At 39.3% G+C, this 72,089-nt stretch overlaps 1 protein-coding gene, 1 non-coding gene and 1 pseudogene across 4 annotated transcripts; 2 read left to right on the top strand and 1 right to left on the bottom strand.

Annotated features, from left to right (window-relative positions):
• Window positions 1–11,103: 11,103 nt before the first annotated feature.
• On the top strand, window positions 11,104–11,200 carry LOC138807710 (U6 spliceosomal RNA; annotated as a pseudogene).
• A 32,965-nt stretch (window positions 11,201–44,165) lies between these two features.
• LOC138807703 (tubulin beta-2 chain-like) lies at window positions 44,166–49,591 on the top strand. Of its 3 annotated transcripts, none has more exons than XM_069993485.1 (4): window positions 44,166–44,222; window positions 45,073–45,181; window positions 47,792–47,902; window positions 48,531–49,591. In XM_069993485.1, the coding sequence occupies exons 1-4, from the start codon at window positions 44,166–44,168 to the stop codon at window positions 49,589–49,591; spliced, it is 1,338 nt and encodes a 445-aa protein (XP_069849586.1). The 3 variants fall into 3 exon arrangements, with proteins under 3 accessions (XP_069849586.1, XP_069849585.1, XP_069849587.1); XM_069993484.1 differs by having other exon boundaries at window positions 45,073–45,185; window positions 47,766–47,902; XM_069993486.1 differs by lacking the exon at window positions 45,073–45,181 and having other exon boundaries at window positions 44,166–44,199.
• A 20,211-nt stretch (window positions 49,592–69,802) lies between these two features.
• Window positions 69,803–69,907, bottom strand: LOC138807706 (small nucleolar RNA U13). Its single transcript, XR_011366241.1, has one exon. It is a non-coding gene; the product is annotated as a small nucleolar RNA U13 (small nucleolar RNA).
• Between the last annotated feature and the right edge of the window lie 2,182 nt (window positions 69,908–72,089).

Genomic DNA, 72,089 nt, shown 5'->3' with positions numbered 1-72,089 from the left:
TCTGAGAGTCCTGGGTGTCAGGCATGATGGATAAAACATCTACAAATTTAGATGCCATGTGGTAGGATGTAATCAATGTAATAAATGGAATGGGTGTCATCACAGTAAAATCAACAGCAAATAAATGAATAAAACAAAAGTACAAGGAATAACCACACTAAACATGAATGGACTGAACATCCATAGGTAAGTACAGATATCTTTGGGGTGTGCATGGGCTTCACAGCTGAGGTCTGGGGGCCTGGAAGAGTGAGACGCTTGAAGGGGACTCAGCACTGTTAAATTACAAGAATGAGGGATCTGTGTACCCTGGAGCTGTGTACTCCCTTGGGCCTGGTTGGTGGCAGTGGGAGCTTGAAGCACCTTGGAGTACAGACTACAGGGGGTTGCCTCCCAGAGGGACAGAGAGCATGGCCAACACTTAGTAAGGATATGACTCCTGCTAGTATGGAGCACAAAAGCATAGGTCAGACTCTGGGTCTTCTCATGAAGAACTCTAATGGGGGAGGCCAGCCCTACTTTAACTCTTGAGCTGGGATCTTCAGATCTTAGCCTCCTGAGTAACTAGGATTATAGGCATGAGCTTCTGGCTGAGACTCTGGTTCTTTTAGGTATATTAAAGTTTGACCTCAAGGCCTTAGGCTTGCTGATCAGGTCTTCTACCATGCTAGCCAAGCTTTTCTGTCTTGGGCATTTCTGAGATGGAGACTTAATATATGCTCAGGCTGGGCTGTATCATGGTCCTCCTATCTGTGACAGGCATGAGTCACCAGGCCCGGTCCTCTGTAGTTGGGATGGTAGACATGTAGTGCCACACTCAGTCATTGGTTTATATGGATTGTCCCAAACTCAGTCCACGGTAGCTGATTCTTGATAAGAGGTGAAGCTCTGGGTTGGGCCTCAACCACTGGACTTCAATCTCCTCATGGGACACTAGTTAGTAAACAAGAGATTAATACAGAGGGATCTCTGGAACAGGGTCAACCATAAAAGGAGGGGCCGTCATATACGTTTCTTGGTAATTCTGTGAGCATATGACAGGAAGATACCGGGAAAGATCTCAGATGGTGTGTGTTATTAAAGTTGCGACATGTATGGGAGTATGAATCAAAACATGGCCCTCTTTCTTTATTACCCTATCCTCATGAGGAAGAGGATCCTTCAATTTGTTCAGTTTTGAAGCTGGGGAAACTGAGGCACAGAGAAGCCTGGTGACCTAATAATTACTCCCAGCTGATAGGAAGCTCAGCCTGACTTCTCTGCCATACTCCCTCAGACAATGAGTGCTATTCAGTCCACTTTTTGTGATGGGAAGTCCACTTTTTTTCAGTCATGGGGCTTGAACTCTGGGCCTGCGACAGCTCCCCGAGCTGCTTAGCTCAAAGCTAGCACTCTACCATTTGAGTCACAGTGCCACTTCCAGTTTTCTGGTGATTCTTTGGAGATAAGAGTCTCACAGGTGTTCCTGCCCAGGCTGGCTATAAACCACGATCCTCATATCTCAGCCTCCATTTTACTTAGGATTATAGACCTGAGTCACTGGCACCTGGCTTAAGTGTAATTCTGAATTTCTTTCTTTCTCGCTATCTCTCTCAGGAACTGATTGAATGGGTTCTAGAGGAGGTGGCCCAGCATCCCCATGTGGTTGTAACCAAGGTGGCCCTCTCATTCTGGAGGTGGGCTGTTGGTCAGCTGTCTCGCTCAGTCTGTTGTACCAGCTCCATGAAGTAAGTCCCTCTCTGCCCTAGCTAGACCATGACAGTTATTCATTGTCCATCTCGCCTTACTAAACTCAGTACTGTGTTCAATGCCCTTTTCTAGCAAAAATTTCTTGCTAAAAATATGATACATAGTTATGGAATGAAAATGTAATGCCATCTTAAGAAATTCATTTAGGGTTCTTGGAATGTGGCTTCATTGTATGGTAGTTGCCTAGCATTCATGAAACCCTGAGTTTAATTCCTCAGTACCACATAAACTGAAAAAGAAAGACTGGTAGTGGTCCTGTGTCTCAAGTAGTAGAGGGTTAGCCTTTAGAAAAAAAAAAAAAAAAACAGAGTTCCAAAGCCCTGAGTTTCAGCCCCAGGATTGCCAAAACAACAACAGCAACACAAATGAATATTTAGTTAGTAAATGCAAAATAAAGAACCCATACTTGGAATATAATTGCTCCTTCCATACTGATACCTGACATTAGTCGCTAATTCATGTTCTTTACCTATGTTAGGATACTGTGTTGAAAAAAAAAAAGTTTTGTTCATTAGGTCATGGCAATTAATGCCAGGAATGTGCTTAGATGTCAGTTGTAGGTTAATTCTGGAAATTCAAAGATTCCAGGCTTTTGAGTGGGTTCATTACTAATTACAATGAGAAGGGTAGTCTAAGTGAGATTTGGAAAACTTTTTTGCCAGTCATGGCACCATAAAGGCAGAGGCTAATTAATAGTTGTGACAGAAGAGAAGGAATAACTCCAGATGGAAGGAATAAATGATAGTAACTATGGTATAACAGAAACCGTTCTAGGGAACCATTTTTAGCTATTGAAGAGCTAGTTATCAACTAGGCTTATTCCTCATTGCCTGTAGCATTCTAAATCTCTTAGGCAAATTCTTAATCTTTGTGTAATAAATGTATCTCCTTCTATACTGTTCTTTCATACCTGATCGCCTTTGCTTTCTAAAAACCTCAGTCTTTCTACATTTCTCTATGAACATTTCCTGATACTAAATACACCTACAAAGATGAAAGAGGATGCTAAGGTAAGGTTCCCATAGCACCTGAGTCGTTAATGTAACAAAATGGAAAAGGAGGACATATTTATTGCTACGTCAATTATTCTGAAAAGCTGCAATGTCACATCATTTGATTCAAATTTCCATTCTTTGTCTACAGAGTGACATTAACTGCACATAAATGCAAATATGAGCTTGGTGCTGGTGGCTCCTGCCTGTAATCCTAGCTACTCAGGAGGTTGAGATCAGAGGATTGTGGTTCAAATCCAGTCTGGTCAGGAAAGTCCATGAAACACTTATCTTCAATTAACCACCAGAAACCCGGAAGTGGTGCTGTAGCTAAAGTGGTAGAACCCTCAAGTTGAGCTGAAGAGCTGAGCCACAGTGCCCAGGATCTGTGTTCATTCCCCACAACCAACAAAAAGTGCAAATATGGCTTTAAGTTTCCCCCAAAGGAATGATGAAGTCAATAGTAATCTTTCCAAATGATTCAGTGCACCTACTCTTGCTGACTTATTTAAGTTATGGCTAATTCGCTGAACATATTCGCTGCAAAAAATTTCAAATATTAATTAGCTTTATAATGAACTTCATCTAATATTTCTTGGTTCAAAAGTGAAGTCCATACAGTTGATATCATTTAGCTTTCTTACTGTCTTAGTTCAAAGCCAACCCAGTCAGGAGAGTCTTTCAAACTCTAATCTGTAATTAAACACCAAAAAAGCCAGAAGTGGAGTTTTGACTCAAGCAATAGAGTACTAGCTTTGGAGGCAGGTGGGAAAGAAAGATAACTGTTCAGGCACAGGGTCCAACCTCTGAGTTCCAACCCCAGAACCAGCACAAAATAAACAAACAAGCAAAGAAAACAAACCCTGGGTATTTCTTTGGGACTTTCCTTAAAGGAGTAGTGATCTGAGAAGAGGCTGTTTTTGCTGACCATACTCAACTGTATCCTGCTTTTTTGGAATCCTTATTGCTATGGAAAACTCAGGACCAAACTAAAGGAATTGATAACTGACTCCTGCAACAAGAGAATCATCTCAGGGGTGAAACATCCATCCATAAGACACTTTAAAACCTCCATATCTTTGTTTCTTTGCAGTAGAATACTTTTAAAACAAATTTATTTCCTTTTGTTCTATGCTGGCCTTCAAATGCCATATTGTTTTCTTTTGTAATACTCTCAACCAGAAGTTTACAGACAAGTTTTATATGAGTAAAGAATACACTCAGAAAAGTCAGGGACAGAGTTTCCTTCAAGCCTTGGATTCTTTTCTTGTACAGTAAAAAGGAAAGCAAAAGTTAACCTGAACTTTTTCATTCCTATGTTCAATTCCTCTCCTGGGATCAGTTTCCACATCCAGTAACAGTTACTTCCACTTACTTCCAGTAACAATCTATGGTGCTGCTCCAGATAAAATGAATGTTTTCTGGCTTCATTGAAATAGCACAAGGACACCATTGGACATGAGGTAACACGTGTTTCAGAGACAACTTAGTGAGGTGTAATGAAATTTAAATTGCTTATAAATATATTATCCGTAAGTACAGTTTGTTCAAACTTCTTAAGACATCAAAATTTGTGAATTTACCTTTAATTATCAAACTAATTCTCTGAAAAAGATAATTTGGGTCAAAATATATAGAGAGAAAATGCCCTCTACAATGAAAGAAGGTGTTGGGTTTACACATTTCTGTTTGTAACACTTTCCACAATGTCTTTGCACGTGAAGCACTGAAACACAGAAAAAAAATCTGATTGGATATTTCAAACCAATGATTTCATATTTTTAAGTGGCTGACAATAAATAATATCCTTACTATCAAGAGATGGTGAAGACTTCTCTAATTACATATGCCAAAAAGTTTTGGGTTCAGAAAAGAATTGAGCAAATGGAAAAGGTAAGAAAACAGTGTTCTTAGAAGTCCTAGTTAAGAGAATTGTCTTCAGTAGTGAAGGAAGGCCAAAACATTTTCATATAATTGTGTTAATAATTTTAGCACCTACAGTGATTTTACAGAGCCTATTTGGCTCACTACAATACAGAACAGCTTGAATGAAGACATGAAAATAAATTCAACATCCAAATGAGGCAACTTAAAGAGTTTTAAAAGAGAAATCATGAAGATGTAGCAGTGGTAGAGACCGTATAGTCCTTCAGCTTCACTAGACTTGAAGCCAAGAAGCTGTGATTAATTGGAAATCAGTCAAGAGCTAAGAGGCGGATATAGAAGTAGGACATAGAAGCATTGTCATTTTGCAACAAACACTGTCGTCCAAGGTATGGGTGATTTAACTCTATTCTCCTCCATACATCTTGGTGAACAAATGCTAGACCAAGAGAAAAAAAAATCTATGGAAATAACTTTGCATAGAATAACTTCACTGTTCCTGAGAATGTATCTAAGGAAAGTCTTAAGAGAAAAGATAAAAGTGCAGTATTTTCGGTTTCCTCTAAGCATCATTTTAGCCAAATGTATCTTTGAGGTTAGAATTGATTGAAACCAAAAATTATGGAGTACATATTTTTGTGGGCACTTTAGACACAATAAGTCTTTCAAGGTAAAAGAAAAAGAAAAATTATAGCCAAATATTTGTGACCACAGTTTCTTGGAATATTTTCTGGAGACAAAGTTTTACATTAGATTTCTCTTCATTAACATAGATGTTGTTTCATGGAAACCAAATTCAAGACCGAAGTTTAATGGACAGGCTTGGCCAATTAAACAGCATGAAAGAAGAAAACTGCAAATAATATTTATGTATTTATTTTTCTTTTTTTATTGTGAAAATACTGTACAGAGGGCTTACAATTACATGGGCAAGATAATGAGTAGGTTTTTTCATCTAGCATTGTACCCTCCTCACTTGTTTCCCCTTCCCATCTCTTCCCATTCTACCCTGCCCCCCACCCAGTCCTCCTACCCCGCACCCCCCATCTCGCACTAAAGTTGTGAAGTACGTATTCAACATAAGGACTTATACATCTCATTGTTGCAATGGGTCCACAGGTATCCCTATTTAAACAATTTGTTTTTTCCCTTCCCCTCCACAAATTATACCGATATCAAATACAGTGAAAGCAGAGGTTATACCGTGGGGGAGGGACAAACAAAGCAACCAAGAAATAATCTTATAAATGTGTTATAAACAATTGCATGAAAGGAAACAAAAAACATTTGAATACATATCTTAGGGATCATTTCCATAACAACTACTTATCTGATTTTTTTTCAGCTTGACTCAGACATATACTTGTTATTGCAAATAACCGAAACCATGGGACCTATGTTTCTTTGGGCCTGGCTTACTTCACTTAGTATAATTTTTCCCAAGTCTTTCCATTTCCTAAAAAATATGGCAATGTCATTCTTTCTGATGGAGACATAGAATTCCATTGTGTATATATACCACATTTTATTGATCCATTGCTCTACTAAGGGGCATGTGGGTTGATTCCATATCTTAGCTATAGTTAATAAAGCTGTAATAAACATAGTCGTGCTGGTAGCTGTAGTGTGGTCTTGTTTGTGAACATTTGGGTAAAGGCCTGGAAGTGGAATTGCTGGGTAATAGGGGAGCTCTATGTACAGTCTTTAGAGGAACCTCCATACTACTTTCCAAAGTGGTTGAACAAGTTCACACTCCCAACAACAATGCAGGAAAGTTCCCTTCTGTCCACATCCCCTCCAGCATCTGTTGTTATTAGAGTTCTTGATTTTTGCCATTCTAACTGGGGTGAGGTGGTATCTCAATGTTGTTTTGATTTACATTTCTTTTATGGCTAGGGAATTTTAGCATTTCTTCATGTGTCTATTGGCCATCCTTCTTTCCTCTTCAGAGAAGTTTCTCTTTAAGTTTTTAGCCCACTTATTTATTGGGCATTTGTTTCTTTGAGGATTTGTTGTTGGGGGATTTATTTGTTTTTTTGAATTCCAGGTATATTTTAGATATGAGACCCTTTTCCGTTGTATGGGCTAGTGAAAATCTTCTCCCAATCTGTTGGCTTTCTCTTGATCTTTCTAGATATGTCTTTTGCCATGCAGAAAACTGGAATTTCATGCAATCCCATGTGTCCAACCTTTCTTTGATTTGTTGTGTTTCTGGGTCTCGATTAAGAAAATTTGGGCCTGTGCCAAGGAGTTCTAAGGTTTCTCCTATTCCATCCTGTAATGTTTTCAGTGTCTGATTTGACTCCGAGGTCTTTGATCCATTTGGAGTTGATTCTGGTGCAGGGTGATATATAAAGATCTAGCTTTAGTTTTCTACAAGTAGTTAAACAATTTTGCCAGCACCATTTACTGAAGAGCCTGTCTTTCTTCTATTCTATTTTTTTTTAGCTCCCTTATCGAAGATTAGATGGCTATAGGTCTGTAGGTTCATTTCTGGGTTTTCAATTCCATTCCATTGGTCCTGAGGACTGTTCTTGTGCCAGTACCAAGCTGTTTTTATTACTATGGCTTTATAGGAGAGTTCGAAATTTGGCATTAATATTCATCCAGCAGTGTTCTTTCTGTTGAGTATCATTTTTGCTATTCGGGGTCTTTTATTGTTCCATATGAATTTTTGGATTGACACTTCGATTTCCTTGAAAATAATGGCAAATAATATTTAATGAATTACTTTGACCAATTATTTTGCCAGAAGAAACAAGGAAAAATATAATTCAAAATCAATTGACTTAAAAGTATGAAGAAAGGGTAGTGAAGAGAGATTAGAGAAAAGATAGAGGATTGTTTTCTCTCCAGTGGAGTATTGGGTTCTTGTTCTTGTTTCTTCCATTCTATCTTCACAAGCTTTCAAATATGTATCAGGACTGGATTATCCAGTTCAGACAGAGAACTCCTAGAAGAAAAATACTATTTGCAGCAGATATAGGTCATTCATAACCTTAGACAATCTATTTAAATCTGTTAAAAATTCTCCCCTATCCCAAACTTCCCTCTTTGAATAGCTTTGTTTGGTTTTCCCAAGACTGCCCTTCATTAACTGCCTAAAATTTTGAGAGGTCATATTCATACTCCCTAGAGACTGCTGTTTGGTTGTGATTTTTGTTTGTTTTTGTTTTTTGTTGTTTTTTTAACTGAATTTGAAAAGGTTGTGCAAGTATGTTACAATTAAACATGTCCATCTAATTGTCCTATACTCCTAGATCAGAGTCACTCCTTCCATCATTCTCAAGCAACCCTTTCTCCAAGATTTAGTTTCAATTTACCACTTCCTTTATCACGTGTGTACATTGAGTATTCTAGCTGTACTTGCCCCTTGTTCATTTTTAATTATTTCTATGCCTTTACTATAATTCCTCTCTGATTTCAAATTCCGGATAGTCATTCTGTTAAACTATCTGTTAATACTTTGAAAGGTTTATATACATTCCATGGAGTTTCAATCCTGCATATGCTTGAACTGATGTCAGCTTATATTTCCATAATTCATTCATCTGCAGTAACAATTTGCAAGACTGGACACATGAAGCACCTAAACATGATTTTATTTCATCCATTTGGGAGAGTAATCTTTAGTCAAAAAGAACGTTAAAAATGGCTTAGAATGTATTCCTAACTACCAATTTTTAAAAATGGCTTTGCACAATGGTGTGATTGTTTTATTTTACATGGGATAATATTTTATACTACCTATAAGTTTTCAAAAAAGAAGAAAACTAAAATTTATTCTTATAGAGGAATATGATTGAAATAGAAGACAGATTTTATTTTTGGCATATCTCTGATGAGTACCCATATTCAAGACATAAAGTCATATTTCTTACTATGTTAGAGAGTTAGGGTAAGCATAAAATAACATTTCTTAATATTTTAGACAGATAGGGAAAACATAAAATAACATATGATAAGGCAACTATTTGTGACTTTTTAAAATGTACCTTATTAAATGATGAAATTTACTTTATTAGCTAAAGTTTGGGTTGGAAATTTGGGAGGCTGATCTATTTAATGCATTTCTGGAAGGCCCCTACTGAACAACACAAGTTGTGTGTGGTTCTATTTTTACACTTTAATGAATGGTTGAACGAGTTTGGCATTAGTGCTGGGTAAATAATTCAACTCTATTGTAACTTGTGCCCTACACTTGAAAAACTTGTAATGTCACTAAGTATCAACTACTTGTCAAATGTTATTTTGGCTAATGTGATTTTAAAAAGTTTATTTGAAAAGGAATACACTTTCATGAGATTAAATGTAGATTAGCATTGGTTTGAGAGTGACATTTTCATTCAGCAGAACCATGTTGTACTGAAGGCCCAGTGTTTTGAAGCACTAAGGATTTCTCAATGTTTTTCTGAATTACATTTGACCTCTAAGCCAAGTTTTCCGGGCCTTGGTAGACCAATTATGGATCTATCCTTTCAGGAACTATTTTTTGGCCCACTTATACTGGACTAAAATCTTTCATTAATCATAGGGGAGGGGAATAAAAAATAATTTTATGGCACTTTGTGAACTTGTTCACTCATATGGGCTGTTCATCTGTAAGATGAATGTTTGAATTATAGTACTTTCTCTCACATTTTGTGAGCTCATCCTTCATTTTAAGTTGCTTTCCATTTCGTAATTACTTACTGCTAATTCTTGCATCTCAAGGAATTGGGGCCCTGAAATATAAGAAATGAGAAATTGAGATGGTTCTTCAATTACTTTGTGTTGGCATGTTGCATGGTCCTTGGTGAGAAGTCTTGCCCCTGTTATGTGATGATAGAGGTAACTGGGAACTGGGATCCTGTGACACATGGGACCTGCAGAAGAATAATATTTTTAGACATCTTTTCAGCAAATTTGGGCATAATCAGTTGGAATGCTTCAGAAATATAGAGAAAAACAGTTTGGGACCAGTTAGTTAAAACAATAAACAGAGCATCAGAGTAAAATACCTTATAGATTAGACGAAAACAACATTTTTTGCCATGTGAATTCAGAAGACCAAGAACAGTTACAATGTATCACAAGTTTATACCAAAGACATTGCATTGATACTTTTTATATTCTAATATATATTTTAAACCTAATTACGTATATTCAAATTCTATTTACTGAATAAATAAATATCAATTTATTTGTCAAATTACCATTTAATTTTAGTAAGTTTCACTGTGTGAAATACAAAATCAGCACATATAAATATAAAATATATAACTATATATAATATAATAAAAAGTCACATGTTTTGCATTGTTCAGTTGTGGTTACTGCATCAAAGGAAACTCTGTTTTAAAGTATTATTCAATTATCTCTACATAAGTGTTTGATAGAGTTAGACCTAAAGCTTTACCATTTGTAGATTTACAGCCTGGAGGCAAGAGGAAACACTGTGATTAAAACATTACCAATTTAAGGCCTAATAATGAGGAGAAACATATGGACTTCTCCTGCGACTATGAGAATAATTAGTGATAGAAAGGGAGTAGTGTAAGTTCCTGCCTGGTTGGATGGTAGACGGGCCAGGACATTAAGTTATCATGCATATCAACAATTTTTTCACCTTCTTGGCTTTAGGTACTTTTGAAATGGTAGGTATAATAACCAATTGTATTTTGATAAAATACCTTCTAGTCTGAACAGTTCTATCTGAACTGTTCATCTCTCTACGATCCCTTAAAACTATGATTAGTTTTGGGGCTGGGAAGGTGGCTCAGTGGTAGAACGCTTGCCTTGCACGCCTGAGGCCCTGGGTTCTATTCCTCAGCACCACATAAGCAAAAAGAAAAAAGCCGGAAGTGGCACTGGGGCTCAAGTGGTAGAGCGCTAGCCTTGAGCTGAAGAGCTGAGGGACAGCGCCCAGGCCCAGAGTTCAGGCCCCACGACTGGACCCAAAAAAAAAAAAACCAAAACAAAACAAAACAAAAAAAACTATGATTAGTTTTGTTCATCTACAACAATCTATGCTGTCAGACTAACATAGTCTGGTTAGTCTGTTCCTACATGGAAGAAGGGTCAAGGTTAGGTAGTCATTTGTGCCAGTTAGACCTCATTTGTGATAATGTCAGCTGCAGAAGTTTAGAAGTAGCTCTTAAGCAAGGCTTACTTTGAATCCATTAGCACCACAAACCTAATTCAGTTGGATAAATAAGTACTTGAAAAAGCCAGCACTTTTGGATGTAGCTATAAATAATTGAAAGTACTATCAAAATCCAAGTGAAAAATATTTAAAATAGTCATCAACAAAAAAATTTTCAAATGTGATTAATCGACTGAACAATATAATTTTTTCCCACTATTCACAGAATTTTAGGGAAATAAGATCAATAGCATTGTTAGGAACAATAAGGTTTCCTTGTTATAAGTAGGCACTCATAGATATAAGCCTGTGTAAAGATTGCATCATTAACTACTTAAATTTAGAGGATACGACATGCTTCAGCAGTATGTATACACAAATTACAATACAGAGGTTAACATAGCACTTGCACAAGGATGATATGAAAGTTTGTGAAGTATTCCATATTTTTCTTTCTTCAGATGCAAGAAATGAAAAACAGTTATTAAAATGTGGATTACAAAATTACAAGTGTAAAAATACATGTAATTCATATAATTAAATTTAGTTTGACATCAGTGTATTAAATCTTCACCTTAGAAAGAAAGGCGTTTACATAGCATAAATTTTACAAAACTTTTGAAATTAGACAACATTGTCATTTTATCCCAGAGAAAATAATATTAGGACCTAGGGAAAAAAGGAATCTCAAGCTGTTTCTATATGGAATGCAATCTGAAAGGACATATTATTGAACCTATATATTTTAAATAATGTAAAATTCAAGTATATCTAGGAGAGAATAAAATAAATTATGAACATTATACAAACATAGAATATAGGATATTTTAATATATACTTTTTCAGAAAAGCACCAGAAATACTTTAGTTTCTGTACTACTCATTTCAACAGATAAACTAAAATTATTTCTGATTAAAAAATCACAAACACTGCAGGAATCATACATGTATACAAAAATGCTTCTATAAAATTTGCCATCCAATACAGGCAATTCAGTTGGAAGTATTCCGCTGAATCCATGAATTTTTCCAGTAAGATATTTGTGTTGCCAGGAGCTGGTGGCTCACACCTGTAATCCTAGCTACTCAGTAGGCTGAGATCTGAGGATCACGGTTCAAAGCCAGCCTGGGAAGAAAAGACTGTGAGACTCTTATCTTCAATAAACTACTAGAAAACTGGAAGTGGAGCTGTGGCCTACGCGGTAGAGTGCTCACCTTGAGCTGAGCACAGGGATAGCGCCCAGGCTCAAAGTTCAAGACCCATGACAGACAAAAAAAAGTTATTGCTCTCATTTGGATTGTGAAAATATTTTGTATGGACACAAAGGATGGACTTGCATTTTTGAAATTTAAGAAACTTAACTCAACCATTAGGACTTAGGAGAACAATTTGTACAGCCTTCCACAACTTCATAGAGGTAGTGATACATACTTATACTTTTGGCAATATCAAATGCAAATCTACATTGTACTAAATCAAATCTAAATTGTACTTCAGGCCTGGTTTTATATAATGTTTCTCAGAAGGAGACCCAGCATATTTTTGCTATCTCAATTATCAGCAGCAAGATATAAGGGGGTCAAGAGGCCTTTAGTTTGGGCATTGGTATCTGTATCATGATGAAGTAAGAAAGAAGCCACTCTGGTATTATTCTACATATATGCACTGTGCAGGAGTGTCCAGCCATCTACAGTTATAGCATGTGCCGCTTGAGCCACCAACTCATGGACAATGTCTAAGTGTCCACTGTAGGCTTCCAGATAAAGAGGGGTACACTAATCATCACTAATATTCACATGAGTGGCCTTTTTGGAAAGTAGTCTCTGCACTGTAGTAAGCCGAATATTTGCGGCAGTCCAATGAAGAAATTTGCTTGGATCCTTCTCCATTTTTTTCTTGCAATTGATACCATTCCTTACTTTTTCATCTTATTCCTCATCTTCCTAAGAATTGCCTAACCAGAGACTTTGAGTGCCGGTGTGAATGAGGTGTCCATGTATTTCCCTAATAGTTCACATTGGTTGAACTGGTCAGAAATATCTGGTGAATTTTCTGCATATGTTTTTTTCACCACGATTCATTTTCTCTTTTTCAAATTTTACTATTCGAAATTATTCTAACTGGAGAGTAGGGAATTGATGGAGTGCAGAGGAAAGATGTTCCTTCGTATTCAAAGGCACAGAGTGAAAATGAGGACCAATGATTTCTTCATGTGCAGCTTATTCTAGGAATTAGAAAATAGGAAATAATGCCTTCTATATAAATGATTTGGGAAATGGCAGAGCAAAAAGTGAAATGATGAAACCAAAAGTAGAAAAGCAGAATAAATTAGGATAATTATGGAACAATCATATTATCTCTGAGAACCATGAAAGAGAGAGAAGTGAGAGACAGATGTGCAATGACCTAGCTAGCCACAAAATCCATGCTCTGATCAATTTACAGAACAATCAAAATTTTATTTTTAAAAAGATGGATGTAGAATTTATGTATTTACTTGAAATTAGTAAATACATTTTTAGTAGCCTACATAAAGAGACATAGCTTTGACCAAATTACAGACAATAATCTAAATCATTGATAATTCTAGTAACAGATATGATTGAAATTATTTGAATCACACTTTCTTGTACAATGAAGGAATAGGTCAAAGCTAGTAAAGCAGCTAGAGATGTTCCTACCCTTCTCCCTAAACTTAATAATTTCTGGTTTGTAAAATTCTTCTTTGCTGTTCTTAGCCCAATAATATGTAATTGTTGATGTTGAATAGACTGTATCTGTTGAACTAGATTGTATCTGCATTTTTTTTTTTTTTGTCGGTCGTGGGGCTTGAACTCTGGGCCTGGGCGCTGTCCCTCAGCTCTTCAGCTCAAGGCGAGCACGCTACCACTTGAGCTACAGCGCCACTTCCGGTTTTCTGGTGGTTTTTATTGAAGATAGGAGTCTCACGGTCTCTCCTGCCCGGGCTGGCTTTGAACCGCGATCCTCAGATCTCAGCCTCCTGAGTAGCTAGGATTACAGGCATGAGCCACCAGCGCCCGGCTGTATCTGCATATTTTTGACTGTGCAATTACAGGACTTTGGATGATGCTTGTCTTAAAATGGTGTTCTAGTACAAAACTGGCGTTACTTTCATACCAAATGGGAAGAACAAGCTGGAAAAACAAAAGAAAAATGGCAATTCCGGGTATCTCAACTCCTGCTCAAATAATTAGGTGACAGATCAGATAATGAATAATCCAGAGGAGAGTTCCCAAAAAGCCCTACAAACACTACTGGTAAACATGGTGAATGAAAAGATTGAAAACCTGCAAAGGACTCAGTATGAGCATGATAGGAAGAAAGAGGACGCAAACCAAAGATCAAAACAGCTCATGGGCATGAGGAAGCTACTCTAAGCTTAATACTGGAATTGCGTGAGCAGGTTGAGAACACTCAAAGTGAAATAAATGAATTGTGTAAGCAAGCTGAGAACAATCAAAGAGAAAGAAAGAAATTGAATGAGCAGTCTGAGAACAATTAAATAGAACTACAGGATTTGAATGAATGTGAGGAAGCTAATCAAAGAGTAATACAAGAATTGGGAGAGCGGGATGCGAATAGACAAAGATTACTAGAGACATTCATGGAATCCATTAACAGACAGCTGAAAGAAGTCAGGGAGACCACAGCATGAATGGAGCCCAGCAGAAGGAATGGGCTTCCAAGGAAACCATAACCAATCAACTAAACGATTTGCGAATAAACACTGAACACCAAATTAAGGAAGTATAGAAGTTCATACAAGATCTAAAACAAAGCTCCAACAAAGAATTTGAAGCCACTAAAGCTGACCAATTAAAAGGAACAGATAAAAAACAAAGTAGAAAGACTCGACAGTAGGTTAGACCATGCAGAAGATTGAATCTCGGGCATTGAAGACAGCGTAGATATTATAGAAAAGAACATACAACCATCCAAGACAAATCCAAGAAATATGATAGATTTATTCAACACTTGGAAGACACTATCAGAAGGCCTAATCTGAGGATAATGGGTGTAGAGGAGCACCAAGAGACAGAAGTTAATGGTTTAGGAAATTTTTTTAACAGGATCCTAGCAGAGAACTTCCCAAACATGCAAAGAAAAAAAGACCTATTCAGATACAAGAAGATTTTAGAACCCTAAATAGACCAGACGAGAACAGGACATCCCATCATCACATTACAATCCACACAGGATAAATTCAGACCAAGGAAAAGATCCTTAAATATGTCGAGGAGAAAAGTTCAATCACCTATAAGGGCAATCCAATTAGAATCACCTCAGATTTCTCAGCAGAGACAATTATTGCAAGAAGAGCCTGGAATGATGTATGCCATGCCATAAAGAAAAACAACGATGAACGGAGAATACTGTACCCGGGTAAACTCTCCTTCATAACCGAAGGTCAAATAAAAATCTTCGATAGCAAAGAAATACTGAAACATTATATCTCCACCAAACCAGCCCTACAAAATATTCTTAAAGATGTCCTACACATAGAAAACCAACAAGACCACAATAAAGGCCAAGAAACCAAACACAAACAGAATCCAAGAACCATAGGAAGAACCCAATTGGCATAGCCCCCAATCAGGTGGATAAAATGGCAGTAACTCCCAAATACCTTTCAGTTTTATCTCTCAACATTAATGGACTTAACTCTCCAATTAAGAGACATAGAGTCTCTAGTTGGATTAAAAAGCAAGATTCTTCTATCTTCTGTCTTCAGTAGTCACAACTTGCCCATAAAAACAAACACATCGTGAATGTGAAAGGCTTGAACAAAATCTACCAAGGAAATGACCACCATAAACAGGCAGGAGTAGCAATCCTAATATCAAATAAAATAGACTTCAAATTAAAATTAGTGAGAAGAGATAAAGAAGGTTGCTACATATTAATTAAGGGATCTCTCCTTCAGGAGGATATTACAATTCTAAATATTTATTTGCCAAACAATAGAGCACCCAAATGTATCCAAGAAATATAACTTTAAATCTCACATAGATCCAAAGACATTAATTGTTGGGGAATTATATACACCACTATCCACACTACATAGATCATCTCAGCAAAAAACTAAACAGAAAAACTGCCAATCTAAACAGCTGCATAGATCAACTGATTTCGCAGATATCTAGCGAATATTTCATCCAGCAGCATCAGAGTACACTTTTTTCTCAGCAGCACATGGAACAGTTTCCAAAATACAACACATTTTATGTCACGAATCAAACTTGTCAAAATTCAGAAACATTGAATTCATATTTTGCATTTTCTCAGTCCACAAGGGAATAAAATAAGAACTCAACACCAAAAGCCACCAAAGAAAGTGCAGTAACTCATGTAGGCTGAACAACACACTTTTGGATCACCAGTAGGTAATTGAAGACCTTAGAAACAAAGTTCAAATGTTCAAGATATTCAAAAAATGAGCACAGAAATTATCTGCTCCTCTGGGAAGCAGGACTCAGAGGCCGAGTTTATAGCTCTGAGTTCTTACATCAAAAACTTAGAGAGATCTGAAACCAACATTTTAATGAGAGAGCTGAACCTCCTTGAAAAAGAGCAGCAAGATAAATCCCAATCCTGTAGACAGAAAGAAATAATTAAAAGTAAATCAGAATTAAATGAATTAGAATAAAAAAAAAACAGGAAGAATCAACAAAATGAGAAGGTTCTTTCAAAAAATTAACAAAATTGACAGACCCTTAACAAATCTTATCAGAAAAAGAAGAGAACGCACCCAAATAAATAAACTCAGAAATGAGAATGGAAACATCACTACAGAAACAACCAAGAGTCAGAAGATTATAAGGGAATACTGCTCAAAACTTTATGCTAATATGTTTGAGAACTTGGCAGAAACGAACCTTTTCCTGGTAAATATTGCCATGCCGAAACTAAACCAAGATGAGCTAATCCAGCTTAACAGGTCAATATCAAGCATTGAAATAGAAACAACAATAACAGACTTCCCATCTAAGACAATCCCAGGACTAGATGTTTTTTACAGCAGAATTCTACAAGGCTTTCAAAGCAGAGCTCACACCAATACTCCTCTAAATCTTCAATGAAATTGAAAGAGTAAGTTCACTACCAAACTTATTCTATGAAACCATCATAACTCATCCCCAAACCAGACAGGAACTCATCAAAAAAGAGAAATATAGACCCATTACTTTGATGAACATTGATGCAAAATGTCTCAACAAAATTTTGGCCAATCGACCTCAACAATTCATCCAAAACATCATACACAACGATCAAACAGGATTCTTTTCAGGGATGCAAAGTTGGTTCAATATACGCAAATCGATTAACATAATTCATTTCATCAACAAGATCAACGATTGTCTCAATAGATGCAGAAAAAGCATTTGACAAGATCCAACACCCCTTTATGATGAAGGTTCTGGAAAAATTAGGAATGCATGGAACATTCCTCAATACCATAAAGGCTGTATATGACAAGCCTACAGCCAGCATTATAGTCAATGGTGAAAAACTAAAGCCATATCCTCTAAACTCAGGAATGACACAAGAATGTCCACTCTCTCCACTTTTCTTCAATCTAGTATTAGGATGCCTCGCTACAGCAATAAGATAAGATGAAAACATAAAGGGGATCCAAATAGGGAAAGAAGAAGTAAAATTCTCCCTTATTGCTGATGACATGATGTTGTATATAAAGAATCCCACAGACCCAACTCCCAAATTACTTAGGTGATTGAAAAACTTTGGTAAAGTAGCAGGGTATAAAATTAACCATAAAAAATGGTTTTTCTGTATGCCAACAATGAGAAAAGTGTGGCTGAAAGCAACTCCATCTCAAATAGCCCCACAAAAAAATAAAATACCTAGGAATTAACTTAACCAAAGAAGTAAAGGATCTCTATGATGAAAACTTTAAAAACCTGAAGGAGGAAATCAAAAGACAACTTAGGAAGTGGCAAAAACTCCCATGCTCCTGGATTGGAAAGATCAACATTGTGAAAATGGAAATACCTCCCAAGGCTATCTACTAATTTAATGTGATAACTATCAATATTCCAATCTCATTCTTCAAGGAAATAGAAGAGGCAATATAAAAATTCATATGGAACAATAAAAGTGCCTGAATAGCAAAAATGATCCTTAACAGGAAGAACAGTGATGGAGAAATATCAATAACTCTACTACAAAGCCATAGTAATCAAAACAGCTTGGTACTGGCACAAAAACCGACCTCAGGAACAATGGAATAAAATTGAATAACCAGAAATGAACCTACAGACCTATATCCATGTTATCTTCGATAAGGGAGCTAAAAAATAGAATAGAAGAAAGACAGTCTCTTCAATAAAGGGTGAAGGCAAAATTGCTTAACTACTGTAGAAAACTAAAACTAGATCCATATATATCACCCTGCAACAAAATCAACTCCAAATGGATCAAAGACCTCGGAGTTAAAGCAGACAGTCTGAAAACATTACAGTATGGAATAGAAGAAACCCTAGGTCTCCTTGGCACAGGTCCAGATTTTCTCAATAGAGACCCAGAAACACAACAAATCAAAGAAAGGTTGGACAAATGGCATTGCTTTAAATTGCAGAGCTTTTACATGGCAAAAGACATAGCTAGCAAGATCAGTAGAAAGCCCCCGGATTGGGACAAGACCTTCACTAGCCATACAACGGACAAGGGTCTCATATCCTAAAGATATCTGGAACACAAAAATTTAAATCCCCCAACAACAAATCCTCAAAGAAACAACTGCCCAGTAGATAAGTGGGCTAAAGACTTAAAGAGAAACTTCTCTGAAGAGGAAAGAAAGATGGCCAATAGACACATGAAGAAATGCTCCATAAAAGTAATGCAAATCAAAACTACATTGAGATACCACCTCACCCCAGTTAGAATAGCTAGAATCAAGAACTTAATAACCACAGACGATAGAGGAGATGTGGACAGAGGGAACCCTATGACATTGTTGATGAGAGTGTAAACTTGTTCAACCACTTTGGAAAGTAGTATGGTGTTTCCTCAAACGACAACACATAGAGCTCCCTTATGACCCAGTAATGCCACTTTTGGGCATTTACCCAAATGATCACAAACAAGATCATACTAAAGCTTCCAGCACAACTATGTTTATTGCAGCCTTATTTACCATAGCTAAAATATGGAACCAACCCAGATGCCCCTCAGTATATGAATGATCAAGAAAATGTGATGTATATAACATATATTATATAATATATTATATATATATATATATATATATATATATATATATATATATATAATGGAATTATATGCCTCCATCAGAAAGAATGACATTGCCCCATTTTTTAGGAAATGGAAAGACTTGGAAAACTTTATATTAAGTGAAGTAAGCCAGGCAAAGAAATATAGGTCCCATGGTTTCCCTTATTTGTAATAACTATTATATGTCTGAGACAAGCAGAAACTGTCAGACAAGTTGATGCTAGGTGAAATGAACCCCAAGATAACGATTCAAATGTTTTTTTTTTTCTTGCGATTGTTTCCAACATATTTATAAGATGATTTCTTTTTTGCTTTGTATGTACCTTCCCCAGGCTATAAGCCCTGCTTTCACTCTATTTGATATTGATATCATTTGTGGAGAGGAAGGGAATAAACAAACTGTTTAAATGGGGTTACAGGTAGACCCATTACAACAATGAGATGTGCAAAAACTTATGTTGAAAAACGAATTTTACAACTTAGGCGAGGTAGGGGGTGAGGGGTGTGGAGGTGTGGTAGGGGTGTGTGGCGTTGGCTGGGTTGAGATTGGAATGGATGTTATGGGGAAACAAAGGAGGAGGCAACCATGCTTGATAAGAAATGTACTCACTATCTTGCCTATGTAATTGTAACCCATCTGTATGGTATTTTCATAATACTAATAAAAAAAGATTAATAGTTCCTATTTTATCCCAGTCCTGTTTGTTTTTGCCAGTCCAGGAGCTTGACCTCAGTGAATGGGCAGTGTTCTTGAGCTTCTATTGCTCAAGGCTAGTGCTCTAACACTTGAGCCACAGCACCACTTCTGGCTTTGATGTAGTACTGAGGAATCAAACCCAGGGCTTTATGCATGCTAGGCAAGTACTCTATTACTAAACCACATTCCCAACCCTAGTTTCCATTTTCTTGTCATAGGAAAATATTTATTATCTTTTTTTTCAATGTGTCAGAATCATGCACTTACTTTTACACATACACATTTTCATACTTATTAGAAGGTGGTTTGAAGATCCAAGAATGAGATAAATTGAGGGGATTATGTGTAAGAGTTATACAGTGTCATGTCATATTAGGGAGCTTAGCTCAATGATTTCTTTTGACTTGTACTAATGAGTATGTTAAGAATTATTTCATGTCATATTAGGGAGCTTAGCTCAATGATTTCTTTTGACTTGTACTAATGAGTATGTTAAGAATTATTTTCTTAGTGACTAGTAGTTTAACATTGATCTGATCAGAACATGCTAGAACATATTTCCAAAGATGGGAGGTAGTAGATAATGGATATTTTCATTATTTAGTTTCTAGCTATGCACCAGTCGCTCAGGCCTATGAACCTATGTACTCAGGAGGCTGAAATCTGTTGATTGCTATTTGAAGCCTACACAGGCAGAAACATCCATGAGATTATTATCTCCACTTAATCCCCAAAAAAGTTAGAAGTGGCACTTTGGCTCAAGTGGTAGAGTGCTTGCCTTGAGCAAAAAGGAGTTCAGGGACAGTGACCTGGTGAGAGTTAGGGACCCAGGACTATAAAACAAAACAACATAAAATAAAATAAAATAGTTTCTTTGGATCTTTAGTTGGATTACTACACTAGAAGTCATGTGGTTAGAGATAGCTGATTTCAATATCTAGCTTCAAGTTGGAGAAACACATCCTCTTTCTATGCCTCATAGCTGAGCAACTGTTGCCACCTCAGGCCATGCAAAAGAGTAACAAGAGAAGGAGTTCCGGGAAGATGGCGGAGGAGAAGCTGGAATCTGAACAAGCTCTCGCATAGAAAGCAGCTTTAGAGTTCCAGTGAACAGTCCTAAGCCAGAGAATCACACCAAGTGTGCCATCACAGGACAGAGAGTTAGACAAGAGAGGGGAAGCCAAGGCAAAAAGAAGCACCTGAGTGGTCGCCAGCAGCCGCCACGGCGGCGGCGGCGGCAGGGTCGCAAGCGGCAGAGTCCACAGCCGGGGGCCATACCTGAGCGCTCACACAGAGAGTCCGGGACGAAGGAGCCAGACGCAGCGGGCGAGCGGATTCTACTCAACACCAGCAAGAACCAACAAAGAGCGGACATCTTCACCCTGCAGCTTGCAGACCAGAGACGACCCAGGATCCAAGACTCGGCACCAGAGACGACCCAGGATCCAAGACTCGGCGTGAGTACAAGCCCGACATCCTCACTCCTCAGGGAGCAGAGGAAGGAAGGCCACCCCTCCCCCCCCAGCACCGGTGATCTCCATCTTGGATACCGACAAAGCTCGGAGTTGCTGCTAGCTCCAGCTCAGGCCTTGGAATAAAATGAGTCATTTAGCAGGTCACAAGAACTTAACGCTGAAGTGACCTGCCAGACTCAGCTCCATCCAGGGAAAAGTCACCCAGCTCAGGCGCCAGCCTAGCCTCACTGGGTAACCAGAGCCAGAGGCTGCCCCACCCTCTAGCAGCCACCACAATCAATTGAAAAACAGAAACCCTGAGAATGGCTCCAGGCTGGGCGCTGTGAGCTTTATCACAAAATAGCCCCAGGGAAAAGCTACTGTTTGTTGAAAGGCCTCAACTCTACTCAGAACCTAGCCTCATCACCACATCCCCCTCTTTTGTGACTCTCAAAGCAGACCACCCTCCCAGAAAACTAACCTGGGAGGGGGATCTCAAAATCTTGGGTAAAGCAGAGCATTTTTCTGCCTCTTCCAACCAACCGACTTAAGAAACCAATCAAGCCACAGGACCTCAAGCTGACCAGAGACTCCAACAAGAGACTGGTTGCAGACAAAAGGGAGATACAGGATTCTTCCCACTCCTCCCCCCCCCCAAAAAAAAATCAAAAGAATTTTTTTTTTCTTCTTCTTCTTCTTTTCTTTTTTTTTGCTTGTTTTTTGTTTTTTGTTACCTTATATATATATATATATATATATATATATATATATATATATATATATATGTATATAAATTTTTTTCCTTCTAAAACTTTTATTAATCTTTAATTTTGCCTCTTCTGAAAAAATAATTGTTTTCCAGTAACTTTTTTTTTCTCATCTTATAATTTTTATTTCAGAATTACGTGAATGAGTTTTCCTTTCTTTTCTTGTCTTCTTTCTCTTTTTCTTTCTTTCTTAATTATCTTTTAGTTTTTTATCTAGCTCTACTGAACTTCTGATCTTTTCTTCTCCCTTAAAGCTTTTCACATCTCCTCTATGTCCCTCCCCTTCTCTGAACATATTCACATTCCTCTCTAAATAGACAGTCTTTTAACCTCTATAATAACATTAATTTTTACGTTTCTATTCTTTTTCTGGTCTCTCTTTATTCCCCTTTCCGTCTCTTCTTTTTCTCTCTCTCTCTACTTGCATCCTACCCAACCCATTTCCTGCACTGTGATTAGGACATAGTTAACTCTCCCTGTGCCTCCCCACACCAATCTATTCCTATTTTTTACCTACATCTCTCACTAATCCTAATAATTTCTGGTTTTCCAAATTCTTTTCTGCGGTTCAAAGTCCTTTAACATATAGTCGTTTGATGTTGAATAGATGTATCTGTTGAACTAGATTGTATCTGTAGACTATTGACTGTACAAATGCAAACTTTGGTTGATGGTTGCCTTAAGATAGTGTTCTAGCACAAAACTGGTGCAATCTTTATCTCAAATGGGCCGAGTAAGCAGGAAAAACACAAGAAAAATGGCAAATTCGGGTATCTCAATTCCCAACCTTGATAATCAGGGATTAGAACAGATAAAGAATAATCCAGAGGAGAGTTCCCAAATAGCTCTACAAACACTAATAGCAAACATGATAAATGAGAAGTTTGACAATGTACAAAGGACTCTGTATGAGCGTGATAGGGAGAGAGAGGAGGCATCCCAGAAGTTTATACAGGAATATCATAAGCGTGAGGAAGCTTCTCAAAAACTGATACAGGATTTGCGTGAACAACTTGAGAATACTCAAAGAGAAAGAGAGGAATGGCGTGAGCAGGCAGAGAACACTCAAAGAGAACTGCAGGAATCCCACAGAAGGGAGGAAACTAATCAAAGAGTAATCCACGAATTAAGAGACCAGGTAGAGAATACACAAAGATCACTAAAGACATTCATGGAATACATTAACAAAGAGCTGAAGGAAGTCAGGGAGACCACAAAGGGAATGCTGAATGGAACCCAACAGAAGGAATGGGAGTCCATAGAAACCATAACCAATCAACTAAGTGATTTGAGAACAAACACTGAACACCAAATTAAGGAAGTAAAGAAATTCATACAAGACCTAAAACAGAGCTTCAACAAAGAACTTGAAGCCATCAAAGCTGACCAATTAGAAGGAAAAGAGATAAAAAACAAAGTAGAGAGTCTTGACAGCAGGTTAGACCATGTAGAAGATCGAATCTCAGGGATTGAAGACAGCCTAGATATTATAGAGAAAGAACATACAACCATCCAACACAAGTCCAAGAAATATGATAGGTCTATCCAACACCTGGAGGACACCATCAGAAGGCCCAATCTAAGGATAATGGGTGTAGAGGAGCACCTAGAAACAGAAGTTAATGGTCTAGGAAATTTGTTTAACAGGATCCTAGCAGAGAACTTCCCAAACATACAAAAAGATAGGCCTATTCAGATACAAGAAGCTTTTAGAACCCCAAATAGACCAGACCAGAATAGGACATCCCACTGTCACATTATAATCCACACAGGATCAACCCAGACCAAGGAAAAGATCCTTAAAGCTGTCAAGGAGAAAAGGTTAATCACCTATAAAGGGAAACCAATTAGAATTACCTCAGATTTCTCAGCAGAGACAATCAAAGCAAGAAGAGCCTGGAATGACGTATGCCATGCCCTAAAAACAAACAACTATCAACCAAGAATACTGTACCCAGCTAAACTCTCCTTCATAACTGAAGGCCAAATAAAAACCTTCCATAGCAAAGAAAAATTGAAACAATACATCTCCACCAAACCAGCCCTACAAAAGATTCTTAAAGATGTCCTACACATAGAAAACCAACAAGAACGCAACAAAGGCCAAGAAACTGCACACAAACTGAGAATCCAAGAACCTTAGGAAGAACCCAGTTTTCACAGCCCCCAAGAAGGTGGATAACATGGCAGGAACTCCCAAATACCTCTCAGTCCTATCTCTTAACGTTAACGGACTGAACTCTCCAATTAAGCGACATAGACTGTCTAGTTGGATTGAAAAACAAGACCCTTCTATCTGCTGCCTGCAGGAGTCACATCTTGCCCGTAAAAACAAACATATTTTCAAGGTTAAAGGCTGGAACAAAATCTACCAAGCAAACGGCCCTCATAAACAGGCGGGAGTTGCAATCCTAATATCAGATAAAATAGACTTCAAATTAAAATTCGTGAGAAGAGATAAAGAAGGTCGCTACATATTAATTAAAGGATCTCTCCTCCAGGAGGATATTACAATTCTAAATATCTATTCGCCAAACAATGGAGCACCCAAATTTATCAAAGAAACACTACTTTCCCTCAAATCCCAGATAGATCCAAAGACATTAATCGTTGGGGATTTTAACACACCACTCTCCCCACTAGATAGATCAACTCGGCAAAAACTCAACAGAGAAACCGCAGATCTAAACAGCTGCATAGATCAACTAGACTTAACAGACATTTACCGGACATTTCACCCAGCAGCATCAGAATACACGTTCTTCTCAGCAGCACATGGAACGTTTTCTAAAATAGACCACATTTTAGGCCACAAAGCAAACTTGTCTAAATTCAGAAACATTGAAGTTATACCTTGCATTCTCTCTGACCACAAGGGAATAAAATTAGAACTCAACACCAAAAGCCACCAAAGAAAGTCCGGTATCACATGGAGGCTGAACAACACACTGCTGAATCATGAGTGGGTCATGGAAGAGATTAGAAAGGAAATTCAAATGTTCATGCTATTCAACAAACATGAACACACAAATTACCAGCTCCTCTGGGACACAGCAAAGGCAGTACTCAGAGGCAAGTTTATAGCTCTGAGCTCCTACATCAACAAATTGGAGAGATCGGAAACTAACAATTTAATGACACATCAAAACCTCCTTGAAAAAGAGCAGCAAGATAAACCCCAATCCAGTAGACGGAAAGAAATAATCAAAATTAAATCAGAATTAAATGAATTAGAATCCAAAAAAACTATAGAAAGAATCAACAAAACAAAGAGTTGGTTCTTCGAAAAACTTAACAAAATTGACAGACCCTTAGCAAACCTTATCAGAAAAAGGAGAGAGCACACCCAAATTAATAAACTCAGAGATGAGAATGGAAACATCACCACGGAAACAACCAAGATTCACAACATTATAAAGGAATACTTCTCAAAACTTTATGCTAATAAGTTTGAGAACTTGACAGAAATGGACCTTTTCCTAGCAAATATTGACATGCCAAAACTAAACCAAGATGAGTTAAACCAGCTTAACAGGCCCATATCAAGCATTGAAATAGAAACAGCAATAAGAGACCTCCCAGCTAAGAAAAGTCCAGGACCAGATGGTTTTACAGTGGAATTTTACAAGGCCTTCAAAGCAGAGCTCACACCAATACTCCTCCAACTCTTCAATGAAATTGAAAGAGAAAGCTCACTACCGAACACATTCTATGAAGCCATCATAACCCTCATCCCAAAACCAGGCAGGGACTCATCGAAGAAAGAAAACTATAGACCCATTTCTTTGATGAACATTGATGCAAAACTTCTCAACAAAATTTTGGCCAATCGACTTCAACAATTCATCCAAAAAATCATACACCATGATCAAACAGGATTCATTTCAGGGATGCAAAGCTGGTTCAATATACGTAAATCAATTAATATTATTCATCACATCAACAGGAGCAAGAATAAGAACCACATGGTTATCTCAATAGATGCAGAAAAAGCATTTGACAAGATCCAACACCCCTTTATGATGAAGGTTCTGGAAAAATTAGGAATCCATGGAACATTCCTCAATACAATAAAGGCTGTATATGACAAACCTACAGCCAGCATTATACTCAATGGTGAAAAACTAAAGCCATTTCCTCTTAACTCAGGAACAAGACAAGGATGCCCACTCTCTCCACTTCTCTTCAATCTAGTATTAGAATGCCTAGCTACAGCAATAAGGCAAGATGCAGACATAAAGTGGATCCAAATAGGGAAAGAAGAAATAAAACTTTCCCTCTTTGCAGATGACATGATCTTGTATTTAAAGAATCCCATAGACTCCACTCCCAAATTACTCAAGCTGATTCAAAACTTTGGCAAAGTAGCAGGATATAAAATTAACCCCCAAAAATCAATGGCTTTTCTATATGCCAACAATGAGAAAAGTGTGGCTGAAATTAGGAAAGCAACTCCATTTGTAATAGCCCCACAAAAAATAAAATACCTAGGAATTAACTTAACCAAAGAAGTGAAGGACCTCTATGATGAAAACTTTAAAATCTTGAAAAAGGAAATCAACACAGAACTTAAAAAATGGCAAAACCTCCCATGCTCCTGGATTGGCAAGATTAACATCGTGAAAATGGCAATACTTCCCAAGGCTATCTACAAATTCAACGCGATACCTATCAAAATTCCACCCTCATTCTTCAAGGAAATAGAGGAGGCAATCCAAAAATTCATATGGAACAATAAAAGACCCCGAATAGCAAAAACGCTCCTCAACGGAAAGAACACTGCTGGAGGAATATCAATACCAAATTTCAAACTCTACTATAAAGCCATAGTAATCAAAACAGCTTGGTATTGGCATAAGAACAGACCTCAGGACCAATGGAATAGAATTGAAAACCCAGAAATGAACCTACAGACCTATAGCCATCTAATCTTCGATAAGGAAACTAAAACAATAGAATGGAAGAAAGACAGCCTCTTCAGTAAATGGTGCTGGCAAAATTGGTTAACTACATGTAGAAAACTAAAGCTAGATCCTTATATATCACCCTGCACCAGAATTAACTCCAAATGGATCAAAGACCTTGAACTCAAAGCAGACACTCTGAAAACATTACAGGATGGAATAGGAGAAACCCTAGGTCTCCTTGGCTCAGGTCGAAATTTTCTGAATAGAGACCCGGAAGCACAACAAATCAAAGAAAGGTTGGACAAATGGGATTGCATAAGATTGCAGAGCTTCTGCAGGGCAAATGACATAGCTGGCAAGATCAATAGAAAGCCCACCGATTGGGAGAAGATCTTTACTAGCCATACAACGGACAAGGGTCTCATATCTAAAATATACTTGGAACTCAAAAAATTAAACCACCCAACAACAAATCCTCAAAGAAACAACTGCCCAATAAATAAGTGGGCAAAAGACTTAAAGAGAAGCTTCTCTGAAGAAGAAAGAAGGATGGCCAATAGACACATGAAGAAATGTTCAACATCCCTAGCCCTAAAAGAAATGCAAATCAAAACAACATTGAGATATCACCTCACTCCAGTTAGAACAGCAAAAATCAAGAACTCTAATAACAACAGATGCTGGAGGGGATGTGGACAGAAAGGAACCTTACTTCATTGTTGGTGGGAATGTAAACTTGTTCAACCACTTTGGAAAGCAGTATGGAGGTTCCTCAAAAGACTTCACATAGATCTCCCCTATGATCCAGCAATCGCACTTTTGGGCATTTACCCAAATGTTTACAAACAAGACCACACTAAAGCTACCAGCACAACTATGTTTATTGCAGCACTATTTACCATAGCTAAGATATGGAACCAACCCAGATGCCCCTCAGTAGATGAATGGATCAAGAAAATGTGGTATATATACACAATGGAATTCTATGCCTCCATCAGAAAGAATGACATTTCCCCATTTGTTAGGAAATGGAAAGGTTTGGAAAAAATTATATTAAGTGAAGTAAGCCAGGCCCAAAGAAGCATAGGTCCCATGGTTTCCCTTATTTGCAATATCTAGTATAGGTATGAGTCAAGCGGAAAAGGCCAGATAATGTGATGTTAGGAAAATGAACCCTTAAATATGTATTTTAATGTTTTTGTTTCTTTCATGCATGAGTTTCTAATGCATTTATAAGATTATTTCTTTGTTGCTTTGTATGTCCCTCCCCCACAGTGTAACCCCCACTTTCACTATATTTGATGTCAGTATAACATGTGGAGGAGATGGGGACAAACAAGTCGTTTAAGGATTCAGGGGGACCTGTTGCAACAATGAGAAGTACAAAATGTCATGTCAAAACCAGCTTTACAATTTCGGTGTGGGGGGGGAGGCGGGTATAATTGGGTGGGGGGAGGGGGGTAAAATTAGGTGGGGGGAGGGGGGAGGCGGGGAAGGGAAGTGCAGGGTAAACAAAGGAGGAGGCTGCAATGCTTGGTAAGAAATGTATGCATTATCCTGCCCATGTAATTGTAACCCCTCTGTACAGTATGTTCTCAAATAAAATAAAATACAATTAAAAAAAAAAAAAAAGAGTAACAAGACCCAGGACTCATGCCCCAAGAGCTCATGTCAATGCCCATGGTCACGGTGATAAGACTCATGTCTCTCACTTTCCAATACCCAGATAACCCTCTAATATGGTACATATGTACAAGTTTACATATATATATATATATATATATGTATATATATATATATATGTATATATATATGTATATATATATGTGTGTGTGTGTGTGTGTGTGTGTGTGTGTGTGCATGTATGTATAAACACACACACACACACACACACACACACACACACACAGAAATTCCAGTCATCCATCTCAGAGCACGATAGACTAAAATTTGTAACTAAATGGAAAGACTGGGAAAGCATTTCATTAAGGGAAGTAATCCAGACCCAGAGAACACAGGCTGCATAGTTTCCCTTATTTGTGGCAGCTAGGCTGCTCCAATAAATCCAGAAGCCAGTACACTGGATTTTGTGCTAAGGGTTATAGCTGAATTACCTGAAGCACAGTGGACTCTATGAAGAGGAAAATAGTATGACTTTCATGTTCTCTGAAGAAATGTTTAATGGTCTGACAAGAAAATAAAAACTTCAAAAGTTTGTCAGTTGTCAATAACTTAGTAAAGAAGCATGCTCTCATATGAGTGGACCAGACTGAACATAGTCACACACATTTTAGCAACTAAAAACCAAAGCCTAGCACAAATAAACGTGTCTTGTTTAAAATTTTAATCTATTTCTATTTCCTGACTTTCCAGACCAAGAATTATTTTCTTACAAGGGAATATGAAAACAAAAACATCCATTTCTGGATATTTGCATGAGGTTAGTTGTTCTTTCTCAGAAGTTTGTCTCAATGCAAACAAACAAGAACCTTAAATGCTGAGGAAAATAAATGTTATTTTTTCATCATACCATAAAAAGAATGTAAACTCTGAGCAAGGTAAAATGACAAGCAAAAATAAGGCAAATGACAGAAGTTTCAGTGAAGTAAACTTCTTTGTTCACATTGCCATCTTAAATCCCTCACCTCTGTGTTCCTCTAGTACACAGCTGAGAATCTGGCAGTCCTCTCACAGTCCTCTGGACAGTCTCCACACAGGTCAGATGAGCACAGTGAGTTGAAAGGTACCCAAGGTAGGTGTTTCAGTATGGGAAGCTGTTGGATTTACTATTCTTTCCTTATATCTTAACCAACACATGTTCATGCCAAGGTCCAGAAATGTAGATGTAAGACTATCAAAACCAAAGGTGAAAAACAAATGATCAAGCATGAAAGTTAAATGTTTCAAACAGAAATGTGGTAGTGCATGACTGTAATCCCAGAACTCAGGAAACTGAGGCAGGGGCATTTATTCACTTTCAGTCCAGCAAGGCAATAAAGCCAGGTTTTTCCTTATGAGGCTCAGGTATCCTATCATCACTTGCCAAAGAATAACTACTTGCACAAGAATCACCATCTGGGATTTCCATGGCACCCTCTCCACCTTTACATTCATTGGCTTTACTACCTTCTTCTCTATCACTGCCCATTTCCCAGTCAATCAACTGTAATTAATCTCCCTTGTCCCCCTCTTTTGCACACAAAGTATTCCTGCCTATTCCAGTGCCATTCCCATTCTTTCTCTGTATTTTAGACAGTGTCCTATCTTCATTTGAGTGATCATTTCACTGGAACACCATGCTATACTTGTGAGCTCAATGTGCTAGATGTGGTTGTTTCTTTCTTTGGTCATGGAGCTAATTCAATATCCTGTTTGGTAATAACTGACTTTAGGCAACTATTGGCAAAGTTTCAGAGGTGTTCTGAAATTCTCTCCACACGTGAGCCATGCTTTAGAATAGGAGGAAGCCTCTGTGACCATTGTCCTAAAATTTGCTCTTCTTACCACGGTGGACACTTCTGGAAAAGAGGGATACTCTATGTACCACATCCTTTTCCTCTGGCGTCTGATGGTGCCTTCACCAGAGACATGTATCATCCTGTGCTAGAATAATGCTTTAGAAAATGTAAGACAAAATCTAATAAAGGAAGCACAAGGAAATTATACATTGTTCAGTGTGAAAATATAAAATTCACAGTGAATCAAAATTTATGGGGTCAAACCTCCATTTTCAGAGGCCTTGAAGGTCAAGCTATCATACTAGTTCTTCATGTCTGTGTGTAACATTTATAGTCAGGCTCTTCTTGTGGTCATGTAGGTCCTATTGACCACCAGGAGTCACTGGAAGTCCAGGTTACATTTGGTACATGGGTGGAGGGGTTCTCCTTGAGGACCTATTGGGCATTAACAGGAAAGGGATGAGGGTGAGCAGCCAAAAAGGAGGCAGCAATAAAAGTAGGGGAGGCTGCAATAGTGGCTACAGTGGCAGCCTGAAACCCGAAGGGCTACAGCATTGTCACTGCAAACTTTGTAACTCATGCGCTCATGGGGAGCTCAAGTAGCATGCACAGAGCAGGGAAAAGTGGGGTATCCTGAAGCCAACCTTCAGACAGCTGTGGCGGTGCAAACTGAGGATTGACACTCAAACATACTGGACTGGACAAGGAGGCTCCAAGGTCAACAGGGGCCTGGGCAGGTCTATTGGTTTTGAAACTCTAGGAAAAGTAACACCCTTTACCCAAAAACTTAGGAAAAGCAAATCTGATCAATCTCAAGGATTGCTTTATGCCTTCCTTTCCTGCTGGGATTCTTCTTTGCCATTCTTTAGGGCTCCAGTTTCACACAGAAGACAAGAACATGAATATGTCAAAGCATAAATCAAGATGCACATTGTCATCTGAATTCCAGACAGACCCTGCATGACATGGATTTAGTTCTAAGTTAAAAATATGCCTGTGCTGCCATACGGGGTCAAGGCTCCCAGGGACCAAGGCTCCTGCCTGCTAAGACACAAGCTGTAGTGGAACAATCTGGAAGCACTGAGGACAGCATAGCACGTTGTACTCCCACCTGATATTCAACAAGAAATGGCTGCTAACAAAGTCTCTGAACAGGTTCCAATTGACCCCAATTGTTCTCTTTTTCCTCTCCTGAGATTTTATAAAGCACTAGATGTATAAGATTCTTATGTGTGTGTGCCAGTCATAAGGCTTGAACTCAGGTCTTAGGCACCATCCCTGAGCTACTGTGCTCTCAGCTAGTGCTCTTCTACTTGTGCCACAACTCCATTTCCAACTTTTTGGTGGTTAATTGGAAATAAGAGTTTTACATACTGCCTAGTTTGGCTTTGATCTGTAATTCTCAGATCTCAGCCTCCTGAGTACCTAGGATTATAAGCATGAACCATTGACACACAGCATAGATCTGTAGCTCTTAAGAAGTTAGTTATTATTACCTTTTCACAAACATATGACTTTGTTTTTTTTATCTTATTTTTGTTTTTACTTATTGATTGGATGGTTGCAATATAGGGAATGGAACACAGAATTTTGTACATATATGTATCACCTACATATCTCCATGACCAGAGATAAATGAGCCAAACAGACATAGTGGCATATGTCTATACTCCCAGCTATTTTAGAGGTGGATTTGGGGATGTTCAATGCCAGCCCTGGACAAAATTTAACAAGAGACCCCATTTCAAAAAGAGGTTGAACCTGATGGTATATGACTGTAACCCTAGCTATTTGAGAAGCAAGATGATAGAGATTAGAAGCCAGTCAGTGCAAAAATAAATACCTTATAAGAAAAAAAATAACTAAAGCAAAGGAAATAAAAAGATAAATAGGCCTACTATTATACTAAAACAACCTATTCAAGATAAAATAGGAAGTTCTGGTTTCTCTCAGTAACAACCCAACACATTTTAAGATCTTCGGTATGAGGTTTTAAGACCTAGATTACATTTGTTACATTCTCATTTATTTTGGTCATTAAAGTCAGTTGGATTTGATAGTATATTTACAACCCAATTTCTATCAATATTTATCTAATTTCTCATTGAATTTCAGATCTCATTGTTTATAATGTGAGGTGTGTGTGTGGTGTGTGTGTGTGTGTGTTTGTGTGTGTGTGTTTCTGGGGATTGACCCAGCACCTTCAATTTGCGAGGCTAGTTCTCTACAACTCATCTAGCAGGGATTGCAGGTATGTATTACCATATTCAGCATCATTGTCTCATAACAAATCTTCAGTACTTACTGGAATCCATACCTAAGCAGTCATCTTCAGAAAGTGTGTGCAGGGATGGTCTATGTGAGCCCCTGCTCACCTCACATATCAATGGGAAGGAGGAAGTGATGACATCTGATGATTACCATGGTAGGTAGCATCTTGGTTATTTGTCAGCAATCACTCCCCGAGGTAAATGTAAGGTCCGCTCCTGGATGGCGAGCAGACTCCACACTCCTCGCAGCAAAGTCTCCACCCAGTACCTGCGTTACCTAGGCAACTGGGACACCTGGAAGAGGTCACATCTGCATCCGCTGAGGTCACATCTGAATTTGATGTGGCCACACCTTTCCCCACCCATACCCTACATAAGGGCTAACCCAGGCCCAGACTCTCCTTTTTTTCTCTCTTTGTTCGTTTCTAGCTCTTGCTGCTCTTTTCTTCCTCTTTTGCTCTCTCCCTTTCCCAGCCACATGACGTGCCAACCTTGCCTGGAACCAGCAGGTCTACCCCTTACCTGAATACCACGTGAGTGCTACTGTTCTTACCTCTCTCTCTTCTCTTTTCTGGCTCTTTTCTCTCTCTTTCCTCTCTTCCCAGCTCTCTCTCATTCCCAGGCCTTTCCCAGCCACGAGGAGTGCCAACCTGGCCTGGTCCCAGCAGGTCTACTGAATAAACCCCTTACCCGAATACCACGTGCGTGGTGCAGTTCTTACTCGGCTACCTCTTTTTAAAAACCTAACAGTAAACACGTCTCAATTAACCCTCACAGAAACTCTGTGAGACTGAGAATCATATCCCAGTTTGGGAGATAGAAAACTCAGGCCCAGAGAGGTGAGGTGAGGAGCTATTCTAGGTCAAATAGGATGTGACTAACAGGAAAAGTAAGGCTTCTCTAACAGAGAACTTGACTGGATTAAAATTAGAATTCTTGGTTCCCCATATCTTGGGGCATTAAATGAAATCTAGAATGTGGAATGCTTAATATGGATTCTGTTTCTGAATATATGATTCCTGAATTCTCATAGAAGTGGTAATTGTATTTTCTTCTTTTGGTACTCCTGGGGATTGAACTGAGGATTTCTCACTTGCTTAGCTTGCTCACTGCCAGATTGTTTGTTTCCTCTTGAGCCATGCTCCTAACCTTTTCTTTTATTTTATGCATGGTGCCTTGAAGATTTTTTTTACGAGGTTAGCTTCAAACTGAAATCCTTCTCCTCTCAGTCTATAGAGGAGCTAGGATTACAGATGTGAGCCATTGGCACCTGCCTCCTGAAAGACTAACTTTATGTTTGTAATTAAAAGTAATTATGGGCTGGGCCTTGTTTTAAATCAATCACTAGGTTAATTTAATCTGGAACATACTATACATATTTTGTTTTATATTTTGAAATCTGTTTTTGAATGATTTCCCCCTTTTAGAGTTCAGATAAATTTTCTGCTACTATGTTTTATTTCCTTTTTCTTTCTTCCATTTTTTTCCTTCCCTTTCCCTTTGCATATCTCCTCCTCCCTTTCACTCTGGGCCCCTCCTTGTCTCCCTCTCCCTCTTATTCTCATTCTCTCCCTCCCTCTCTCCTCCTCTCTGTGGAACCCAGGAACTCACACATACTAGACAAATACTCTGACACTGAGAAACACCCACTTCCACCCATAAGTTCAAAAGTTTTAGTTATGTCGACTGCTGGTGACTCAAGTTTCTAATACTAGATGCTCAGGAGACTAAGATCTAATGGTTGTGGTTCAAATCCAGCCTAGGTAAGAAAGTCCATGAGAGTCTTATCTCCAATTAACCAGCAGAAAACCAGATATCGAACTATAGCTCAAAGTGGTACTGCATTAGCCTTGAGCAATAAAGCCCATGGAAAGTGCCTAGGTCCTGATTTCAAACACCATGACCCACAAAAAATAAAGATGAATGCAAAAATTATTATTTTCCTTCTTTAACTGCGAGCCTGTACTGTCCCAAAAGGCCCAAATTTCAGATGATTTCTCCATGACATTGGCTTCTCAACTGAGACAAACCTCATTATCTATTGAATGTTAATTATTAAATTCTACTAAAGTCTATCTCCAGGGTTTATCCTCCAGCCTTCTCTCTTTTCTTATCTTTGATAATTAATTACTCTGATTACATTCTTGGTTTTTTTTGCAGGACTGGGACTGAGCTATGGCATTACTTATGCTAAGCAGGGGGCTCTACACACAGCTAATATTCCAATCCCCACTCTGATGACTTCAGATATCTCCTTTCAGCAGATGGATCTCTGTGAGGTCCATAATTCCAGAAACCATCCACTCTTCCAGGGAGCAATTCAAGTCAGCATATCTGCTGCCATCAACTCAGGCTGTCTTGACAACTGCCACATATTGGCAGCCTAAAGCATCAGGAATGTATCTGTGCTCAGTCTTAAAATGGTGCAAGGCAAGATCAAGGTGTGCTTTCTTCTTGGTCTCTCTTCTTGGGGTGTGGTACCTATCCTGGGTCTTCCCATGGTCCACTATATGGATGCATCTGTGTCCATCTATTGTCATTTTCATATAAGAACACCAGATGTGTTAGAAGACAACCCACCTAGATTGTCTCATTTAACTAAATAGTGTGTGTGTGTGTGTGTGTGTGTGTGTGTGTGTGTGTGTGTGTGTGTGTGTGTGTGTGTGTGTGTGCATGCGTGCGTGCATACACATGGGCTGGTAGTATGGCTTGATCTCAGACTCACAACCCTTGCTTGACTTTTTGCTTAAGGCTCATACTTTACCCCTTGAGCCACAGCTGATCTTCTGGTTTTTGCTAATTGGAGATAAAAGTCTTACAGATTAGTGTGGCCTCAAACTTGGATATTAAGATTTCAGCCTTCAGGTCCATAGCTAGGATTACAGACATGAGCCACCAGTGCCCATCTAAATTTCTCTTCAAAGACCCTTTTCTGGGGGTTGGGAATATGTTTTAGTGGAAAAGTGCTTACCTAGCATGCGTGAAGTCCTGGGTTCAATTCCTTAGTACCACATAAACAGAAAAAAGCATGAGGTGACACTGGGGTTCAAGTGGTAGAGTACTAGATGAGCAAAAGAAGCTCAGGGACAGTGCCCAGGCCCTGAGTTCAAGCCCTTGGAGTGGTAAAGAAGAAGACCCTCTTCCCCAATAAAGGCTCATTCAGAGATATTGATGTATAGAATCTCAACATGTGAATTTTGAAAAGGACACAATATAGTCACGAACAACAGCTAACACCAAAGCCCTTACATCCATACATGAAGAGGAACTAGTACTATGTTTTTCTTCTTGGGTCTAATACTTGTTTACCTTGCTCATTTTGTGAAAGATGGCTAGTTTGTCCCACACCATATTTGCAAACCAAATTGTCTGTCCACATGAATTCCTAATTAATCTCACAATGACTCTAAAGTCTGTTCTATATTAACTTTTGGAGAACTTTCCTAGAACTCCCAACACTTTTTGTATAAAATTTGAGTAAAAAACTTAAAGTGGCATTTAAAAATGAGATGAGAAAATACTTTGTTCACTTTTTGTCAATCATGGGGCCAGAACTGAAGGCTTGGGCACTATCCCTGAGACTTCTTTGCTCAAGTCCAGTGATCTACCACTTTGAGCTATAGTGCCACTTCCACTGAATTGTGTGTTTGTAAAAATCTTTAAGACTACTTGAAGCCTTCAATTTGCTTTGGCCACATCACTTATATAAACTGTCTAATATGCTAACCAGGACTCTTTCCTGAGTAGCAGTGAGGAGCTAAGTACCCATACCCTCTTGAGTTCAAGCAGTTGATTTGATAGCTTCTAAAAATTTAAAAATCCCACCTCTTCTAAAATGAACCATATTACATGTGTATGTAGGGGAGCCCAGTCTTACCCCTGCTGTTAGGCTCAGATGAGGTGTTGCCCAAGGAAGAGGAGAAGCCTTTCAACAGACAGACTAATGATCTGGAGGAAGATCGCAGAGGAGAAGCTGGAGGCCAAACAAACTCTGGCATAGAAATCGGTTTGAAATATCCAGTAAGCAGTCATATGCTAGAGAATCACATCAAGTGTGCCATCAGAGTACAGAGACTTGGCCAGAGAGAAAAAATTCAAGCAGCTTGGTTAAGGAGACAGATCTGAGCACTTGCTGGTCTCTGCAGCTGCGGCCGCTGTGGCTGCTGCAGTGGCCTCCATATCAATAGAGAGTGCCCAGGACACAGACAACAAACACTGTGAACTAGTGGATTCTATTCACCACCAGCAAGAACTGACAAGGAAGACGTGAAGGACCTCTACAATGAAAACTTTAAAAACCTGAAAATGGAATTAAAAACAAATCTTAGGAATTAGAAACCCTTCCCCCCCCAAAAAAAAAAATGCTCCTGGATTGGAAGGAACAACATCGTGAAAATGGCAATATTTCCAAAGGCTATGTACAAATTCAATGCGGTACCTATCAATGTTCTGACCTCTTTCTTCAATAAAATAGAAAAGGAAATCCAAAAATTCAAATGGAAGAATAAAAGACACCAAATAGCAAAAATGAGTCCTTACAGAAAGAACGTTGCTGGAGGAATATAAATACCAAACTTCAAACTCTACTACTAAGCCATAGTCACCAAAACAGCTTGGTACTGGCACAAGAACAGACTTAAGTACCAATGGAATAGAACTGAAAACCCAGAAATGAACCCACAGACTTTCAGCCACGTAATCTTTGATAAGGAAGCTAAATAAATAGAATGGAAGAAAGACAGCCTCTACAGTAAATGGTGCTGGAAAATTTGGTTAATTGCCAGTAGAAAACTAAAGCTAGATCCTTATATATCACACTGCACCAGCATCAACTCCATATGGATCAAAGACCTCAAAGTCAAAGCAGGCACTCTGAAAACATTATAGGACGGAATAGGAGAAACACTAGTTTTCCTTAGCACAGGCCAAAATTTTCTTAATAGAGACCCAGAAACACAACAAATCAAAGAAAAGTTGGACAAATAGGATTGCATGAAGAAGCAGAGTTTCTGCATGGCAAATGACATAGCTAGAAAGATCAATAGAAAGCCCACGGACTGGGAAAAGTTTTCACTAGCCATACAACAGATGAGGGTCTCATATCTAAAATATACATGGAACACAAAAAATTAAATCCCCCAACTACAAATCTTCAAAGAAACAACTGCCTGATTAAAAAGTGGACTAGAGACTTAAAGAGAAACTTCTCTGAAGAGGAAATGACCAATAGACCTATGAAGAAATGCTCAACCTTCCTACCCATGAAAGAAATGCAAATGAAAACAATACTGAGATTCCACCTCACCCCAGTTAGAATGGCTATGATCAAGAACTCTAATAACAACAGATGCTGGAGGGGATGTGGCCAGAAGGGATCCCTACTACATTGTTGGTGGGAGTGTAAACTTGTTCCACCACTTTGGAAAGCAGTATGGAAGTTCCCCAAAGACTCCACATAGAGCTCCTCTCTGACCTAGAAATCCCACTTTTGGGCATTTACCCAAACGATTACAAACAAGGCTATTCTAAGGCTACCAGCACAACTATGTTTATTGCAGCATTATTTACCATAGCTAAGCTAAAGAACATACCCAGATGCTCCTCAGTAGATGAAAGTATCAAAAAATGTGTCATATATATATACAATGGAATTCTATGCCTCCATCACAAAGAATGACATTGCCTCATTTGTGAGGAAATGGAAAGACTTGGAAACAATTATATTAAGTGAAGTAAGCCAGGTCCAAAGAAACATAGGTCCCATGTTTTCCCGTATTTGCAATAACTAGTATATGTTTGGGACAAGCAGAAAAAGTGAAAAGCTATGTACACATGACCATACAAGATGATGTTAAGCGAAATGAACCCCAAGATAGAGACATAAATATCCTCTTTCTTGCTTGCTATTGTTTCTAAAGTATTCATAATGTACCATGTGAGTTTTTTGTTTCTTTTTATGTTCCATCCCCGGGTATAACCCCTGTTTTCACAGTATTTGATATCGGTGACCTGCATCTTTTATATACACTTCTCTAATGCAGGGAGTGGAATGGAAAAAACAAAATGCTTAAATAAGGATACAGGTTGATCCACTGTAACAATGAGATGAACTTTACAACTTCAGTGGCAGGGGGTGGGGATGGGGGAGTTTGGGCAGTGTAGTTGTGGAGGTGTGAGGGAAGGGATGGTAGGGGAAAAACAAAGGATGAGGCAAAAATGCTCGATAGGAAATGTACTCATTATCTTGTCTAACCCCTCTGTACAGTATTGTTACAATAAAAATGTTCAAAAAAGAAATGTTCTCATAACATTATGTATGTAACTGTATCTCCTCTGTACATTATCTTCATGGTAAAATTAAATTTAAGAAACAGCAAAGAAAAAACAGACAACACTTGTCACCATCTAACCAATAAGAGCTGAGCCCCATCCCCCTCATTCTCCTCTCTGATTAAGGTTATTTCTAACTTTCCTTAAATGGGAACAGGTTTCCCTTATTTGCAATAACTAGTGAATGTCCTCCTCCACAATGTGCTGGCTCATGTTGTTCTACATAGTTAGAAGTTCTTTGCAGGTCAGAATCCAGTCAGCCAGTGACTTTACTAGTTCCTGCATTTAAACACAAGAAAGAGGGTATAAAGAAAGTCTTCACTCTATTTGATGTTGGTATAATTTGTGGAGGGCAAGGGAAAAAACAAATCGTTTAACTAGGGATACAGGTGGCCCCATTGCAACAATGAGATGTACAAGTCTTCATGTCGAAAAACGAACTTTACAACTTTGGTGTGTGGGGCGAGAATCGGGGGGAGGGGGTGAGGAGGAGAGTATGGGAAGGGATGGGAAGAGGAAACAAAGGAGGCAACAATGCTTAATAAGAAATGTACTCGTTATCTTGCCCATGTAATTGTAAATCCTCTGTACGGTATTCTCACAATAAAAAAAATAAAATATAAAAAAGAAAGCCTTCAACTCTAGCTGGTGCTGTTCCCATACCTATAAGATTATCCTTTGATTAGACTCAAGGGGAGGAGGACCAGTCAAGGAAAGGGACCATAGGAATGAAGACCTACCTTGGTGGCCAGCCTCAAACCAAGTTGCTCTGAAAAGAACATTCCTTCCTGCTTTCCTTTTCATTGCCTCAGTATTTCTCTAATGTTTATACAACTCACTCTGATTTAAAATATAGGTCAACACCTCAATTTAGAGAACAGTGAAGTTAATATTTAGTTAAAATATAGTTAATAATGCTATATGTATTTAAAAGGTATAAATAGGTGGCATCTTCTTTTAAAAATCTGATGAATGCAGTGCTGAAGTCGTCATCACATGCAATTTCTCTTCAACTGGCATTATATTTTGGCTAACTTTTAAAATGAAAAAGTGTAAAAAAAATTAAAAATATAATTAGTGCAGATTTATCAGCAAAAAATTCATCTGGCTGTGGATACATAATTTGTTGGTTTCTCTATTTTTCTTTGTGGTGGCTATCAAACAGAATTTGAGGAAAACATTGGCAAACTATCAGTAGCCATACGCTTGATGAGATTTGGGTTCTATTTAATTTTTTTTGCTGATCCTGGGACTTGCACTCATTGCCTGTGCACTGTCCCTAAGCTTTTACTGCTCTAAAACTTGGGCCATAGTTCTACATCCATATTTTTGGGTGTTAATTGGAGATAAGACTCACAGACATTCTGTCATTGGGTCCAACTTCAAACCAAGGTTCCTATATCTCAGCCTCCATAATAGCAAGGATTATAACCATGAGCCACTGTTAGCCACATTGTGTCTTTTTTAGAAAAAGCTGTAAATAATAATAATAGAAAACTATCGCTATAACTAAAGGCTCAAACCTGTAATCCCCTAGCTATTTCAGAGGCTGAGATCTATAGGATCATAGTTTAAAGCTAGACTGTTCAGATAATTCAGAGTTTTTTAATTTTTTTAACCTGCTGGCCCCAGAGCTTAAATTCAGGCTTTGGCACTGTATATGAGTTGCTTTTCATTAAGGGTAGTGTTCTACCTCTTGAGCCACAGTGATACTTGCAGCTTTTCCTGAGTAGTATATTAGAGGGAAGAGGTAAGGAGACTGCCCAGTCTGGCTCCAAACTACCACCTAAAATCCTAAGCCTCCAAAGTAGCAAATCAGATATTATTATTTTCAACTAAGCAGCAAAAATAAACAGACTGGAGGTATGGTTCAAGTGTTACAGTTTCAGCCTTGTATGGAAAAAGTTAAGGAAATTTAAGCCCCAGTACTGGCACATATGCATACAAAAGCATGTAGATACAGACATACACAGGGTCCTATACACAATTCCCCGGGATGAAAAAAGATTAAAATATTAAATTAAATTATAAGGACAAAAATAAGTAATTTAAACAGTATTTTTTAAGAAAACAAAACACTATGATAGCCAGATACCTGTGGCTCATGCATGTAACCCTAGCTTCTCAGGAGGCTGAAATCTGAGGATCGTGGATCAAAGCCAGTCCAGACAGAAAAAGTCCATGAGACTCTTATCTTCAATAATCCACTCAAAAACCTTGCAGTAGTGCTGTAGCTAAAGTTGTATAGTGCTAGTCTTGAGCTGGAGACCATAGGTACTGAGCCCAGGCCTAGAGTTGAAGCCCATGACCAAGAAAAAACAAACAAACAAATAGAAAATAAAAAAAAAAAAAACGGCCATAGCTGAATTGTGACTTAGGTGTCAGAATACTTTCTTCCCATAAACGAGGTATGAGTTAAATCCCCAGTGTTGTTCATACCAAAACAACCCAATAAAAGCACACCAATAACTATCTAACAAAAAATATATCATACTTTGTAAAGAAGATTAAAACTTACAAAAATAATTGAAGTAGAGCTAACATGTGACTCCAATCCTATTAAACACCAAAAAAAAAAAAAAAAAGGCAGAACTTGAGCTGAGGCTCAATAGCCTGCTAGCTTCGAAATAAAAACAAAATACCAAAAACAAAACAACCCTCAGAGAGAGTCCACAGGCCCTGAATTCAAGCCTCTCCCAACCCCCAAAAGAAAAAAACCCTCAGGAGTTGAGTTTTTGTTCCTGCAAGCTTTGAGCAAAAAACAAAATACAAAAATCTCATGCACAGTGAAGTAGTGTGGCATAAATTGTAGAGCCTGCTAGTTTTGATCTAAGAAAACAAGCCAGGTTTCTCTGGCTCATGCCTGTAATACTCGCTACTCAGGAAGCTTCCCACAATGGGAAGCCAGTCCAGGCTGAAAAGTCCCCTGGTGACTGTTTTTTTCCAATTAAGTGGAAGTGGCACTGTGGCTGAAAGTGGCAGTGTGCCTGCTTTGTCCCTGACAGAAAATACCTAGGCACTGAGTTCAATCCCCACAACTGACAAAATAAATAAATAAATACTGAGTGAGAATAGCTAGGCCCTAATAATAAAGGACATGAACTTTACAAAGGGGGGAAGACAAATCAAATAAATGAAAAGGGGCAAAAATGAGCATATTAAAGATTTCTAAATCATGGCTCAAAAGTGCAATCATACTTGCTCAGATTGCTGAAAACTAAGGATCGTGTTTCAAAGCCATCCTGGGCAGAAAGTACAGGAGACTTATTTTACTGTGTTCAGTACTGGGGCTTGAACTTGCTATGATTTCCTTATGACTAGAGGTCTACTTCTTCCTACCTATTGGTGGTTAATTAGAGATAATTTTCTCATTGTTTTTCTTGCCCAGATTGGCTTCGAACCATGATTCTCAGATTTCAGTCGTCCCTGTACTACTCTTGGCTTGCTGTTGATATTCTACTCTCCTAGTAACCACAGGAAAAGCAGAAGCTGAGCTGTGGCTCAACTAGTGAAACCTGCCACCATTAAGGTAAAAATAAATAAAACCTCAAGGAGAGTCATCAGGCCTTAATTTCAAGACCTAACAACCAGCACTTAATTTAAAAAAATAAAAATAAAAAAAGAACCTCAGTCACCATTACCTGAGTTTGAGCCCTAGAAGAAGAGCTACAAAAAAGAGAACCAGCCTGTTGTTTACATGTGGTAAAATTTGTAAAGCATGGTCGTTTCAAGAGGAAAGAAAAAACTAAGCATGAAAGCTAGCCCCTAAGAAAAATTGTCAAAAAAAGAAATAATAAATAACCTGAAAAGGTGAAAGAAAAGGTAATTAAAGATTTGTAAATGTTGACTCACACTTATAATCCTGAGTGCTAAAGTCACTGAAGTATGAAGATCATGGTTCAAAGCCATCATGGGCATTGAAGTCCATGAAACTTGCTTCAGTTTGTTCAGTCGAGGGACTTAAATTTGAAGTGTTTTGCTCATGGCTAAAGTTCTACTTTCTTCTGCCTATTAGTGGTTGATTGGAGGAAAGTCTCATAGACTTTCCTGCCCAGGTTGACTTTGAATAGTGATCCTCAGATTTCAAGCCTCACTGTACTCCCCTTGACTACCCATGGGACTCTTGTCTCATATTAAACACTTTAAAAAAGGCAGAAGTTGAGCTGTAGTTCAAGTAGTAGAGCCTTCTACCTTTCAGTTAAATAAGTAAATCAATAAAACCTCAGAAAGAGAGGGGCAGAATGAAAGTGAAAGACAGGAAATTCTGCACTAAGCAAAAGAAGAGAAATGTAAATATCACCCGTTGTGGAAGAAATAAATTGTATTGTCAAAGCTTATAGAATTCACAAAGTTTATAGTCCATGATAATGATAATTTGACTTGTGAAGGTTAAAATATGTTTGTAATTTCAACTAAATATCACTATTCCACAATTCTGTGAAATAAGAGAAATTAAGGTAATCACCTAATCTCAATAATAATAAAAACCTCAGAAAGAGTCACCAGGCCTTAATTTCAAGCCCTAAATCACTAAGCTGCCCCAACTCCGACCAAAAAAAAAGAAAAAGACACTCTGACCAGGACCTGAGTTCTTACACTAGGAGCAGAAGCCAAATGAAACAAAAAGTACACTGTAGTTGTCCTATGGCCCAAGTAATAAAGCAAGCTACTTTTAAGAGGAAAGAAAAAAAACCTGAGTATGAAGGCTAGACCCTAAGCCCCTGACTTTTCCCATAATGGAAAGTGGATCAATCATGGAATCCAACAGTTGTGCTTGCTCTTGCGATCACACCTGAAAATGCCCCTTCTAGACCCTCCAATCAAAAATGGACAGCAGGCTTGTTCTGGGCTTCTGGCAAACAAGGACCTTGTGCAGAGGAAGTTCCTCCTCTTCTTTCCTTGATCCCAGGGTTCAGGCTCTCTTGTGAGTCAGAGTGGGGAGTGGATGGCAGGGTGACCAGATGATCCAAATAGAGTCGGAGCTGTGCTAATGGACTTGCAGCTGGCAGGTGGATTCCAGGGTAGGTAGGAATTGGTAGGGCCCTCTGATTACCCAGCAATAGGGCGATTGAGTTGGAGCACCTGCTGGCTCCACCTATAATCAAGTCCGCCCCACCTCCTCTGCCCCTGTAACAATCAGAGGTATAAATGGGGTTCTGAGTTCACTGTGTCCGATTCCTGCTTCCCAGCTCTACCTGTTTGCCTCTGTGGGCACCACCGCTGAAGACATACATCCATCAGCTCTGCAGCCCTGCACCATGAGGGAGATTGTGTACATACAGGCAGGCCAGTGTGGCAACCAGATTGGCGCAAAGGTGAGCATGGCACTGGCCTAGGATCCAAGTCTCAAATTTAGGGGAAGGAGAAGGAGGACGGGTTGGAGTGTGGAGGTGGTGGTGGTCATGGCTAGGCTGAAGTAGGTGGGGCTCCATAGTGGTCCCTAAACTTCTGCAAATGAAGTCCCCCAGATAGCTTATCCAATTTCCCTAATTTGTGTGGCCCTGGTGGGTGTGGTTTTTAAACAAGGCTGGGGTGGTTTCAAATCCCTTGCATGTCTTAGTCTTACCTGAGACTCAAGTCTTTGTATTTAGTTTCCTGGGAATAGACTAATGCACGTTTGGTCTGGTTTGAATGCAAGGAATGCAGTGATTTTGAGCTGAAAGATACGGACAATTCCCTTGTGTCAACTGATGAGTGTCAGATAATTGTGAACAGTTCTTCTACCTTAATGCAAATTTCTCTGAGTTTCATGCCCCACCTAAGCTCCCTTAAGTTGGGCGTTTTCTAAATCATTGGCTGTTGTGTATGCTCTGAGGACACTTGGGGTTCTGGAGACCCTTCTTACTGAGTCTTCAAGTTACTGCTTTGGCAATTTCATGTCGATGTAAGGCCAGTTACTCAACATAGAATACAAAGAGAATATGGTACTGCATAAGATGGAATACTCATAGGAGAACACAGACATCTTCTATTCAGCCAGATAACAAAGAGATTAAGAAAACTAAAATACCACCCATTTCTGTGCTTTTTTTAATTTAGAAAATGTAATTATTTTTTACAAATATATTTGTGTCAACAGGACATGGGTTTCTTATAGTTACTTTAAAATGCATTGTTTGGACAGTTAACATTCTAGGTCATAATACACTTCTATTTCCATCTCAGTTTTGGGAAATGATAAGCAATGAGCACAATATTGATTGCACTGGCAACTACTATGGAGACAGCCATTTACAGCTGCAGAGAATCGAGGTGTATTACAATGAGGCAACTGGTGAGTGTCTCCCATCTGGTTTCCCATACGGTGGCAAAATAGTTCCCAGGGGAATACTAATGAAAAGGAAGGAGTTCCTGCCTTTCTTATGGTAGTATTGTAGTTTTAATTTGTGACCTTGATCTTATAAGTCAAGTGCTGTACCCAACTGAGCCACTCCACCAGATACTTTGTTTTAATTTTTGAGTATATTCTTGTGAATTACCCCAGGAAAGCCTTATACCTGAGTTCCCCCTACCTCTACTTGCTGACTAACCACACCTGGATTATGTTTTCCGGTCATGGAGCTTGAAATCTGGGCCTAGGTAATGTCGCTCAGCTCTTCAGCTCAAGGCAAGTGGCTCTACCACTTAAGCCACAGTGCCACTTCCAGTTTTCTGGTATTTTATTGGAGATAAGAGTTTGCCGGCTTTTTATGCCCTGGTTGGCTTTGAACCGTGATTCTCTGATCTCAGCCTTCTGGGTAGCTAGGATTAAAGGCGTGAGCCCGCTTCACATAATTAAAAATGAGACTGCCTAAATATGCATTCTAAAACAATTGATAAAATATAATATAATCCAGTGCCATTTGGTTATGTGCTGATCATCCTAAGCTCAAGGCCTGGGCACTGACTATGAGCTTCTTTTGTTTTGGGTAGTTTCTTGGAGATGAGTCTCCCAGACTTTCCTGCCCCAGCTGACTTCAATCTGCGATGCTAATGTCTTATCTCAGATTTTTGAGTAGCTAGAATTGCACCTGTAAGCAAGCAGAGCCCAGTTACATTGCCTCTTTAAAATATAGATTAAATTTCTAAAACAATATTTTGAAAAAGAAAATTTTAATAATTTTAAAGAGGGATGTTCAGTCACTAATATATATCTGAATAGTCCAAATCACAAAGCATAAATAAAGTGTCTTACCCTGAAATCTATAACATTTCTGGTCTTGAGCATTTTGAATATGAATACTTAGCCAACAATATTTTTAAGGTTTTTAAAGTAAGAAAACATTCTTTTGATGTAGAAAAAAACAATACTAATTTGTAAACATTCCTTTTAAATGATTAATATTGTCTTTCCTAACATAAACAGCCTAATTGAAGTCTACAAAGCAGATTTTCAGTTTTTGTAACTGTCAATGTAAAGATCATTTAATTTTATATTGAGTTTCCATGCTGCATTATTGTATACAAAAAGAATCGTGGATAATTGGCTTTCCTATATATTAATCCAATGAACAAGTACAAACAAAAGTACAAAACTATTTAATTTGAGTTTTATAGATCTATATTTTGGGATGTCCTCACCTTGGTTGAGAGTGGTTGGGTTGGATTGTGTCACTCCTATGAACAGAATTTTAGGTTGTGTCTTTATTAGATCCTGTATATCCAGCAGGATGTCCAGTTTTCTTCATGTGAATGTTTAGGAATGGGGTATTCTAAAACTGGTGTTTACATCATGTTAACTGCTTTCCCTTGGGCCAAATCAGGATAAATGGGAAATTGCAAGTCATTGCTCAAAGTTGCTCTGAGTATTTGAATACAAGGATGTGTGCTATTTGATAACCATTATTGAAAAATTATAAGACAATAAATATATATTGTATAAATGTTTTCTCCAGGAAAGCCTTACACTTGAATTCCCCTACATCTACTTGGTGAATAGCCATACCTGGCTTTTTTTTTTTTTGGCGTTGGGGTGTCGGTCATGTGGCTTGGACTTTGGGCCTAGGCACTGTCCCTCAACTCTTCAGTTCAAGGCAAGCAGCTCTACGTCTTGAGCCACAGTGCCATTTCTGGTTTTCTGTTAGGTTATTAGAGATAAGGGTCTTAAGGACTTTTCCTGCCCCAGCTGGCTTTGAAGAGTGATCCTCTGATCTCAGCCTCCAGAGTAGCTAGGATTATAGGCATGAACCTGGTTCATTTATTGAGGAAGGTAATTGGGGAAGGGGAAGGATAGTGGGAGAACAACAAAGTAGGGGGTAACAATTTTTGACAAGAAATGTTCTCATTTCTTTACTCATGTAACTAACTCCTCTATACAGCACCTTTACAATAAAATAAAATTAACAAAAAAGAGAAAGTTTCTTGCTGATAGGCACTGGTAACTCATTCCTGTAATGCTGGCTACTTAGGAGGCTAAGATATGAGGATCATGGTTCAAATCTTGCCTGAGCAGAAAAGTCCTTGAGACTCTTATCTCCAATAAGAAAACTGAAAGTGGGGTTGTGGCTCAAGTGATAGAGTGCTAGCCTTGAGCTGGAGAGCTGAGGGACAGTGCCCAGGCCCAGAGTTCAAGCCCCATGATGAACCACAAAAAAAGTGTTGCCACCTTTCTTTTGCACCATTAGACTCAAAGCCTGATACTCATCTTTGCCTCCTCTGTAGCTGAGATTTCAGCCACCATGCCCAAAGCAAAGGAATGAATATTCAATGGAAATAGACAACTGCAAACATCCTTAAAGTTGCTGAAGCCTCTTGCATGGGGATTCATGCTCAAGATATCTTTTCTGTTTCCATGTCTCAAATGCTGTAATTTTTGTAATGAATGCTGAGAGTCACTTAGAATCATAAGCTCTGCCCCCTAAGTTCCTTGTCAAGTATAGGCCTAAGTCAACTCTTTTTCTCACAGGCAACAAATATGTTCCTCGGGCCATCATGGTGGACCTAGAGCCTGGAACATTAGACTCAGTGAGATCGGGACCATTTGGCCAGAGCTTTAGGCCAGACAACTTCATATTTGGTAAGTCATCATGGTCCATGGATCCTAACATCCAGGCACTCCAGTGCTGGGCTGAGACTTTATCCATCTTGATATTGTCCTCACCTAACCCACCTATTCCAGTCCACGGGAGTCATGCCCCTGGCCTCTCAGACAGCTCAGATCAGTGCAACTCTGCAAGCCCTCCATGACAAAGAAGCCTCTGAAGGGAAAGAGCAGCAAGTAGCGAAAGCCACCAACAAGGTTTCAGCACTGCTGGTCATTTTAAAGCCCTGGAAATAACAGAACCACTTCAGGACACCAGAAATCAAAGCACAGCTATGTGTGAACAAGGTGCAGAAAAGTGCTTGCAGTTTAGCTTCCCTCTGACCACACTGTGTGAAAGTAACTACATTTCCAGTATTAAGGCAGGCTCGGTTCTTCATTTCTAGAAGTACTTAATTTGGGTTAAAATGTATTTTCCTTCACACTCTCTTTACTTTTCTTTAGAACCTGGGTGATTTGTAGGGTCCCAGATACATTGAAAACATTTCCTTTATCTAATGTAATAGCAAAGGTTAGCTCAGAAGAGTCCTATTGTCTTCACAATAGGACAGGCACAGTCATTTTTCTTGGAGTGTGTCTCTCATCATGTCTTTGTGTCTGATAGGCCAGAGCGGGGCAAGCAATAACTGGGCAAAAGGCCACTACACGGAGGGAGCCGAGCTGTTGGAATCAGTGCTGGATGTGGTAAGGCGGGAGTCAGAAAGGTGTGACTGTCTCCAGGGCTTCCAGCTGGCCCACTCCCTGGGAGGTGGCACTGGATCAGGCATGGGCACCCTGATTCTCAACAAGATCCGAGAGGAGTATCCAGACCGCATCATGAACACCTTCAGCGTCATGCCCTCCCCCAAGGTGTCAGACACCGTGGTAGAACCTTACAATGCGATCTTGTCTGTCCACCAGTTGGTGGAAAATGCAGATGAAACTTTCTGCATCGACAATGAGGCCCTGTATGACATCTGCTCCCGCACACTGAAGCTGCCCACACCCACCTATGGAGACCTGAACCACCTGGTGTCAGCCACAATGAGTGGAGTCACCACCTGCCTGCGCTTCCCCGGCCAGCTGAATGCAGACCTGCGCAAGCTAGCCGTGAATATGGTGCCCTTCCCCCGCCTACACTTCTTCATGACTGGCTTTGCACCCTTGACCAGCCGGGCCAGCCAGCAGTACCATGTTCTCTCAGTGCCCGAGCTCACCCAGCAGATGTTTGATGCCAAGAACATGATGGTTGCCTGTGATCCCCGCCATGGTCGTTACCTGACAGCAGCTGCCATCTTCCGAGGTCGCATGTCCATGAAGGAGGTGGATGAGCAGATGCTCAACATGCAGAACAAGAACAGCAGCTACTTTGCAGACTGGATTCCCAACAATGTGAAGACAGCTGTATGTGACATCCCCCCGCGTGGCCTCACAATGTCAGCCACCTTCATCGGCAACAACACGGCCATCCAAGAACCTTTCAAGCGCACCTCAGAGCAGTTCAGTGCCATGTTCCGGCGCAAGGCATTCTTGCACTGGTACACGGGAGAAGGCATGGATGAGATGGAGTTCACTGAGGCTGAGAGCAATATCAACGACCTGGTGTCCGAGTACCAGCAGTGCCAAGATGCCACTGCTGATGAACAGGGGGAATTTGAAGAAGACTTGGTGGAGGAAGAAGTTTAAGACTTCCCATTGGTAGCAATGCAACAGGACTGTCAGAGCCTGCCTACTGCTTCTCAAATGAATGGTGCTTTCCTGAGCTCCTGTTGTCCTGCAGTGAGGTCCCTGCTGTGTATCATCATGCACAGCCTTTCCAGTCAGGAACTCACTGATGGTGAATGTAAAAATGCAGATTTCTTTTAAATAGTATTATTCTAAAGCCTTATTTATAAAAAATAAAGTATACATTTTGTACTCTTGAGTCCTTATTCTTCTTTAGAATCCCTTTTTTTTCTTTCAATGTATTTGAAATATAAAGTTGGCCAGCAGGATTTAATCTTATTAATATAGGAATGGTGCTCAAGAGGAATTTCAAATTCATGGCATTCCCACTATTTTGAAGAGGAAGATGACAAGTGCCAATATTGTTTATTTTCCCTGGCCCAGTTTTAAAGTTAGCAGTTTCTCAATAACATGCCATTAGCATAAAAACAGTTTGAAGAGAAAGTAAACCAGATCCAGATGTTACAATTTTCCTAGTACCAAGGTGATGTTTGGAGTACTGAAGGGATTGATGTTCAAGACTTGTCTGGGCACTGAGGTAGCAGGGACTCTTCCTCCTTTATTCTGACACAGGACATTCTTATCCTGCCAGCTAGTATGCATTCCTCTTTGGGAATGGGACCACAAAATGCAGGTATTAATACTGGCCATTAAGGATCTACTTCTCCTTCAGACAACCACAGGTTCTGGTCTCCTGCCCCATCAGAGGGCTTTCATTCACATTCCCCAGAAACAGTAGAAGGAACCCCAATCCCTGTGCTTACAGTTCAGTTGGCATTGAAGCAGCACTCACAAGATGAGTGCAAGATCCTGGTTGCCAGGGTAGTTTATCAAGGCATCTGTCAGCTCTAAGGACAGAAATGAGTCTAGCTGTTTGAGGGAGTGAGAAGCTGACCAGTCCCATAGCGTATCAATATCTGCTTGATTCAGTACTTCCAAGTCAAGGAGTGGAAGGGAGACATGGCCCAATGACCCATTCTCATACTCATTTTCCAGCATTCGAAGCTGTCTGAGGCCCACAGGGTGTTGTAAGGGAAAAAGATCCAGCCTGTTGGGTATGTTTACTTTGCATGAGTGAGACAGAAATCTCAATTGCTTAGAACCTACACAATGGCCAGGAAGAGGGTGAAAACTTCTGTTTTCACCAGAGGCCAAAATCATTCACTAGTTCTTTTTGCCAGAATCTTTCATTCTTCTTGCAGTGAGGCTCCAGGTACATTGTATGTGTCAGGCATTCCTCAATGGCCACCAATAACTTGTAAGAGCCCCTTTTGCTCCAGAAACAAGACCTATGGGAATCCAGCAAATTTTAGGAAGCTCTAAGGAAAGATACTACTGGGTGAGGTGCAAGTTCCTTGTTTCTAGTAAAGTTGGGAGATAGTAAGTTCCCTAAGCATTCCTATACCAGGCCTGAGGTTGGGGTAGGGTGGGGAGGAGTGGGGTAGAGATCTTTAAGCCAAGTTGGTCTCACTCAGCAGAAAGTAAACTGCCAGAGAGACTGTTCTTTGACTAGAAGCCCCAGGGCAGATCAAAGTGCAAATAGCTTCCATTGTGGGAGTCCTAGGGAGTAGGTATGGGCCAGCAAATTGACATACCTGGGTCTCTAGTCTTGGAACTGACCAGGTTGGATGACTCCAAATCCTCTAAGGCTGCTGGGTCTGAACTGAAGGCAGGCCTGGCCAAGGTACTCTCATTCCTCAGTGGGATAAGGATTGAGGCCAAGCTGTGGTGGAGGCCCCATCCAGCCTATTTACCAGTGTTTGACTAAGAACAGTTTTGTTTTATCTTAAGTGCCCGTTTTTGAGTCTTTTCTGGTGGCTTTGGCTTATTTCTTTACACTTTTGAAGAAGTAGTTCTTGGTTCATAATTAATGACTCATGCCTCATCCCTCAGAAAACTCCTGTTGATAATTTTACCAGTAGATTATCATGTATTTCTCAGACATGGCTTTTGTTTTCTCCTAGCCAGAGCTCTGCACTAATTGCCACACAAGCTAATGTTGAGGTGACTCCTATAGACAGGGTGATTATTTTGTCCAAATGCTAAGTGCAGCATCTCCCTTATTCTCATGTGCCTTGGTAATTGTATCAAATAATTGAGTCCTTGAATAGTATAATCAAAGCTCTGGCTGAAGATGCAGCTCAGTGGTAGAGTACATGCCTGGCATGCACAAAGCTCTCAGTTCAGTCCCCAGTACCAAAAGGAGGAAAGATAACAAATGTTAGGCTCTAGAGATGATATATTAGGTGTGAAGGCAAAACACCCAGTTTGGCATTGAGGAGTTATGTCATGAGGGAACACTGGTAGAATGTTTGTAGGTGGAAAGAAGAGAGCCCCTTGATATGTGTACCCTTTTAGAAAGCAGAGGTAGGAATGGGGGATGAACCTCTGGTAGAGTGCCTAGGCCATCGAAGGAAGAAGCTTTGACATGTATGTTGCTCTAATGGGACCAGAGTCTAAAGTGGCACCACCATACCAGGCAATGGCTCAACAAGAACAGGTTTGTCAGAAGGATCTTCTTGCATTGGAGAGATGTCCTTTGACCACTTTGGCCTTGTTAATCATATTTCTTATGCTGTTTTCTTTTTCCTTCCTACTTGTCAGAGCTATAGCAGATCCTATCCAGTAGACCCATTCTCTCTAATCTCATTCTCTTAAAGTCTCCCAGTTTATAGCTGTACATATCCTAGACCAAAAAAGTAGGGGGTGGATTTTCTGTCAGACATAGATTGAAACTGAAAGGTATTTTTGAAGTAGACTTTGACAAAGTTCTGATATTGACATCGTTGGGTTGATAAGTCCTGGAACTTAGACCAGCTTCTGGTCTAATTCTGAGGTGACAGTGGAAGCGAACTGGTGATAGGAAATCACCGACCAATGTGATTTCAAACCCTTGACAGGTACATCTCCATTCATGGATGTGCTATCAGCCAACATACAGATGTCTGTTAATGAGTGATGGCTGGGAAAAGGAAATTTATTGGTGACAGAGGAGACCAGCCTTTGGATAAGTGGTTGCCTTTAAGTGTGAGGCAGACAAAGAGTGCCTCCAGATACAGAGATATTTTCAGGAAGCAAGACAGCTTCACCTACATCTTGTTATCAACAAAATCATCTGAGAATAACTCTGAGCTGGCCCACAATGTGACCAGGAGGTGGGAAGCGGAGGGTACTTGGCAGCTTGGCTGCTAATCACTCTGGCCACACTGACATGGGGCAGTACGTATGTGATGGGCATCTGCTCCATGCTAGTGGTATGTGCCCAGTGGGAGATTTGGCTCTTACTATGAGAAGTTAACAGTTCCTCTGTCTTTGGGCCAACTCCCAGGTCCGGATGTCTTCATCTGCAGAGGCTGGAACTTTGCCATAGCTCTCATCTTGACAGATTTCTTTCTGTTTATCAATTTTCTCATTCTTTTTTTGTTTCTTTATTTCTTTTCTTTCTTTCTTTGTTTCTTTCTCTCCCTCTCTGTCTCTTTCTCTTTCTTTATCTCTTTGTTTCTTTGTTTCTTTTTTCTTTCTTTATCTCTTTGTTCCTTTCTTTCTTTCTGTCTTTCTTTTTTTTTGTTCTTTTTCCAGCCATGGGTCTTGAACTCTAGGCCTAGGAACTATCGCTCAGCTCTTCAGCTCAAGACTAGCTCTTGAGCCATAGTGCCACTACCAGTTTCCTGGTGGTTTATTAGAGATAAATATCTCAATGGCTTTCCTGTCCAGGCTGGTTTTTAACTCCCATACTCAGATCTCTGCCTGCTGAGTAGCTAGGTTGACAGTCAGGGGCCATTGGTGCCCAGCTTGACAGGTTTCTTATTTGTGCAAGATAACAATGGCCATGTTCTGCCCTGTGAGGAGTTTTGTTGTCATCCTACAACACTGATGGTCTTAGTGTTGTGGCCAAGCACACAGCAAGGGGGCTTTCTATGCATGCACATTGACTAGTATATGAAAAGACAGCTTGCAATGGCCAGGAAGGCTCCATGATTGCATACATCTCAACTTGCACTGGGCATAACCAAATTTTAAGTTCTAGTGTTGGTTCTTCTCCTTTGTACACAGCTTGAGCAGATTGTTTCCAGATGCCTGTCATTTAACTCAGTTACTCAATTAACTCATCTGCTCTTTCAATGAGTCTGACTTAAATGACTGCTTATCAGAGGCCAATAACTGATTTTAAGGCTAAGTGAAACACAGCAAGTGCTCAGGTATGTTGACTAAGAGTGCTATATAGATAATGTACAGCTGCATGGTACATGTGTTGTACACTTCTCATATCTTCACTGAATTCTAAATATTTCTTTTTTGGGGGCGGGGTCCGGTTGTGGGGCCTGAACTCTGGGCCTGGGCGCTATCCCTCAGCTCTTCTGCTCAAGGCTAACACTTTACTACTTGAGCCACAGCGCCACTTCTGGCTTTTTTCTTTTTGCTTATGTGGTGCTGAGGAATCGAACCCAGGGCCTCATACATGCAAGGCAAGCGCTCTACCACTGAGCCACCTTCCCAGCCCCACTCTAAATATTTCTTATAGAGAAGAAAGAAGCCATACATTTTTGGCTTCTTTGCATAGGTATCTGAATCCAGCTAATGAGCACATCTTACACTTGTTGGTTTTTTTTTTCTTTTGGTATTTTATGGTTTTATTGAACTCAAAGCCTCATACATGCTAGGCATGCACTCTACCACACCTCCAGCCCCCTTCTTGTTTTACGTATTTTAAGTAATTTTTGGGCATTGCTCTTCCCTCACATACACCTCCCTCAGAGCTGGGATTGCAGGCATGAACGACCTAGCCAGAAGTATTTGTTGAGATAAGGTCTTCTTGCTAACACTTTGCCTAGACTAGCCTTGGACCTCAGTCTTCCTCAGCTCTGTTATTCCACAGAATAACATACATTTGTTTTAAAATGTTGTAATCCCATTATCATTCTGGGTTCTCTAATTGGAGTTTTGTGGTATAGTACTAGAAGGCAGTGCCTTCTTACTGGACTTGAAATTATAAGCCTTAATCAGTGGACATAATTCTGCTCTAGACTATCAGAACCTCATGTCAATGTGTGGACACTGCTGATTGTTGAACCATAATTCAGAATATGTTGCATGATTTTAATCCTCACTTTTTACATACACATGCACGCGTGGGCACACACACACAAACACAAACGCACACACCATTGTCTTCTCTGGTGACTTTGTACATTTTCTGTGAGACCACCTGTGTTCTCTCCTGTGCATCTTGGAGCTTCTCTCACCAATCATGCTATTCTCCAGCCTGTTCCCTCCTCCACTGTCCAGTCTCTGACCTTGACAGAGGCTGAGGCTTTGTAGTACTGGGATTAGAAAAAGAGAAAAGATAGATACACACATTTAAGCAGAAACCTTATCTCTTGCACTTTTAGGTGATTTTAGATGCATGTTTTCATCAGATCCGCACTCCTACTTCTTCTACTAGCCTCCCACTGCCATGTTCTTTTCCTGGATCCCACAGAAAGCTCAGCTGATATTATAGGAAACAGAAATATTGTGCTTCTGCAAAACCCGCATTGCTGCTGCTTTGAGTGTATCTATTTTTGTCATGAGAATTTTTCTTAATGGAATATTGGAGAGTCAGAAAAAAATTATTTAAAGCAGTTTCACTGCTTTTTTTTAAAGGTTTAAAACCTTTTTCTTTCTTACTCAGTTTATTTAAATTAACTTTATATGCCTAAGAGGGACATTACACAAAACAATCTTTCTATGTATATATATTTGCTTATTTCTGTGGTGTCATGTCTCAAATTCCTTAAATTTTTGACGCTAAGATCCTCATTGTGGCAAATATCCAGAATGGAAGGGAAGGGAAGTGAGAATGGAGATCAACTAATATCTTACATTATCCACTGTCTGGGGCTGCTATTTCCACTATTGGAATTGATGATGGCCAGTTTGCAGATTCATTGTCATGAAACAGCTCTTACATCATTGATAAAACTGAGTAGCTTGGGTTCCATTTATAGCATTGTGCTTTTGGTGTCTGCATGTGTCTGAAGGACCCAAAAGCAAGCTCCTCTGCACAGAAGTGAGGTATCCACTCCTGATAGAGTGAGATAATGTGGGAAGTTTTCAAAGGAAGAGGCTATTACTCAGCACTCCTATATTAGAGAATTTGGAGAGAGAGCAAAACAAACCCATAAACTGCCCCAGGAACGTGACCTCTTCCCACTCAATCCTTCCTTTTTCAGATAATAAAGCTGAGTGTGCTGAGGAAGGCAGCACACTACTTCCTAATTCAGATCTTGTTGCCTGGATTTCCTAGACAATTCCTACTCCCTTCTATGATGGTCTGACTTTATATCTGACCTTCTCAAATGTCTTCTCAGAATGAATTCTGTCTTCAAAAACTAACTGTGGCAAATCTTTAACTCAGTTCACAGATGATCCAGTGGGAACAAATACTAATTGAGTATGCTGCATTATACATCTTTTAATGTTTATGGACTTTAATTGTACGTTTTAAAAGTTATATATAAAAACCAGGAGCCAGCTAGTTCATGCCTGTAATCCTAGCTATTAAGGGGTCTGAAATCTGAGGACTGCAGTTTGACGCCAGCCCAGATAAAAAAGTTCATGAGACTCTTATCTCCAATAAACTACTCAGAAAAAGCTGGAAGTATTGTTGGAACTCAGTTGGTAGAACACTAGCCTTGAGCACAAAGAGGCTCAGAGACATGGATAGCAAACAAAACCCTATATATACTTAACAAAGTTGTACACATTTTCCTCTTTAGGTCCATCATGATCTCCTACCACAAGACACACTGCAGCTGGAATTTTGTAGTTCATGATTCTACAGCTTTGTGGCCTGGGGAGGTCTCTCCTGACAGGTCATTTCTACAAAGCTTTGATGGATGGCTGTGTTTTAACAAAATGAGTTTCTGTTCAACTCATGTTTACAAATGAATTCACACACCATCATGGCACCCTTCCTCTGAGCAGGGCTGCTGGTGAATTTAGCATGGATCTCTGAGACACAGACATAATTTCATATGGCATTATTATTATTCCAGGCAAAATAGAAATTGTAGATGTAAAACAATATATCAATCCCATTGAAACCCTGGTATTGATTTTCTTCATAGATTTTGAGACCAGAATTTTTTATATAGGTACAAATATATCATTGGATAAGCGTGGAATAGTGGACAGCTTTTGATTCTTATGGGTTTATGTACAACAGCTTTATCATTAAACCCCAGTATGAGCTTTCTAACAAGGCCTTGGTACATCTCATTTAGAATCATGATAAATTAGTGTAGCTTGCTCATTTAAAGGAATCAATTCTCGCATAGTGCAAAAACATTACTAACTTGGGGGCAAATGGCAAGGCTGTGATGAGGTCAGCCTCACCTAATGGACTACACCTCACACCAGTTGCTGGAATCTGCATCTGCAAGCCCTGTTCTCCTGTGTTCTTTACAAACCTCCCAACCTCCCTCATTACAATATAATCTAACAGGAGGCAGATGGCTTACATCTGTAATCCTAGCTACTCAAAAGTTGGAAATCCATCCACATGATCTTGACTAGCTCAATTAGAAAAGTCTGTTAAAATTGAGCCTCCAAGTGATTAGTACAAACAAGACTGAAAGTGTGATTCAAATAGTCAAGTGCCAGTCAACTAAACAGAAGATCCTGAGTTCAACCCTCAGGACTTGGGGGGGGGGGGTAAGGGGAGAGGCAGCACTATATTCCATCTTGATAGTGTTCAGAGGATGGGGAACTAGTAGGAAGTGTCTCAATGACTGTTTTCAGTAAAGCCCTGGCTTAGAACTCTGTGTATGAAAAGTTGTAGTTGTTCTTCAATGGTCAGACTCAAACTTCATAAAAAGAATAACTTTGTATGTAGGTAGGTATAAATTTTTGCTTTGCTCTACTCTGTGAAATCAGAACAAGAAACCACTTTGAAAACAGAATCAACAGTATGGGAGGAGGCTGAGGAAGAAGCTTATTCCCTATATAGTATAGCATCAACATCCCTGGAATTACAAAGCCAGTAAAAACAAACTCCAGCAAAGCATTGGCTGCGCCTTATGGCAAGTTCTTGTCCCCTGCTAAGGCCACCTTCCCCCATGGCTGCTTTGCTTTCCAATCTCCTGTGGCAGTAGCATCCACCAACACATAATGGGATACCGGTATTGGGATGCTTGTTGATCTTTCTTTCCAACCTCATGTCTTAAATTAGTCTAGTTCCATATCCCTAAGTTAATTTAGTCCAGTTTATAAGACCTTAGAAAATACCTGTTGTTTCCAAATTCAATGTGTAAAATCTCCTAGCAGGGGCAGGTTTTATCCCTTAGTCAATAATCCTTCAGTCAGAACAAGACAATCTTGGTGCCAAGTTCACTCTGAATTTTCCCTTTCTTGGACACAAGAACTCGCTAAAGTCATTATGATCGTTGGGTCTTCAAAGAGAGAAAGTTGGAAATGCTATATATAATGATCAGAGTGTCCTAGAGCCACTGTAAATACCAAAGCAGTTCTGGCTATGTCACCTACAATCGGTGGCAGCAGCCACCCCTGAGTGATATCCAGGCTGTACGTAAGCCTTTACAACCTGCAGCAGGTAGATCGACAGATTACATTTTCTGGGAGGAGGCTTTTTTTTTTTTTAACAAATCTTAGTTTTTATGATTTGCACATTTTCTGTTTGGCAACTTGCAATCTAGAATAGATTCTTGTTATCTGCTCACACATGCAATATTTTTACTTCTTCCCCATTTATTTTTTTAACTTTAGAAACTTGGTGAATACTTTCATTCAGTTTAAGAAGCCTAATAGTGTAGCAGTAAAGGGCCCAGTCATTGAGTAGGAGCATCCATATTGCCTCTTTGTGATGTGATTTGGGCTAATGAAAAGGCTTGGTTCCAAACACCCTATACCCCCTTCAGACAGGATCCAGATGGCTGCTCTACTGTTATTTTTCCCAAGAATATGGGAGACGTGTCTGTGAGTGCTTTCGTTAAAAAAAAATATATTTTAGGCAATGTTTTAAGGACCTGTGGTTTGGGTGTTGTTCTACTCAGAGTATCCGGTGTGTTCTCTGGGAACATTTCCTCAATCTACTTGGTTCATGTAGTGCGGTGATCCTTCCCAAGAGAAGGCCATTCCTCCCATGAGGAGCCTCCAGATCTGCATAAATCACACTGATACCCAGTTTTCAATCAAGAATTGTTCTTTTACTTCACAAGATAAAAGCTGCCCTTTTAAAGTGGCAGTGGGAGGCCATGCAAAAGTTGCTCACACACACCTGTAATTCTAGCCTTTTGGGAGGCTGATACCAGAAATGCAGTTTCAAGCCAGTGTAGGCAGAGAAACCCAAGAGATTCTTATTTCCGTTAGACTGGAAAAAGCCACAAGTGGAATAGTGACTGGAATGGTAAGAGTGCCAGCCTTGAACAAAAATATCCAGGTTAAGAGCCAAAGCACCTGAGTTCAAGTCCTACTATTCACTTCACCCCTACAACTGTACCTATACACCTCCACCAACAAACACACAAAAGCAATTGGGGATCAAACTTTCATAAATAAAAGAAGTGGGGAGACAGTTTCAGTATAAATTTGTAGTTCATTTTTTCCCTATGGAAATTAGCCCAATCATGATGAGAGATTGTATTTGCATTTTCTCAATTACATACACCTGTTCCTTAGTTCTAGAGAGAGACTGAGAGAATTGGTAGAGAAGGGCATCCGCAGAGATTGAACTCTGTTGAAGGGAGGGACTGGATATCAGATTGTATAGGGGAACAAGTGAAACTCCTTTAGCTCCATCACTGAGTGCCCATAGTTTGACCTGGCCAATTATCATGATGCTGTCTTCATACCCATCAATATGGGGAGTGCAGGAAGACTACTATATCATGGAGAATGACTGTAGCTGAGGGAGTTTCAGAAGGAACTGACAGCCCGCAGCTGGAGTAGTAGGACCTCCCTTTGGGGTTCATGACTACGTTTACCTCTGTGTCACTGGTACCTGCCTCCTTATGGAGAAACATCCAGGATCCGGGGGTATCACTTCCTTAGGGAGCCTAAAATGAGAAGAGATAGACAGTAAAATTTCAAGCACTCTTGGGAGCAATGAGAGTACAATGAAGAAGAAAATGTGTGTCTCCTCTCTGAAATTTCAGAAGGTAAGAATAACTGAGGAGAGAGAGCTGTCAGTCACTGCTGAGTGGGTAGGGTTGAGAAGGAAGGAACATTGGAGCTGGGAGGAGCCTGTGCAATCCTAACTATTTAGGATGCTGAGATATGGACTATTATTATTCAGGACCAGACCAGGCCAAAAGGTGGGTGACATCTCCTCTTAAGCTAGGGATGCATATCAACTTCACTACAATAGGAAGCCTAAAATAGGTGAGTCCAGGCCCTATAATGTACCTGGATAGGAAACAAGACCACAAATGAAAAATGACCAGCACAAAATAGTAGTATAACTCACCTACCGACCAAATCCAAGACTGTGGCTTCTAACAGGAGTACCATGAACAAGTGTAAGCTTGGGGACCTCGGTGTCCCACTGTGATTCACAGAGATGGCTGTAGCATCTGTTGCTCTGTGGACTCCTGGCCAGGAAGGAAGAGTCCTTCCACATCCCTCAATCCATGCCTACCAAGACAGCAAATGCTGAGTGGAACACCTCACAATGTCTAAGCATGGAAGTTTGGTGGACACTTTTGTTCCTTAAAGGGAAAGAGAGGAGGGATATGCAGGACCAAACAGACTCCTGAGTGAGAGAAGGACAGAGGGAGGCAATGGTGAGGTTAGCATGGGGTTTGTGTTTAGTGACTAATATGACTTCATTGGAAATGTTCTGGCTTTGATTATGACATGTGCATCGAGGGAGAGCTGGGGTAGTCCAGGGAAAGACTCGTGTAAATTTTCCATAGGTTGAAACTTACTCTAAAGTCTAAGTTGTTTTTGAAAATTGAAATGTGGAAACGTTGATAAAAGCACACAGCCCCCCAGCACTGGCATTGTTCTCTGTAGATGTACCTGCCCTAGCCACCCTTCTCCTGGTGGGTGCTTGTCCCCAGGGTGCCTCATGCCCCATCCCTTTGTACTGCTCAAGCCAGAAGAGCTACTGTTGGGCAGGGAGGATCAGGAAGCCCTGTTGCACCATGTACCAACAGGGCCTCCTTCCCTTGGAGGCACAAAACATTACAGAGCTCTGCAGCACCCTATCATTGCTATGAATTGGAACTTACAACACTTGAGCTTTGCCTGCATTAGGCCCCCACAACTTCAGAACAGCCTTTTGGGGACTTCTGAGACCTGGAGGGCAAGACAGCGAGGCCTGGAATGCAGCACCTGTTCCCGTTGGAGCAGTGAGTTTTCCACAAGGAGCTAACAGGCTGAGAACCTTGGGAATGAGCAGTGCAGGGTGGCTAAAACTTGGTACTCCATGCTAACATGCCAGGCATTCACTGACCTTTATATGCTAGCCCTCTGTGCCCACCAAACCATGGCCACTTGGTGTGTTGTCTGATAAGCCAGGAAGTGATTGGCCAGCAACCAAGAATGACCAGTGTCAATGGGTTCATATAGTTGAGTGTAATGTCCCTTTATGAGAAATCCCTGGTAGATGTGAATTACAGTTTTGCAATTGACAAATCTTTCCATCAACCCATCCCTCCATTTATAACTCAATTCACATCCTACGCTCTATGCCTAGCAGTCCAGGTTCACAACCAGTACTCTTCAGACCCAATATTTGACATCAAATAAATGACCAGTGCAGCCCCATTTGGGGTTTTTTCCTCTTTTTTTCATTATAGGATGATAGCGTATAAAAGTTGCCAGTCCCCTCATTTTCCTGCATGCCCACACTGTCTGACCACAACCAATACTGAGCCACTTCTAAAAGCCATAATTCTTAGTATAAAGGTGTCTTCTCAGAAATCCCATGCCAAGTTTTAGGCGCCTGTCTTTTCTTCACCTGTACCCTGGCATACCTTCCTTGGGCAGATTATTAAGGTTTTCTGATACTGGGCAAGCAAACTGAGAAGTGTATGGGTTGGGCTCAGTCTCAGCCTCGTGCTTCCCTGAAAATCAAGAGTCTCACAAAGACAAGAAGGTATTCTGCCCTCACATGTGAGGACCATTTTAAGCACATGTTGGTATGGGGGTAGGTACTATAGTGCTCCACCTGACATTAAAATGCTGTTTTTTTTTCCATTTTACTATGTTGTGTGCACCTGGTCTGACCAAATTAAGGGTGGATCTGTAAGCTCATTGTGAGTTATTACTGAAGAAGTTGACTTGCTAACAATTAAATGCTAATTCTTTCACTAAAGAATCCTTATTTCAGGAACATGTTATGATCACTGTAAGCTAAAATCTGGGGAGTGTGTGGATGTGCAATGGTACGGGAGGATGAGAGTAAAGTAGAGGAAAGACTAAGTAAATTTGGATAAACACCAACTAGCCAAATGGCATTTTGGAATTGGAATCTTTGTACTGAATGTTGACAGTGGTAGAATTCTTTTTTTTTCATTGTGAAAATACTGTACAGAGGGATTACAATTACATGGGCAAGATAGTGATTACATTTCTCATCAAGCATTGTAGCCTCCTCCTTTGTTTACCCTTCCCATCCCTTCCCATCCTGTATCCCACGCTACCCAATCCTCCCCCCGCCCAAGTTGTAAATTTCGATTTTGACATGACAACTTATTCTTCTCATTGTTGCAACAGGTCCAGCTGTATCCTTATTTAAACGACTTGTTTTTCCCCTTACCTCCACAAATTATAGCAACATCAAATACAGTGAAAGCAGGGGTTATACTGTGGGGGAGGGACATGCAAAGCAACAAAGAAATAATCTTATAAATGCGTTAGAAACAAATGCATGAAAGAAAAAACATTTGAATACATATCTTAGGGTTCATTTTCCTAACATCACTTTATCTGACCATTTCTGCTTGACTCATACATATACTAGATATTGCAAATAAGGGAAACCATGGGACCAATGATTCTTTGGGCTTGGCTTACTTCACTTAGTATAATTTTTTCCAAGTCTTTCCATTTCCTAACAAATTGGGCAATGTCATTCTTTCTGATGGAAACATAGAATTCCATTGTGTATATATACCACATTTTCTTGATCCATTCATCTACTGAGGTGCATCTGGGTTGGTTCCATATCATAGCTATAGTAAATAATGCTGCAATAAACATAGTTGTGCTGGTAGATTTAGTGTTGTCTTCTTTGTAAACATTTGGGTAAATGCCCAATAGTGGGATTGCTGGGTCATACGGGAGCTCTATGCGGAATCTTTTGAGGAACCTCCATACTACTTTCCAAAATGGTTGAACGAGTTTACACTCCCACCAACAATGAAGTAAGGTTCCCTACTGTCCACATCCCCTCCAACGTCAGTTGTTATTAGAGTTCTTAATTTTTGCCATTCTAACTGGGGTGAGGTGGTATCTTAATGTTGTTTTGATTTGCATTTCTTTTATGGCTAGGGAAGTTGAGCATTTCTTCATGTGTCTATTGGCCATCCTTCTTTCTTCTTCAGAGAATTTTCTCTTTAAGTCTTTAGCCCTCTTATTTATTGGGCAGTTGTTTCTTTGAGGATTTGTTTTTGAGGGATTTAATGTTTTGAGTTCCAAGTATATTTTAGATGTGAGACCTTTGTCCATTGTATCTGCCTGCTATTCCTCGTCTTATTTTTCCTAATTGATGGGGCCTCTGAACTATACAAATTCCTGTGAAGGCTTTTTATAGTATTGCATTCAATGTATCGATTGTTTTGATGGAAATTAATACGTTCTTGATGGTGTGTACTGTTGTTCATGATTGAGGCATGGTTCTCCTTTTAGCTGTATTTCAAATTTTTTGTAAATTTTAATTTTCTTTTTAAAGTATGATGTATTTTTTGTTAGTGTGAATTTATTGGGCTATTTTGGTGTAAAAAACACTGGGGATTGAACCCATACCTCGTTTATGGGAAAAAAAAAAAACATTCTACCACATAAGTCACAATGCAGCTATGGCAGTTTTTTATTGGTTTTTGTTTTTATGTTTGTTTTTCTCTGTCCTGGAGCTTGAATTCTGGGCCTGGTCTCTGTCCCTCTAGTATACAGCTCAAGGTTAGCAGTCTACAACTTTAGCTACAGTGCCACTTCCAGGTTCCTGACTGTTTATTGATGATAAGAGTCACATCACTTTTCCTGCCTGGGCTGGCTATGAACCACGATCCTTAGATCTCATCCTCCTGAGTAGCTAGAGTTAAATAAATGAGCCACAGTCACCAGGCTATGGTAGGTTTTTTTTAAAAAAACAATGTAAATTACTCATTTTTGTCTTTCTAATTTAATATTTTTATCTTTTTTATCATCCTGGGGAATAGAATATAGGACCCAGTGTATGTATGTATGTGAATGCTTCTGTGTGCATCTGTGCCAATGCTGGCGCTTAAATTTCTTTAACTTGTTCCAAGCAAGGCTGTAACATTTGAGCCACAGCTCTACATTTACAGCACTTTGGCATTTAAATTGGGGATAAGAGTCTCACGGACTTTCCTGCCCAGGCTGGCTTTCAAGCCATGATCCTCAGATCCCAGCATTCTGAGTAGCTAGGATTATAGGTATGAGTCATAAGTACTCAGCTATCATTTAGTTATGAGATATTCACAATGCTCTCTTAGCACTTTTTATTCAGTTTGTAAAGAAATTTCATTATTTGTTTCAGCATACATTATTTATACAAGATGAGATATTTCCATACATGTGTACAATGTACCCCAATCTAAATCATTCCTTTTATCATTTTATCTTTTTTCCCCTTTCTTAAATCCTTTTCAACAAGTTCTTTTTGTTCTATTTTATATAGTATCATAAAGTTTTTTGGCAATATACATCCTTATTTTTCCTCTTCATTTATCTCTTTACCCCTGCTGGGTATCCTGGTACAGGAGCTGGTCAAACATACCTTTACAACTCAAGAGAAGAAACAAAGTTTAATGCATTTTACCCTGCCTTTGCTCCTATTTTCTCTTCATGAGCTCTGAGATTTATTCTCTGTTATTTTCTTTTTAAAATCTTCTTTTAGGAACTCCTATAGTAATGATTGTTTTACTTCTTTGTCTGGAAATGCTTTGAATTTGCCTTGATTTCTAGAAGATATTTGTTTTGACCCCTGTGTCTTCTGACAAAAAAAAATTGGGGGGGGGGCAGTCATGGGGCTTGAACTCTGGGCCTGGGCACTGTCCCTGAACTCTTCAGGTCAAGACAAGTGCTCTACCACTTGAGCCATAACACCACTTTTGGTTTACTGGTGGTTAATTGGAGAATGTCTCATGGAATTTACTGCCCGAGCTCAGAGCTCAGGCTCCTGAGTAGCTAGGATTACAGGCATGAGCCACTGGTACCTGGCAAATATTTTTTATTATAGTTAAGGGGCCATTTTTCTTGCATTGATTACAAAAATGATTTCTTCAGGGTTTTTGTTTTTGTTTTTGTTTTTGCATAGTTAGCTTACATTTTGTTAGGTTGATGTTTCTTTGTGGTATTTCCGTGTATGCATATATTGCAGTCAGGTCAGATTCATTTCCTCCATTTTTACAGTTTTCAGTGGGTTCCATTCCATTATTGTCATATTTCCACCCAGCTTCCTTCCAATGACAAAAATATTAGATCTTCTGTTTATTTTCTTTTGTCTCCATTTCCCTTTCAGTCTTTTTCTCTGACTTCCACATACATAATTTCTACTGTAATCTTCCAGTTCACTGAGGCTTTCTTCTGTCTTCCATGTGATTGTACACAGAATTTTATGTTAGATGTTTCATTTAAGTTCGAAAAATTCCATTATCTACTTTTTTTCCATTTATCAAATGTGTTTATAATTGCGACTTGAATGTTTATTTTAGGATGGCTACTTTGAAATCTTTGTCAAATAATGTCAACATCAGTATCAAGTAGCTGGTGGCAATGTTGTCTTTTGTTTGTCAAGGTGAAAAATTGTCTTATGAACATGCATTCCTGATGTCTGTCTCAGGGTTTTACTGGTCTTCTTTAGAATAGGATTTTCAGATCATGTACTCATTGCAGAGACTTTTGCCCATAGCTGCCAGATGAGGTTGGAAGTGGTTGGTTTCCTGCCAATGGAGAGAAACCTTTCACTGTGGAGTGCCTTGTGAACTGGCCCCAGGAGTCTTATGCTGCCATCAATAGGTAAAGGGTATTAGGGCTAGGACTTTATTCCAGCTAGAAAGGTGTGAAATTCTGGTTCCCTCCAAGTCTCCTCTAAGACTGTGTGAATTACACCACAGGCTCCTTCTCTGCATATATGAGTGAAGTCCAGACTCCCTGTGATTCTCCATTGATGTCACAGTAAGAAACTGAGCACTGCCTTGGGAGGTATCCTTTGCCAAGAGGTAGAATGCAAGCTTCCTGAAGTATTTGACTGGAGATGAGCAGTTATTATCTAAAAGAGTATCATCTACCTACGTTGTTCTTCTGTATCCCACTGTTTCTCATGTGTCAGCTTCCGTTTGGAATATGAGGGAAAACAAGGAAACACCACCATGCATTTCATTCAGGCCCGAAGGTCTTTGATCTTCCTTCTACATGCCTCATGTTCATTTGATATGTGACATCCATGCTTATTGGTTGTGCTTGGTGGGGAGACAAGAAGAAATGCACCTACTTCATCTTGCTTACAAACTAGAAATCAAAACATTTGGGGAGAGGAGGAGTAGGGGATCAGTAGTGGGGCTTGAACTCAGGGCTTTGTGCTCAGGTCTTCATGCTCCCTCTTTTCATTTTCTCTATAAAAAACTGCTATACTATTCAAGTCACAAATCTATTTCCAGATTATTTTGTGTGCAACCTGGGGCCTGAATTCAGGGTCTGAGTCCTGTCCCTGAGTTTTTTTGCTCGAGGCTAACACTCGACTACTTGAGCTATACCCCCATTTCTGGATATTTTAATAGTTTATTAGAGATTGGAGTGTCATATACATTCTTCCTTCCTGGGTTTGGCTTTGAACAAAGGTCCTTTGATCTCATCCTGCTGAGTCACTAGGATTACACGTCTAGTCATTGTCCTCCATTATTTCCCCACTTACACTTATCAGAAGCAACTGAAATCACAGTATCCTCATTCTGTTTTTCTCCCTGAGGAACAAACTAGAAGATTATGAATAACTTACCCAAGATTCCCCTCAAGGAAAATATGTATGTTTTAATAACACATCTGTGAATTTGCATGTTTGATGACACAAGTTCACCCAAGTATTTTTTTTGTTATTGTTAAAAACCATACAGAGGGGTTACAATTGCATGGGAAGGTAATGAGTACATTTCTTATCAAGCCTTGTTACCTCCTACTTTGTTTCTCATTCCCATCACTTCCCATCTCCTCCCCCTCCACTGAATCCCCTACCCCTCCCCCGCACCCGCCAAAGTTGTAAAGTTTGTTTTCGATATAATGTCTTGTACATCTCATTGTTGCAATGGGTCCACCTGTATCACTATTTAAACGATTTGGTTTTTACCTTCCCCTCCACAAATTATATCAATATCAAATACAGTGAAAGCACGGGTAATAGCGTGGAGGAGGGACATATAAAACATCAAAGAAATCATCTTATAAATATGTTTGAGACAAGTGCAAGAAAGAAAAAAAAATTGAATCTTTATCTTGGGGTTCATTTTGCCTAACATAAAATTATCTTACCCTTTCTGCTTGTCTTAGACATACACTAGCAATTACAAATATGGGAAACCATGGAATCCATGTTTTTTTGGGCCTGGCTTACTTCACTCAATATAATTTTTTCCAAGTCTTTCCATTTCCTAACAAATGGGGCAATATCATTCTTTCTAATGGAGGCATAGAATTCCATTGTGTATATATACCATCTACTGAGGGGCATCTGGGTTGGTTCCATATCTTAGCTATGGTAAATAATACTGCAATAAACATAGTCGTGCTGTAAGCTTTAGTATGGTCTTCTTTGTGATCATTTGTGTAAATGCCCAAAAGTGAGATTGCTGGGTCATAGGGGAGCTCTACGTGGAATCTATTGAGCAATCTCCATACTACTTTCCAAAGTGGTTGAACAAGTTCACACTCCCACCAATAACGCAGTAGGGTTCCTTCTGTCCACATCCTCTAAAGCATCTGTTGTGATTAGAGTTCTTGATTATAGCCATTCTAACTGGGGTGAGGTGGTATCTCAATGTCGTTTTGATTTGCATTTCTTTTATGGATAGGGAGTTTGAGCATTTCTTCATGTGTCTATTGGCAATGCTTCTTCCTCTTCAAAGAAGTTTCTCTTTAAGTCTTTAGCCTACTTATTTATTGGACAGTTGTTTCTTTGTGAATTTGTTGTAGGAGGATTTAATTTTCTGAGTTCCAGGTATATTTTGGATATGAGATGCTTGTCCATTGTATGGCTAGTGAAGATCTTCTTCCAATCCATTGGCTTTATATTCATCTTGCTAGCTATGTTCTTTGCCGTGCAGGAGCTCTGCAATTTCATGCACTCCTATTTGTCTAATCTTTCTTTGATTTGTTGTGTTTCTGGGTCTCTATTAAGAAAATTTTGGCCTGTGCCAAGGAGACCAAGGGTTTCTCCTATTTCATCCTGTAAGGTTTTCAGAGTGTCTGCTTTGACTCAAAGGCCTTTAATCCATTTGGAGTTGATTCTGGTACAGATTGATATATAAGGATGTAGCTTTAATTTTCTACAAGTAATTAACCAATTTTGCCAGCACCATTTACTGAAGAGACTGTCTTTCTTATATTCTATTTCTTTAGCTCCCTTATTGAAGAATAAATGGCTATAGGTCTGTAAGTTCATTTCTGGGTTTTCAATTTTATTAATTGGTCTTGAGGTCTGTTCTTTTGCCATTACCAAGCTATTTTGATTATTATGGCTTTGTAGTAGAGTTTGAAATTAGGTATTGATATTCCTCCAGCCTGTTCTTTTTTTTTTAATTGTGAAAATACCGCACAGAGTAGTTGCAATTACATGGACAAGATAATGAGTACATTTCTCTTTTTTTTGGAAGGGGGGTCCAGTCATGGGGCCTGAACTCTGGGCCTGGGTGCTGTTCCTCAGCTCTTCAGCTCAAGGCTAGTGTTCTACCACGTGTGTCACAGCACCATTTCTGTCTTATTTATTTTAACTTATGTGATGCTGAGGAATCGAACCCAGGGCCTCATGCATGCAATGCAAGTGCTCTACCACTGAGCCACCTTCTCAACCATTGAGTATATTTCTTATCCAGCATTGCTGCCTCCTCCTTTGTTGCCCCTTCTTATACCTTCCTATCTCCCCCCTTAACACCCCCATAATTCCCCCCTCCCCCGTAGCCAATGTTGAAATGTTCATTTTTCGTCATAACAACTTGTACAACTCATTGTTGCAATGCGTCCACATTTATCCCTATTTAAACGATTTGTTTATTCCTTTCCCCTCCACAAATTATACCAACATGATATAAAGTGAAAGCAGGGCTTATACTGTGGGGGAGGGACATACAAAGCAACAAAGAAATAATCTTACAAATATGTTAGAAACAATCACCTTAAAGAAAGAATATTTGGAAACTTATCTTGGGGTTCATTTCACCTAATACCAACTTTTTCTATGTCTCTAACAGAAAGAATGGCATTGCCCCATTTGATAGGAAATGAAAATACTTGGAAAACATTATATTAAGTGAAGTATGCCAGGCCCCCAAAGAACATAGGCTACATGGTTTTCCTTATTTGCAATAACTAGTATATTTGTGAGACAAGCAGAAAATGTCATCACTGTTCTTCCTATTAAGGATCGATTTTGCTCTTCGGGGTCTTTAATTGTTCCATATGAATTTTTGGATGGCCTCTCCTATTTCCTTGAAGAATGAGGTTGGAATATTGATAGGTATCACATTGAAATTTTGTGTAGCCTTGGGAAGTATTGCCATTTTCACCATATTTATCCTTTCAATCCAGGGGCATGGGAGTTTTTTGCACTTTCTAAGTTCTATTTTGATTTCCTTTATCAGGTTTTTAATGTTTTGGTTAAGTTTATTCCTAGGTATTTTATTTTCTGTGGGGCTATTAAGAATGGAATTGCTTCCTGATTTCAGCCACGCTATTCTCATGGTTGGCATACAGAAAAACCATGGATTTTTTTTTTTACATCAGATGGGTAATGTGCCGTCGTTGTAACAAGGTTTAGAGGGAGGCACATTTCACCCAAGCACATGAGAATCCAATCATCACACTTATGAACCGGAAAAGGATCCAGCCATGGGTTTTTGAGGGTTAATTTTACACCATGCCACTTTTTCAAAGTTTTGAATCAGCTGGAGTAATTTGGGAGTGGAGTCTGTGCGATTCTTTAAAAACAGATCATGTCATCTGCAAAGAGGAGAGTTTTATTCATCTTTCCCTATTTCGATTCCCATTATGTTTGCATTTTTTCTTATTGCTGTACCTAGGCATTCTAATACTAAATTGAAGAGAAGTGGACAGAGTGGACATCCTTGTCTCATTCCTGAGTTAAGAGGAAATGGCTTAATTTTTCACCATTAAGTATAATGCTGGCTGTAGGTTTGTCATATAAAGCCTTTTTTGAGGAATGTTCCCTGGATTCCTAATTTTTCCAGAACCTTCATCATAAAGGGGTGTTGGATCTTGTCAAATGCTTTTTCTGCATCTATTGAGATAACCATGTGGTTCTTATCCTTGCTCTTGTTGATGAGATGAATTATATCAGTTGATTTGCATACATTGAACCAGCTTTACATTCCTGAAATGAATCCTGTTTGATCATGGTGTATGATTTATTTTGGATGAATTTGTGAAGTAGTTTGGCCAAAATTTTCTTGAGAAATTTTGCATCAATGTTCACCAAAGAAATGGGTATGTAGTTCTGTTTCTTTGATGAGTTCCTACCTGGTTTTTGGATGAGGATCATGATGGCTTCATAGAATGAGTTCGGTAGTGAACTTCCTCTTTCAATTTCATTGAAGATTTGTAGGAGTATTAGTGTGAGCTCTGCTTTGAAGACCTATCAGAATTCTGCTGTAAATCCACCTGTTCTGGGCTTTTCTTAGATAGGAGGTCTCTTATTGCCGCTTCTATTTCAGTCCTTGATATGTGCCTGTGAATATGGTTTAACTCATCTTGGTTTAGTTTCAGCATGTCAATATTTGCTAGGAAAAAGGTCTATTTCTGCCAGGTTCTCAAATTTATTAGCATAAGGGTTTAATAAGTATTCCCTTATAATGTTCTGAATCTTGGTTGTTTCTGTAGTAATGTTTCCATTCTCATCACTGAGTTTGTTTATTTGGGTTTGTTCTCTTCTTTTTGTGATAAGGTTTCCTAACAGTCTGTCAATTTGTTAATTTTTTTTCGAAGAACCAACTCTTTATTTTGTTGATTCATTCTCTGTTTTTTGGGGATTCTAATTTGTTTACTTCTGATTTAATTTTAATTACTTTTTTCCATCTACTGGATTGGGGTTTATCTTTCCGCTCTTTTTCAATGAGGCTCAGATGTCTCATTTAATTGTTGGTTTCAGATCGCTCCAATTTGTTGATGTAGGAAATCAGAGAGGAACTGGCAATTTGTGTGTTCAGTTTTGTTCAATATCATGAACATTTGAATTTCCTTTCTAATCCCTTCCATGACCCACTGGTTGTTCAACAGTGTGTTGTTCAGCCTCCAAGTGTTACTGGACATTCTTTTCGATGGCTTTTGGTGATGAGTTCCAATTTTATTCCTTTGTGGTCTGAGAGAATGCAAGGTATAATTTCAATTTGTCTGAATTTGGACATGTTTGCCTTGTCACCTATAATGTGGTCTATTTTGGAAAATGTTCCTTGTGATGCAGAGAAAAACGTGTATTCTGATGCTGCTGGGTTAAATATTCGGTAAATATCTGTTAAATCTATTTAACCTATGCTTTTGTTTAGATCTGCAGTTTCTCTGTTGAGGTTTTACCCAGTTGATCTACCTAGTGGTTATAGTTGTATGTTAAAGTCCCCAACAATTAATGTCTTTGGATCTTTGACAGATTTGAGAGAATGTTTTTTTTTTCTTGGAAAAATTTGGATATTCGGTTGTTTGGCAAATAAATATTTGCCATTGTAATATGAAGGATACCTTAATTAGTATGTAGCCACCTTCTTTATCTCTTCTCACTATTTCAAATTTTAAGTCTATTTTAGATATTAGGATTGCAACTCCTGCATGTTTATGGGGTCCATTTGGTTGTTTGATTTTCTTCCAGCCTTTCACTTTGAAAATTTATTTGTTTGTATGGTTAAGGTGACTCCTGAAGGCATCAGATAGAAGGATTTTGCTTTTTAATTGAACTAGACAGTCTATGTCGCTTAATTGTAAAGTTAACTCTGTTAATGTTCAGAGTTAGGACTGAGAGGTATTTTGGAATTCTTGCCATGTTATCTACCTTTTGGTG

This window comes from Dipodomys merriami, unplaced genomic scaffold (assembly GCF_024711535.1).
Source record: "Dipodomys merriami isolate MVZ:Mamm:240054 unplaced genomic scaffold, mDipMer1.0.p SCAF_428, whole genome shotgun sequence".
NCBI classification, from domain to species: Eukaryota; Metazoa; Chordata; class Mammalia; order Rodentia; family Heteromyidae; genus Dipodomys; species Dipodomys merriami.
This window is presented reverse-complemented; position numbering and strand designations above follow the sequence as displayed.

Excerpts from the sequence above, each read along its gene's own strand:
- LOC138807703 (XM_069993484.1), top strand. The coding sequence starts at position 44,166 with ATGAGGGAGATTGTGTACATACAGGCAGGCCAGTGTGGCAACCAGATT. Across the intron at positions 45,186-47,765 it reads TACAATGAGGCAACTGGTGA|GCCTAAGTCAACTCTTTTTC; the intron begins GTGTCTCCCATC and ends TGTCAAGTATAG. Across the intron at positions 47,903-48,530 it reads GCCAGACAACTTCATATTTG|GCCAGAGCGGGGCAAGCAAT; the intron begins GTAAGTCATCAT and ends TGTGTCTGATAG.